General features: G+C 43.9%; 1 protein-coding gene across 13 annotated transcripts; it reads left to right on the top strand.

Annotated features, from left to right (window-relative positions):
* Nucleotides 1-37150: 37150 nt before the first annotated feature.
* On the top strand, nt 37151-42233 carry LOC109771949 (uncharacterized). Of its 13 annotated transcripts, none has more exons than XM_040399063.3 (8): nt 37151-37792; nt 37880-38022; nt 38447-38518; nt 39243-39344; nt 39655-39699; nt 39878-39956; nt 40371-40721; nt 41898-42233. In XM_040399063.3, exons 4-8 carry the CDS (start codon nt 39322-39324, stop codon nt 41991-41993), a joined length of 594 nt encoding a protein of 197 aa, XP_040254997.1. In that variant the 5' UTR covers nt 37151-37792; nt 37880-38022; nt 38447-38518; nt 39243-39321; the 3' UTR covers nt 41994-42233. The 13 variants fall into 13 exon arrangements, 8 of the variants coding, with proteins under 8 accessions (XP_040254997.1, XP_020186233.1, XP_073364706.1 ...); XM_020330644.4 differs by lacking the exon at nt 39243-39344 and adding an exon at nt 38677-38732; XM_073508605.1 differs by lacking the exon at nt 39655-39699 and adding an exon at nt 38677-38732.
* The last annotated feature ends 29856 nt before the right edge of the window (nt 42234-72089 follow it).

Below are 72089 nucleotides of genomic sequence, written 5' to 3'. Positions count from 1 at the left end.
CCCTCGAGGACATCTTTGAAATAGCGCTCCGGCTTGCGGTGGTCCTTGCCTCCAGGCGGACCCTCAACCGCCACAACGGTGGCCTTCATCTTCGCTCAGTGCATCTTGACACAGGCAAAGGCCACCCGCGCACCTTCTATGCACGCCGAGCGCTTCACTGCCTCTACTCGGGGCAAGGCGTCGCCAAGCCGCTTGACCAGGCCGAAGTAGATGCTCGGAATGGGTCCGACCATCCATAGCCGGAATATGATGTCCTTCATGGCCAAACCGGACATCCTATGCAGCTCCGCCAGCTGCATCATCTGGTTGTTTAGCAGCGCTAGCTGATCCGGCGCCAAATACTGCGACCAGAAGAGCTTCTCCATCGCGTTCACCTCTTGGGCCCGGAAATACTGGACAGCGTCGGCAGCACTCCTCGGGAGATCCACAAAGGCATCTGGAGTACTCCATAGTCAATTTAGCAAAGCATATCTTCGACCGCCGAATATACTCTGTAAAAGAAAAGGCTTACCAGCCGCTATCTGTTCGGCTTGCTTGATCTCCTCGCGAGCCGCCCGGGACTCGGGTTGCGCCTCCTTCACCTCTTGAAGAGCATTGGTGAGTTCGGCCACTTGGGCTGTGTTACTCTCCTCCAAGGACTCACACCTGTTGGCGGCATCCTGGAGCGCTTGCTCCACTTCGGTCACCCTCCCCTGGCGACGGGCGACCTTTTCGGCCTCTACATCCGCAAGCGCTTTGTACGCGGCCGCTTTGCTTGCCCTCGCCTCCTCCTTGGCTTCGGCAAGGGCATTCTTGAGGGCCTCGACCTCGGTCGCGTTGCCTACAATCATATACATAGCAGCACATGAGCTTAAACTCTGAGTTTACATTATAATTTAGGGTTGTGAGGGGTCTTTTAAAAGCATACCTTGGGCCTCATCGAACCGCTTGTTAATACGGTTGATCTCATCGTCAGCCAGCTTCAGTTTACGCTGGAGTTCGGAAACTTAAGCGTCCTTGGCTGAAGCCGCCAATAGTGAAGCCTATTTATCAAAATAGATAAACGCGTTATCTCCGGCGAATATTTGATCCTCTGTCCAGCTCCTTTTTCAAAGAGCCGAACAGAGTCTCAGGGGCTACTATCTATGTACAGGCATATTCTTCCAATACGAAAAGCGGCTAAACATATTATATCACATACCTCAAAGCCTGTTAACAGGCTAGTGAAAGCTTCGTTTAGTCCGCTTTTGGCGGACTGAACCTTCTCAACTACCGTACCCATCAAGGTACGGTGCTCTTCCACAACGGAAGCACGTTGAAGTGCTTCCCTCAACATATTCGGTGCCTCCGGATTGATAGAGGTCGTCGGTGGATTCGGCACTCCCCCTCCCTTAAGGGGGGCTTCTCGCTCGACTCTGGAGCCATGTGGGTCTGCGGAGTCGTATTCGGCTGGGGGCCGGACTGATCCGGGCCCCCGTCGTCAGTTTCCATGGGGGTTGTGCCCCCCTGTTTTCGGCAGCCGAGGCATTACCCTCTGGCGCCATCTCAGCGGCCTTCCGCACCTCTCCTTGGCCTGGAGAGGTCCTTTGGGACAACACCTCGGTGTCATCCGCAACATGTGGCAGAGAGGCTCGTGGAGGCGTTTTGCTCTCCATCATCTCCGGCGCCAACGAGTTCCCCGAAGACGACGATTGTTGGGGCAGATCACGGGCTAGACTGAAATACATAAAAGACATGTTATCCTACAATTTGTAAAGGGCCAGATATATGTATAGTATCTTTGAATACTTACGATTCGGACGAGGGCTTCGGCCTGAGGTGCTGCTCGGGGATGACTTCAGCGTCCGAATCCGAATCGTCCGAAAGGGAGATCTTCCGCTTCTTGGACGCCTACGCCTCTAGGTCCATGGACGCCGCCCTTTTCTTCTCCCCTCCTTAAGGGGAGAATTGGTCTCCTCCTCTTCCTCTTCGTCTTCATCTCCCTCGTGGGAGGAGAGAGCTTCGGTATCTTCGGACGCAATGTCCGAAGTACCTTTACGGTGAAGGCCACTTTTGGCCTCCTTGCCCTTCTTCTTGGTCTTCTTCTCCGGCGCCTGGTACGGCGCCAGAACCGGCATCTTCGTTCATAGAGGAATAGCTGGGTCTTCGGGCAGCGGAGTGATACGTCTCCGTCGTATCTATAATTTTTTATTGTTCCATGCCAATATTCTACAAGTTTTACATACTTTTGGCAACTTTTTATACTATTTTTGGGACTAACATATTGATCCAGTGCCTAGTGCCAGTTCCTGTTTGTTGCATGTTTTTTGTTTCGCAGAAAATCCATATCAAACAGAGTCCAAACGCGATAAAAACTTCCAGAGATTTGTTTTGGAATATATATGAATTTTGGGAAGTGGAATCAACGCGAGACGATGCCCGAGGGGCCCACGAGTGTGAGGGGCGCGCCCTGGGCCCTTGTGGCCACTCCATAAGGCGGTTGGTGCCCTTCTTTCCCTGCAAGAAAGCCAATATCCGGATAAAAATCGTGTCCAAATTTCATCACAATGGGAGTTATGGATCTCCGGGAATTTAAGAAACCATGAAAGGGCAAAATCAGGGAGCGCAGAAACAGAAGGAAACAGAGAGAGAGAGAGAACCAATCTCGGAGGGGCTCCCACCCCTTTGCCGCCATGGAAGCCGAGGACTAGAGGGGAAACCCTTCTCCCATCTACGGGGAAGGTCAAGGAAGAAGAAGAAGGGGGGCTCTCTCCCCCTCTCTCCTGGTGGCGCCGAAACGCCGTCGGGGCCATCATCGCGACAACGATCTACACCAACAACTTCACCGCCGTCATCACCAACTCTTCCCCCCTCTATGCAGCGGTGTAACCCCTCTTTTACCCGCTGTAATCTCTACTTAAACATGGTGCTCAACGCTATATATTATTTTCCAATGATGTGTGGCTATCCTGTGATGTTTGAGTAGATCTGTTTTGTCCTATGGGTTCATTGATGATCGTGATTGGTTTGAGTTGCATGTTTTATTATTGGTGCTGTCCTATGGTGCTCTCCGTGTCGCACAAGTGTGAGGGATCCCCGCTGTAGGGTTTGCAATATGTTCATGATTTGCTTATGGTGGGTGGCGTGACTGACAGAAGCACAGACCCGAGTAAGTAGGTTGTTTGCGTATGGGAGTAAAGAGGACTTGATGCCTTATAATGCTATGGTTGGGTTTTACCTTAATGATCTTTAGTAGTTGCGGATGCTTGCTAGAGTTCCAATCATAAGTGCATATGATCCAAGAAGATAAAGTATGTTAGCTTATGCCCCTCCCTCAAATAAAATTGCAATAATGATTGCTAGTCTAGTTATCGATTGCCTAGGGACAAATAACTTTCTCGTGACAACAGGCTCTCTACTGAAACTAACTTAGTTATGTCTTTATCTAAACAACCCCTAGAATTTATTTATGTTCTCTTTATTATCTTACAAACCTAACCAACAACACCTACAAAGTACTTCTAGTTTCATACTTGTTCTAGGTAAAGCGAACGTTAAGCGTGCGTAGAGTTGTATCGGTGGTCGATAGAACTTGAGGTAATATTTGTTCTACCTTTAGCTCCTCGTTGGGTTCGACACTCTTACTTATCGAAAGAGGCTACAATTGATCCCCTGTACTTGTGGGTTATCAAGACCTTTTTCTGGCGCCGTTGCCGGGGAGCAATAGCGTAGGGTGAATATTCTCGTGTGTGCTTGTTTGCGTTATCACTAAGTGGATTTTATATGCTGTTCTAAGTTGTTCTCTATCTTTAGTTATGGATATGGAACACGAAATACCAAAAAAAATAGGTTTACTTGCTACTCATTGAGATGGGGAACCTCCTAAAACCCTCGATGCTCATTATGTGAAAGATATTGTGCACTACTTTAATAATCCCGAGAAAACCCCATTCAATTATATAATAGGAGACACGTGGGATCAACGTGAATACTTCAGGGATTATCGCTTGACTCAAAAAGGGAAACTATTATGGGATCAAATTTATATGTTGCATTGGTATGCTCGGCAACTATGCTTGAGATATGTTTATACTTGTTGCTCTAGGATGAAGGCTCCACACCTTCCATTTTCATGCAAATTTAATGATAATGAAACCTTAGCTTCTAATGCTAATGGTATATATGATTACTATGACGTGGAACGAATAGAAGAATTTGTTGCTTTTAAAGGTGCTTGTGAAATTGAATCTTTGTTTAAAGAGTTTGAAGATTTTGATGATTCAGTTTATAGACCTGAAAATTTAGCTATCCTTAAATATTGCTATGAGAATTATAAATAAAATTATGATATTGATGAATTTATTGAGAAAGTCTCCGCTGTCCGAGAGGAGACTAATATTTTGCAGGAGTCTATGGAAGAAGAAATTGATGAAACTGTGAGCTCATTGGATGAAAAAGATGATGAGGAGAGCGAAGAACAAAAGGAGGAAGATCGGATTAGCTACCCGTGCCCACCTTCTAATGAGAGTAACTCTCCAACTCATACATTATTTAATGTCCCTTCGTTCTTACCGAACGATGAATGCCATGATAATTTCTATGATCCCGTCGATTCGTTTGAAATATCCCTTTTTGATGAACTTGATGCTTGCTATTCTTGTGGCCAAGATGCCAATATGAATTATGCTTATGGAGATGAACTTACTATTTGTTCCTTATGTTAAACATGAAAAATTTGCTATTGCACCCACACATGATAGTCCTATTATCTTTTTGAATTCTCCAAACTACACTATATCGGAGAAGTTTGCACTTATTAAGGATTATATTGATGGGTGGCCTTTTACCGTTGCACATGATAATTTTGATGAATATAATATGCATGTGCTTGCTGCTCCTACTTCCAATTATTATGAGAGAGGAATTACATCTCTACCTCTCTATGTTTCCAACACTATAAAATTGCAAGAAACTTCTTATGCTATGCATTGGCCTTTACTTGATGTACATGAATTGTTCTTGTATGACATGCCGATGCATAGGAAGAGAGTTAGACTTCGTCATTGCTTGATATATGTTGCTTTGTGCTCACTACTAAATGCCAAATCATTGCTAATTCAAATTGGCTTTGATATACCTTGGGATCCGGGTGGATTCATTACTTGTGCACCTTATGCCTAGCTTAATGGCTTTAAAGAAAACGCTGCCAGGGAGACAACCCGGAAGTTTTAGAGAGTCATTTATTTATGTTGAGTGCTTTTATGGAGTTTAAAAACAAAAAAAATAAAGAGGGGAACCCAAAACTTTTCAAAAAGGAAAGTGAAAGTGAGAGAGACAAGCATTGTTGAAGTGAGGGAGCTCCTTGAACTTTGTTCATGCTCACGAAAACTTTGTGAATCTTGATTACAGAAACTTATCAACAAAAATAATTATCCCCTTGTACAATTCCATTGTATTATAAAAATAATGTGCCAAGATTTGCCTTTAGGATGTTTACATTGCTTGTTGGTTTGTGCGGTGCAAAATAGAAACTTTGGCTGTAGTGCGCGATTTTATATTTTTTTAACTGGAAAGTCAAACGGTTCTGAAACTTTTTGCACTGTCTTTCTATACATTTTTTTTATTTTTCCTAATTTTTTCAGAATTTTTGGAGTACCAGAAGTATGGTTAATGTTCAGATTACTACAGACTGTCCTGTTTAAGACAGATTCTGTTTTGATGCATTGCTTGCTTGTTTTGATGAAACTATCAATTTCTATCAGTGGATTAAGCCATGGAAAAGTTATATTACAGTAGCTATAATGCAAAAACAAAATATGAATTGGTTTGCAACAGTACTTAGAGTAGTGATTTGCTTTATTATACAAACGGATCTTACCGAACTTTCTGTTGAGTTTTGTGTGGATGAAGTGATCAAAGATCGAAGAGGTCTCAATATGAGGAGAAGGAGGAGAGGCAAGAGCTCAAGCTTGGGGATGCCCAAGGCACCCCAAGTAAATATTCAAGGAGACTCAAGCGTCTAAGCTTGGGGATGCCCCGAAAGGCATCCCATCTTTCTTCAACAAGTACCGGTATGTTTTTGGCTTCATTTCATTCATGTGATATGTGCAAATCTTGAAGCGTCTTTTGCATTTAGTTTTTCCCTTTTTAATTTATGCACCATGCTGGTATGAGATAGTCCATGGTTGATTTATAGAATGCTCATTGCACTTCACTTATATCTTTTGAGTATGGCTTTATAGAATGCTTCATGTGCTTCACTTATATCTTTTGAAGTTTGGATTGCATGTTTACCTACACATAGAAAACTGCCATTTGTAGAATGCTCTTTTGCTTCACCTATATTTGTTAGAGCGTGGGCGTATCTTTTGTAGAAAGAATTAAACTCTCTTGCTTCACTTATATCTATTTATAGAGTTGACAGGAATTGGTCATTCACATGGTTAGTCATAAAATCCTACATAAAACTTGTAGATCACTGAATATGATATGTTTGATTCCTTGCAATAGTTTTGCGATATAAAGATGGTGATATTAGAGTCATGCTAGTGGGTAATTGTGGATTGTAGAAATACTTGTGTTGAAGTTTGTGATTCCTGTAGCATGCACGTATGGTGAACCGTTATGTAACGAAGTCGGAGCATGATTTATTTATTGATTGTCTTCCTTATGAGTGGCGGTCGGGGACGAGCGATGGTCTTTTCCTACCAATCTATCCCCCTAGGAGCATGCGCATAGTACTTTGTTTTGATAACTAATAGACTTTTGCAATAAGTATGTGAGTTCGTTATGACTAATGTTGAGTCCATGGATTATACGCACTCTCACCCTTCCATCATTGCTAGCCTCTTCGGTACCGTGCATTGCCCTTTCTCACCTCGAGAGTTGGTGCAAACTTCGCTGGTGCATCCAAACCCCGTGATACGATACGCTCTATCACACATAAGCCTCCTTATATCTTCCTCAAAACATCCACCATACCTACCTATTATGGCATTTCCATAGCCATTTCGAGATATATTGCCATGCAACTTTCCACCGTTCCGTTTACTATGACATGTTCCATCATTGTCATATTGCTTTGCATGATCATGTAGGCATTCCGAGATATATTGCCATGCAACTTCCATCATCTTCATATACATGACTTGAGCATTTATTGTCATATTGCTTTGCATGATCGTAAGATAGCTAGCATGATGTTTTCAAGGCTTGTCCTTTTTTGATTTCATTGCTACGCTAGATCATTGCACATCCCGGTACACCGCCGGAGGCATTCATATAGAGTCATATCTTTGTTCTAGTATCGAGTTGTAATATTGAGTTGTAAGTAAATAAAAGTGTGATGATAATTACTAGAACATTGTCCCATGTGAGGTTATCAAAATAAAAGTGGCCAAAGAAGCCCCAAAAGAGAGAGAGAGAGAGAGAGAGAGAGGCCAAAGATGCCTACAAAAAAAAGAAAAAAAAAGGAGAAAAAATAAAAAAAAGGAGAGAAAAGAGAGAAGGGACAATGTTACTATCCTTTTACCACACTCGTGCTTCAGATTAGCACCATGTTCTTCATATAGAGAGTCTCTTGAGTTATCACTTTCATATACTAGTGGGAATTTTCATTATAGAACTTGGCTTGTATACTCCAACGATGGGCTTCCTCAAATGCCCTAGGTCTTCATGAGTAAGCAAGTTGCATGCACACCCACTTAGTTTTCAGTTTGAGCTTTCATACACTTATAGCTCTTAGTGCATCCATTGCATGGCAATCCCTACTCCTCGCATTGACATCAATTGATGGGCATCTCCATAGCCCGTTGATTAGTCGCGTCGATGTGAGACTTTCTTCCTTTCTTCTTCTCCACTCAACCTCCACCATCATATTCTATTCCTCCTATAGTGTTATATCCATGGCTCATGCTCATGTATTGCATGAAAGTTGAAAAGGTTTGAGAACATCAAAAGTACGAAACAATTGCTTGGCTTGTCATCGGGGTTGTGCATGATTTGAATATTTTGTGTGGTGAAGATGGAGCATAGCCAGACCACATGATTTTGTAGGTATAACTTTCTTTGGACATGTTATTTTGAAAAGACATGATTGCTTTATTAGTATGCTTGAAGTATTATTGTCTTAATGTCAAATGATATACTATTTCTTTGAAGCACTCGTGTCTTAATATTCATGCCATGATTAGATTACATGATCAAGATTATGCTAGGTAGCATTCCACATCAAAAATTATCTTTTTATCATTTACCTACCTGAGGACGACCAGGAATTAAGCTTGGGGATGCTGATACGTCTCCGTCGTATCTATAATTTTTTATTGTTCCATGCAAATATTCTACAAGTTTTACATACTTTTGGCAACTTTTTATACTATTTTTGGGACTAACATATTGATCCACTGCCCAGTACCAGTTCCTGGTTGTTGCATGTTTTTTGTTTCGCAAAAAATACATATCAAACGGAGTCCAAACACGATAAAAACTTCTGGAGATTTTTTTGGAATATATGTGAATTTTGGGAAGTGTAATCAATGCGAGACGATGCCCGAAGGGCCCACGAGGGTGAGGGGAGCGCCCTGGGCCCTCGTGGCCACTCCGTAAGGCGGTTAGTGCCCTTCTTTCGCTGCAAGAAAGCCAATATCCGGATAAAAATCGTGTCCAAATTTCAGCCCAATGGGAGTTAGGGATCTCCGGGGATTTAAGAAACGGTGAAAGGGCAAAATCAGGGAGCGCAGAAACAGAAGGAAACAAAGAGAGATCCAATCTCGGAGGGTCTCCCGCCCCTCCGCCGCCATGGAAGCCAAGGACTAGAGGGGAAATCCTTCTCCCACCTAGGGGGAAGGTCAAGGAAGAAGAAGAAGAAGAAGAAGAAGAAGAAGAAGAAGAAGAAGAAGGGGGTCTCTCTCCCCCTCTCTCCCGGTGGCGCCGGAACGCCCCCGGGGCCATCATCGCGACAACGATCTACACTAACAACTTCACCGCCGTCATCACCAACTCTTCCCCCCTCTATGCAGCGGTGTAACCCTCTTTTACCCACTGTAGTCTCTACTTAAACATGGTGCTCAACGCTATATATTATTTCCCAATGATGTATGGCTATCCTATGATGTTTGAGTAGATCCGTTTTGTCCTATGGGTTCATTGATGATCGTGATTGGTTTGAGTTGCATGTTTTATTATTGGTGCTGTCCTATGGTGCTCTCCGTGTTGCGCAAGCGTGAGGGATCCCCGCTGTAGGATTTGCAATATGTCAATGATTTGCTTATGGTGGGTGGCGTGAGTGACAGAAGCACAGACCCGAGTAAGTAGGTTGTTTGCGTATGGGAGTAAAGAGGACTTGATGCCTTATAATGCTATGGTTGGGTTTTACCTTAATGATCTTTAGTAGTTGTGGATGCTTGCTAGAGTTCCAATCATAAGTGCATATGATCCAAGAAGAGAAAGTATGTTAGCTTATGCCTCTCCCTCAAATAAAATTGCAATAATGATTACCGGTCTAGTTATTGATTGCCTAGGGACAAATAACTTTCTCGTGACAAAGAGCTCTCTACTGAAACTAACTTAGTTGTGTCTTTATCTAAACAACCCCTAGAAATTATTTACGTGCTCTTTATTATCTTGCAAACCTATCCAACAACACCTACAAAGTACTTCTAGTTTCATACTTGTTCTAGGTAAAGCGGACATTAAGCGTGCGTAGAGTTGTATCGGTGGTCGATAGAACTTGAGGGAATATTTGTTCTACCTTTAGCTCCTCGTTGGGTTCGATACTCTTACTTATCGAAAGAGGGTACAATTGATCCCCTATACTTGTGGGTTATCACGGAGCCAGACTTTGGATCCGCTCCGCCTTCTTCGTCCATCCCTGAAGAATGAGGGAAAGGCTTAGCATACTCCTTGGATCTACAAGTTGAGGTTATGTTTGGAAATCTGAAAACTTATTGGAGTGGGCGGATGAGCGCAGTTGAGGCCGAGGTCTTCGGTCGTTCCCAGCCACGACTTCTGGGCCTTGAAAAGCAGCTTCCAGATCTCTTCGTGCGTCGTGCCGAAGAATCATTGCATGGGTCCGAGGGCCGGCCGGATTAAACTCCCACATATGGAGAGTTCGGCGCTGGCAGGGGAGAATCCGGCGAAAAAGCATCACCTGGATCATGTATGCAAGACTGGTGTTCTTCTCTATCATACTCTTGACCCGCTTCTGCAGCGTCATCACCTCGTCGGACGATCCCAGTCCAGGCCCTTTTTGATCCACGATGTAAGCCGCGATGGAGGCCCGGATTTGAACTCAGGGGTGGCGGCCCATGTGGCGCCGCAAAGGTTCTGTGATGTAGAACCACTCCTGTTGCCACCCCTTCACAGTCTCCCCAAAAGCCCCCTTGGGCCAGGTGACGTTGGGGAGCTTGCTCACCATGGCGCCGCCACACTCCGCATGTTGACCATCAACCACTTTTGGCTTCACATTGAAGACCTTGAGCCACAAGCCGAAGTGGGGGGAATGCGGAGGAACGCCTCACACACGACGATGAACGCCGAAATGTGGAGGAAGGAATTCGGGGCTAGATCGTGAAAATCCAGCCCATAATAGAACATGAGCCCGCGGACGAAAGGGTGGAGAGAAAACCCTAGTCCGCGAAGAAAGTGGGGGATGAACACTACCCTCTCATTAGGCTCCGGAGTGGGGATTATCTGCTTTTTGGCAGGGGGGCGGTGGGCGATTTCCGCGGCCAAGTACCCCGCTTCCCGGAGTTCCTTGACGTTCCCCTCCATGACGGAGGAGGCCATCCACTTGCCCTATGCGCCAGATCTGGACATGGCTGGAGTGTTTGCTGGGGACAGAAAGGATTGAAACTTGGGCGCTGGAGCTCGAGGGCGGATGGGCTGAGGAGGAAGAAGGCGTGGGGTAAAAAGATGGATCCTTATCCTCTTATAAAGGAAGTGAATATCAAGCGCCCCCACGAGCCTTAAAACTCTCCTATTCCCAAGGGGTCGTGCAAACAACACGGTTGGATTACCCAAGCCCGTATTGACGAGGATCCCGCAATAAGGGGACACGATCTCTGTTTTGACAAGACGTGTCAATAGAGGTCGTGCCTTGAGGCGCAGAGCGGGAGGCCCCAAAATGGTTCAGAATAGTAATAAGGCTAGAACATAATGTCTCACCGAAAATGCGGTCAGTGGACATGACTTGTTTTGCTTAAGTATTTCACCCTTGTGGTTCGGGGTTGTAACTGTTATACGGAGCCGGATATAGTTCTTTTTTCAGCTACTTTGGAGTATTCGGAGGAGGAACCTGCCTTGCAATGCCGAAGACAATCTGCGCGCCGGACACATCGTCATTGAAGCCTGGTTCAGGGGCTACTGAGGGAGTCCTGGATTAGGGGGTCCCCGGGCGTCCGGGCTATGTGACATGGGCCGAACTGATGGGCTGTGAAGATACAAGATAGAAGGCCTTCCCCCGTGTCCGGATGGGACTCTCCTTTGCGTGGATGGCAAGCTTGGTGTTCGGATATGAAGATTCCTTTCTCTGTAAACTGACTCTGTACAACCCTAGGCCCCTCCGGTGTCTATATAAACCAGAGGGTTTAGTCCGTAGAGGCAATCATAATCATACAGGCTAGGCATCTATGGTTTAGCCATTACGATCTCGAGGTAGATCAACTCTTGTAACCCCTATACTCATCAAAGTCAATCAAGCAGGAAGTAGGGTATTACCTCCATTAAGAGGGCCCGAACCTGGGTAAACATCATGTCCCTTGTCTCCTGTTACCTTCGATCCCGCACAGTTCGGGACCCCCTACCCGAGATCGGCTGGTTTTGACACTGACAGAGGTCCTTACTTTGATGGTACAAATTTTGCTAGTTGGAAGCATAAGATGAAAATGCATATTCTTGGACATAACCCCGTCGTTTGGGCTATTGTGTGTATTGGCTTGCAATGTGAATTCTTCGATGGGAGAGAACCAAATCGTGAAGCTACCGCTGAAGAATTGAAGATGCTGCAATACAATGCTCAAGCTTGCGATATCCTCTTCAACGGATTGTGCCCCGAAGAATTCAACAAAATCAGCCATCTTGATAATGCAAAGGAAATTTGGGATACTTTGATTGATATGCACGAAGGTACCGACTCCGTCAAGGAATCCAAATTGGATGTGCTTCAAAGTCAACTTGACAGGTTCAAAATGAAGGATGGTGAAGGTGTCGCTGAAATGTACTCTAGGCTTGCTCTCATCACAAATGAGATTGCCGACTTAGGAAGTGAAGAGATGACCGGCAGATTCATCATCAAGAAGATCCTAAGAGCCTTGGATGGAAAATACGACACCGTGTGCACATTGATCCAAATGATGCCCAATTACAAAGATCTCAAGCCAACAGAAGTCATTGGTGGAATTGTTGCTCATGAGATGTCACTCAAGGATAAAGAAGAGCTTCACAACAAGTCTAGTGGTGCTTACAAAGCCTCATGTGATGCTCCTACATCATCAAGTGAGAAACAAGTCTTCAATGAGGAATTGAGCTTAATGGTGAAGAACTTCAACAAGTTCTACAAGAATAGAAGCAAAAAAGAAGTTCCAAGTCAAGGTCCTACAATGACAGAAGATCTTCTAGTCATGAATGTAATTGCTACAATTGTGGAAGACCCAGACACTACTCCAATGAGTGTACGGCTCCCTACAAAAGAAGAGAAGACTCACCTAAAAGGAGAAGCAAAAGGGAAGAATCACCTCCAAGAGAGAGAAGGAGTAGAGATGATCGTTATGAACGAAGATCCTCTCGCAAAAGCAAGGATTCAGAAAGGAAGGACAAGTCATCAAGGAGCTATACAAAACGAAGACATCAAGCTCATGTTGGTGAATGGGTATCCGGTTCCGACTCCGACAACCACTCCGAGAGAAGTTATCACTCCGACTCCGAATATACTCAAGATGAAGGTGTTGCTGGTCTAGCACTTGTGTCAACCAACTCCTATGACATATTTGACTCACCAAATGAAGGGATTGGAAGATGCTTCATGGCCAAAGGCCCAAAGGTATCACACCCCGAGTATGTTGATTTCAATAGTGATGAAGATGATTTGCTAGATGATGATGATTTACTTGTTGACAACTCTAGTGATGAAAACTATGATGAACTTGCTATTAATCATGCTAATCAAGATAAAATGAATGATGATGATAAGAAGGTGATTGAGCGTCTAACTAAAGAACGAAACACTCTTAAGTTAGCTCATGAAACTACCTTAGAAGATCATCAAGAGCTTTTAAAGACTCATGAGAAGCTACGCTTTGAAAAGCTCAACCTAGAGCAAGAGCATGGGTTCTTAAAAGCAATCAATGATGATCTTCATAAGAAAAATTCTTCTTACATTGCCAAGCGTTTACTCTTGTCTACTTACATGCCACAACTAAAATCTAGCAACAAGAGTAAGAAAGATTCTTCTTCTAGTAGTAACAATAATCATGCTAAATCCAATATTGTTACTTCTAGTAGTTCCCTTGATTGCATTAATGATTCTCTTAGCCAACTTACACTTGAGCAAGAAAATAGCTTATTGAAGGGAATTATAGAGAAAGATGTTTACAAGAGCCTTGCCGGAAGTAAGCAATTTGAGGAAATTGTACGCAAGCAAGGAAGGCACCGGAAGAATCAAGGTGTTGGTTTTGAATGAAAGTTCAATGCCAATGGAGTTGAGTGGGAAGACGATGAATACCCCAAGACGAAGTTTGTTCCTCAACAAGAGAAGTATGATATCCTACTTCCTTCAAAGGAACACAAGCTCAAGATGATCTTCCACCATAAGACCAAAGCTGAAAGGCAAGGACAAGGTTCAAGAAGAGATTGATGCATTTGAAGAAGCTCCTAAGGCCTTGGTCAAGTGGGTTCGCAAGACTACATCAAGCTCTACATCATCAAGTACGACTACAACTCGAAGGATTCCCATCAAGATGATGTGGATCCTGAAGAAGAAGAACTAGAGAGTTCTTGAGGGTGACTCCGCCAACATACTTCATTCATATTCATTATTGCAAGGACAAGTGCAAAGAACTTCCACATCTTGCACTAGTTCAAGGAGTCACAAACCCTCTTGTTGGTAAGTCAAGGGACAAGGTAACCTACTGCTATCATGGACATCATCTTGTGTGTATTTCAATCTATGTCTATGGATATCCTTGTTTGTTCCTTGTGGAACAAACCCATGTGGGTATTGAAAGTGCAACTCACTCCAATGGATTGCTCCAAATGATCTACATCAACATTGAGCATCCACATCTTCAACATCTACATGAAGTCATCATCGACAAAACCCAAGGTTAGTTCATCCCTCCTAGGGGGGATATCACATCTAGGGGGAGCTTTACTCTGAGAATTGAGTATGACCTAATGGTGTGAACACAACAATGCTTTATGTTAAAGTGGTAACCCCACTTGTGCTTAAACGATGAGTATGACCTATGATCAAATGTTCTCATTTGACTCCTCAGTCAATATACTCATATATAGATGACATAGTCATCGCCAATTGCTTGATAGTTGCTAGAGTGTTTGTGCTTGCTTTGCCACATATTTCATTCACCATCTTATTGTCTGAGCATGTTGAGTGCATATTTTTCTCATTCGAGGACATCCATTTGTTGCTTTGATTGTTTGGTCTTTTATTTTGCCAAATGGATGGCCAAGAATGCCTAAGAACTCCCTCTAGCTATCTATGCTTTCCTCGTCTCAAACTCTACTCATGCTACATCACAAAGTTTGATCAAGTTAGATTCGAACCCTCTGGGTGAGGAGCACTCGGAGCCACCGATTCTTCATATACTTAAAATTCCAAAACCTCTGTGTGTATTTCGGTCTAACCATTCATTCCTTTCGGTCATACCGAGTTCATTGAGTTGATCTAGGTTTCAATCTCGGTGCAACCGATTTGAAATGTCGGTCACACCGAGCTGCAGTAACCGCTTGTAATTCTGCATCTCGGTGCCACCGAGTCGTTCCACTCGGTCACATCAACAGGGTCTGGATATATATACTCACGGGTCAAATTTTGGAAATTCCTCCAAAACCTTTCGCCCGCGCTTATCCAGCTCTGCTGAGTCGAGGTCTCCGGATCATCTCCTCATCGCCAGCGACCTCCCGCCGCTGGTATCCGCCACCGTCAATGGGAATCTTCATCGCCGTTGTCGCCGTAGCAAGTTCACCGCCGAGTTAGGGAATGAACTCGACCCCTATGTGCAATCTTTACCTCTGATTCCTACACTTAGGTCGATGCCATGATTCTTGCCCCGTATGAGATTGTTCTACCCAGCAAAAACTTCCTTTAGATTAGCTTTGATTCAAAAATTTAGGGTTAGGTTTCTGCCGAACTCATCTCGGACCGACCGGATTGTAGAAATCAGTCTCACCGATTTGGCCTAGGCCATTGCACTTGTAAATTTCGGTCTGACCGAAACTTACAAATCGGTGTGACCAAGTTCAGCTCTCAGTGAAACCCTAGCAATCTCGAAGTCACCGAACTGTGTCTCGGTCTGACTGATTCCACTAGTTTAGACTTTAATATTGCTTTGGTGTCACCGAGTTTAACAAATCGGTAACTCGGAAATGCTTTCTATAGAAAACTAAAACTAAGTTTTTGACTCAATTGTTTTGCAAAATCTCTGCACTTTGTGATGCTCATCCACTCTATCTCAACTATATCTATTCATAGGGTCAGCTTTCAGTTTGCAGTGTCAGCTATGTCAGATCAAAGTGACAGCCAAAACAAGTCTGAGGAACAGGTCAACCTGAGTGAGGGCACTAGTCCCTTTGGCAGCTATGATGAGGGTAGCAGAAGCACCCCAAGCAACTTACCCAAGGCAGCAACCAGAACAAGGAAGAAGAGAAACTCAAATTCAGAGGATGAGGACTATGTTGCTGTTGAGGAAGAAGTTACTTCTAAGAAGAAGGTTGTCAAGAAAGAATTTGGCACTGCAGCTTCAACCAAGCCTGGTTTACACAAGAAAGCTCCTGCCAAGAGAGTGCCAATGTCTAAGGCCAGAGCCTCAACTCTTGAAGCCTCCAAGTCAGCTGAAGAAGAGGTTGCTGGTGAGGGAAAGAAAAGGAAAGAAAGGGTCAAAAATACTATGGCTAGAGTTACTGGTAAGCCATCAATGATGATCAAATCAGATGAGGAAGAGGAAGAAGAGGGTGTTGCACCAGCATACAAAGCACAGAAGCTGATGGGGGATGCCATCAAGTTTGGGGCTGCTCCATCAAAGCCCAAGACTGCCCCCAAAGCCACTGCTCAAGCTTCTAAGTCTGCACCAAAGAGGAGCACCAGAAACATACCAGCTACTAAAAAGAACAAGGCCCCAATGCCTAAAATAGAAGAAGAAGAAGCCCAAGTGCTTAGGAAATTAAAGCCAAAGATTCCTAATCATGATGATAACCATCTAGTGGCTAAAAACATGAAGGAAAGGAAGGACGCAAGTCTCAGATTGTGGAGACAATCAGACCCCTATGTTGTGAGGAGAAGAACTGCTGTGGACTACAGATTTCACAGCAAGGAACAGCAGGACTTCTATGAGACGGTCCTTTTGGATAAGAAGCCCATTGTGTGTGACATGAAGTGGGTGGACTGGAAATACATTGACAAGAATGAAGATCACTTCCCTGGAGTGCATGAGAGCTTCAGACTCAATGGAGTTGACACCTTTGTGGGTCAGAAATTGACCAAGTGGAATGATGAGCTGATCATGCAGTTTTACTCCACTGCTCATTTTTACCCAGATCGGAAGATTGTATGGATGACAGAAGGTACTAGGTACCATTCTACAGTTACTGAGTGGGCCAAGCTAATCAATGCCCCCGAGGAGCATGAGGATGACATTGATGTCTATGCAAAGCCCGGGAAAGGTCACAACTCCATGGCCAACATGTACAAGGAAATACCTGACAAGGCCTTGTAGACACACAAGCTAGGCTCAGTGTACTACCTGTTGTCTAGACTGGCCACCATGAACACCATATTGAGGCACACCTTGCTGCCCAAATCAGGAGATCACAGGATGATCAGAGGCCACTCCATCAACTTACTTCAGATGTTTGATGTGCCACAGAAATTCAAAGTGATGAGCTTGATGGTTGAAACCATCAAGTGAACTGCAGCAGACCAAAAGAGATCATGTGGGTATGCTCCACACATCCAGACGCTCATCAACTCCAATATGGGCAAAGGCATATATCTGTTGGACAAAGAGCACCTTCCCTTGAGGCCTGATCGTGAGGATAACACAGTTGTTATGGATGCTTCAGATCCTACATCAGTAGAGGCTCGAGAGAAGAGAGAAAAGCAAAAGCATAGAAGGCAGCCAAGATGCCAAGTGCTGAAGAGGCATCCCAAGTATTTCTCAAGTCTAAACAAGATCAACTTGGCTTTCTCATTCAGGCTACTTTGAGGATTGAGAAAGTCTTGGCACCCTGACTCAAAATCAAGAGAGTCTGGAGAGGATTTTTGAGACAAACTTCATGACTTGGATGTCAAGGTCACAGAAATTCAGACTTCAGTAGAGAAGATTCAAGAAGAGCTTGAGGACAGAAGTGACAAGACCACCACTGATGCTTATCAAAGGGTGCCCAGAAGACAGAGGACTGCAGCAGTGCTAGTGACAGACACTAGGGCTACAACTTCAACTCCTGCAGCCATAGCTTCAGTTGCCCCTCCAGTGGCAACTCCTCCAGCTCCACAGTCTTCTACAAATGCATTCGTTGCAGGACTCCTCTCCACGCCACCGTCGCACTCCGGAGCTCCCGGAGATCAATCTCAGAGAGCCGCATAGCACTATGCATTTTCAAGCTTTTTGGTAACTTGTTGCCAAAGGGGGAGAAAGTGTATATATCATAGGCTTCGAGAGAGAGTGCTTTGCTTCGCTACTTCATTTGCTTGCTTGCTTGGATGATACTCTATTTATGTGTGTGAGATACTTGTATGGTCATGTGCTTGATCATATCATACTTTAATGCTTGTGCTTGGATGATGATATTCTATATCTTTTATGTATGATCATTCACACTTTGTCTTGGTGATGAGTGTATATTCCATATTTTATCATTTTGAGTGCTCCACCAAGATGTATGTGACATGGAAGAGTAACCCATGATCCTAATCAATTGTGCATTTGCATTCAAAAGCAAATTTTAAATAATGCACAAATTTAGGGGGAGCTCTTACTTATCACATACTTATCAAGCGACGATGTATTTCATTCTTATCATTTTTCGAAGCTTTGACGTATATGTTGTCATCAATTACCAAAAAGGGGGAGATTGAAAGTGCAACTAATCCCTGGGTGGTTTTGGTAATTCATAACAACATATAGCTCATTGAACTAATATCCTTTCACGATAATCATTTCAGAAAGTTCAATGATTGGCATAGCATGGACTAGAGATGTGGACCCCTCAAAATGCTAAGGACACATACTGGGAAAAGGTCAAGACTCTACATTTTTATTTAAGTGATCCAAGATCACATTGAGTCCATAGGAAAAGCCAATACTATTAAAAAGGGATGAGGTGTTGCTTAATGGCTTGCTTGCTCAAAATGCTTAGTAATATGCTCCAAAAGCCCTCAACCACTTTCTCATTTCCACATATGTCCTAAACCTAAAGTCAAAATCGGCACCACCGGTTTGATCCATCCTGCGCCACCGAGTTCACTTGACATAGCCATAGCCAGAAACCCTAATCATTTCGGTCTCACCGATAGGGATCTCGGTCTCACCGAGATGGGATTGCAAACTCTCTGTCTCCTTTCGTAACGTTTCGGTCTAACCGAGATGAGCGATCGGTCCCACCGAGTACGCAATGCAAACTCTCTGTTTCCTCTTCGTAATGTTTCGGTCTCACTGAAATGAGCGATCGGTCCCACCGAGTTTGCCTGACCAACTCTCTGTTTGCTTATTACTGAAATCGGTCTCACAAGTAATCGGTCACATCGAGATCAAGTTATGCCCTAACCCTAACACAATCGGTCCCACCGAGTTGATCATGTCGGTCCCACCGAAAAGCCTAACGTTCACATTTTGAACCATATCGGTCTGACCGAGTTTCTCTATTTAGTCCCACCGAGTTTGGTAAATTGTGTGTAACGGTTATATTTTGTGTGGAGGCTATATATACCCCTCCACCTTCCTCTCCATCAAAGAGAGAGACATCAGAACGTGCCTACACTTCCAGCATTCATTTTCTGAGAAAGAACCACCTACTCATGTGTTGAGACCAAGACATTCCAATCCAACCACAAGAATCTTGATCTCTAGCCTTCCCCAAGTTGCTTTCCACTCAAATCATCTTTCCACCATATCCAAATATGTGTAAGAGAGTTGAGTGTTGGGGAGACTATCGTTTGAAGCACAAGAGCAAGTAGTTCATCATCAACACACCATCTATTACCTTTTGGAGAGTGGTGTCTCCTAGATTGGTTAGGTGTCACTTGGGAGCCTCCGTCAAGATTGTGGAGTTGAACCAAGGAGTTTGTAAGGGCAAGGAGATCGCCTACTTCATGAAGATCTACCCAAGTGAGGCAAGTCCTTCGTGGGCGATGGCCATGGTGGGATAGACAAGGTTGCTTCTTCGTGGGTGGAGCCCTCCGTGGACTCGCACAACTGTTACCCTTCGTGGATTGAAGTCTCCATCAACGTGGATGTACGATAGCACCACCTATCAGAATCACGCCAAAAATCTCCGTGTCGACATTGCGTTTGCTCCCTCCAAACTCCTCCCCTTTACCTTCATATGCAATTATTTACATTCCGCTTCTATACTCTTAGAATTGCATGTGTAGGTTGATTGCTTGACATGTGATAACTTGCTAAAATCTGCCAAGACTTAAAATTGGGAAATGCCTAGATTTTTATTTGGTCAAGTAGTCTAATCACCCCCCTCTAGACATACTTTCAATCCTACATCTGGACAGCAATATAAAAGTGAATATCACAATAGCACTAAAGATAATGATGTGAAATAACTGCCAAGCAGGATATACCAACAAATTTCTCTCCAACTTTCCTCTGGAAAAGTTTGTGCCAATTTTCTGATAATTTTTCTCAAGAATGGCACTGACTGAAGCTTTCAAACGCAAAAAGAATCACTCAATTCCGAGTTGATATGAGGAATCAAAAAATTCTAAAACTGGCCTAAAAAACTGGAACAAGCTGTGTTCACGAACTTTGGAGGGCAAAAAGACCTATTTAGAAGTCAATTTTGAGATATCAAATATTGATCGGACGCGGCTTTTTTGCTCCTAGGTGCATATGCACCCATTGTCGAAAACACACATTTTGAAAAGTTAAAAAATTCGGAACAAAAATCCCGCGTGTATATCCGGACATTTTATGTCCGTTCACAAGGTTTCGGTGAAAAACGACGTTTTTTGTGGCTTGTGTAAAAAAGATAAAGAAATGCCTCGTGAATAGTTAGAATGAAGCATCAGAAATTGTCTTTTTTACACAAGCCACAAAAAACGTCGTTTTTCACCGAAACCTTGTGAACGGACATAAAATGTCCGGATATACACGCGGGATTTTTGTTCCGAATTTTTCAACTTTTCGAAATGTGTATTTGGACAATGGGTGCATATGCACGTAGGAGCAAAAGGGAATATCTAATGTTGGACCTGCTTCTGCAACTATTTAGATGCGGCTCGTCACTAGATTTAATTTGAGTACTCACAAAGCCTAAATGGACTTCATATGAGGAAGATATGCATGTTTTACTGAACAGTGCACAAAACTGATTCCAATCCGAATTCAGCTACAAGATTGACTCTAGATAGATCCGAATTTTGTTTTTTTCTCTCTTTTTCCCTCGCACTTTTTTATTTTTCTTTCTCTCCTTCTTTTTTCTCTGACTTTTTTAACTTTTTTTCTCTCTCTTTTTTCCGTCTTTTTTTCTCTCTCCCTCTTTCCAAAACAAACTAAGATGGAAATTGGATCAAGCACTGATGTGAATGACCTCAACTATGATTATGATAATGAATGTTGGGTAGCACGAGGTGGAAATTGATGGATGGGATGGTGGACAGTGGAAGGAATAACGATGCAGCAGCGGCGTGACAAATGTGAAAAGAACTCTAAACTCTAAACGAACTAGACACTAAGACCAACAACTCGACATGACGATGCAACCGATAATTCAATAATGCAAACAATGAACAGAAAATTGCAAAGGCTCAGACTGGCTTGGACAAAGGATGAATAGATGTAACTTTTTTGTGGCTTTTTCTTGAACCATGGGTAATAAAATAAATCTAATCTAGGGAAAACTGCAGATTCTCACCGAGCAACCTGAAAACTATCGATTTGGTGGAGTCGAGGATGTCCCGATCTCTTGATGAGATGATAACTATCAATTTGGTGGAGTCAACTTTGACGATCCGACTACAAACATGCACGGCATTGCGCCTTAGCAATCGCTAAACCAATCTCCTGAGGTTACTAACGATGCTGGAAGCACAATCAGCCTAACCACGAAGGTCTATTCCTGCACGCAATCGAAGAACAAGTAAGAATATGATAAAGCAATCTGGATATGGCGAATATAAGACAAAAGCTTTATTGATCAAGGTGGGGATCCATAAGCGGTCTTGGTCTGGTCGTTGGACACAAACGAAGTACACGAAGTTGCAATGGCTAACTTTTAACTAAACAAATCCCAAGGAAAAAGCTACTAGATGGATCTACTTATATAGGAGCAATGGGTGGCAACCAAGGAGGTGGGAGGATGTCCCAAGGCAGTCTAAAACTAACCCTAGGCCGTATAAGGCTCATGGGCCCCAGTGGAGGTGATGCAACACCTTTGGACTTGTAGTTTGACACGGATTCTGCTGCAGTGTCAGATTGTTTCTTCGATAACTCAATGCTTCGGACGAATTTTAAGGTGAATCCAATTGGGTTGGAAGTAGCACAAAATCTATTTTCCAACAAAAATAGAATCACCCAATTCGGAGTCCGTATGAAAGAGTCCTTGGCGTTTTGAGTCAGGTATGTCTGTGCAGTCCGAACCTGAATCCAGAACGTGAGAGATTTGGACTCTATCTTATCTTGGCCCAAAAGTGACGTGAGAGGGCTTTTTGAACAGCACCTAAACTTCTTTTTTTCCCTTATCTTCGTATGTGGATTGTACAAATGTCCCATATATCTGCAATTAGACATGGCACAAAAGTTTGTAAAGTATTTTTGTCCTGGATGACATAAATAAATTATAGCATAGTTTGCATTAGAAATCACCTCACAAATATACATGTATGCAATATTTTTGGTCGTATCCAAGGTAGTCATGTCCTCATCAGTGCCCATTGTTCGGCTCCTTGGAGGGGTTGGATCGTTTCTTTGGAGCTTCAAGCGACGACCCTTGGGAGGAGAAGTCAGAGTGCTCGGGGCCATACGGGTAGAGGGTCTTTTTCGAAGAGAAGGTGTAGGAGCGCTTACCACAAAAGACGACAGTACCCCTAGCAGGTCGCGAAGGATAGCCACTTTGGAACCATCATGGCTCTCTTGATAAAAGATCCGTCCTAAAAAAATGATGGATAGCTGGGCATCCTCGTGGAAGCAGAGGTCGTCATCACGAGATTACGTCTCTGGCTCAGGAGCTGGGTAGCTCACTGTTTCAACCCAGCGTTTCCACCTCTATTCGAATATGTTGAACATCTATTCAGAAATATAAATGCACTGCTTGGATAGACGAGGTAGTTTGAAGAATACTTACCGCTTCGACTGGTTGGTAGTACAAAAAGTCATCCATGAACTTCCGTTTGGAAAAATCCTCCCTCTCCCCCTTGTACATACCGTCTAGAATGGTAGCCATGGCTACCTGATCTTCGAAGCCTTTCCGAATAGATCCGGTGGCGTCGTCCGTCCCATTGTACCTCCACAGGGGATGTATGTGTTGTTGAAGAGGTTGGACTCCTTGGGCAATGGCCGTCGCCATTACATCGACGATTGTCCGCCCATTATGCGTCAGGCACTTCTCTTGAGCGGCAAGACGAGCCACCTCGGGGTCGTCCTTTTGCAAGGAGATCTTGGGACGCCAGTTGAAGTGCTTCTTTGGGGGCGCGGGGGAGAAGGTTGGAAGTCCTGAACAGATTGGATCGAAAAGTGGGATGTCGGCCATATAAAACCATTTGATGGCCCACGTCTCAGTATCCTCTCTAGGGGTACCCGTCGGATAGCTGGTTCCCACGATGCAACGTACCTCGGCTCCGCCCACTTCATGAAGTTTCCCATTTTGGGAACAGGGCATCAAGCAAATATTTCCTCCACAACCTGAAGTGTGCCTCACATCTGAGGTACATCTTGTAGTGGGGAACGAATCCCATGATATGCAGGATGGAGTTGGGTGTTAGATTGTGGAGTTGGGTCCCGTAGAACTCAAGAAGGCCCCAGAGGAACGGATGGATGGGGAATCCAAGGCCCCACAATAAGAAAGGGAAAAAGCAGACTCGCTCCTCCCCATGTAGAATGGGATGGTTGTCCACGTGCGCTCGCCCATCCAAGGATATTAAGCCAGGGTGAGTGGAAGCAAGATCTGGAGCCAGTAGATAACCTTGGGTGGCAAGCTAGTCAAGCTATCAATGGGTGACGGAGCAACTTCCCGGTCGCCTTTCAGAGGCCCGTGGGGGCGTGTTGATGAGCCCACGCCACTCGCCATGGCCGGAGCTCTCGAGCTTTGACGAGAAATTTCGTGCTAAGGTGAGATGCCAGGAAGCTAGGGTATGATCATGGCTGTAGCCCTGGATTATCACTACTGCAGGATGCTGCTAACGCGACACTACGATCAGAGACCCTTTCACGAAACTATGTGCGATGCATCAATCACAAACGGGGATGTAAAAAACCGTCAAAAAAGGTGCAAAACATTTGCAATGGAGGATGCATCAAACACGGTTTAGATTTTAGTTGCGTGTGCGATCCAGGGCATACGGTTCAGTCCAATGAACTGTTTGCAATGAGGCGGAACAAAAGAAACGGGCAGCCTGATGAAGGCGTGTGCGACATAGAGCATACGGTTCACTCGGATGGACTGTTTGTGATTAGGCAACACAAAAGAAACGGGCAGCCAGATGAAGGTGTGTGCGATATACATCATACGGTTCACTCGGATGAACTGTTTGTGATTAGGCAACACAAAAGAAACAGTCAGCCAGGTCAAGGTGTGTGTGATTGAGGGCATACACTTCAGAAGGATTAACTGTTTGCGATTAGGCAAGAGAACAGAAATGGGTAAGCCAGATCAAAGTGTCTGCGATTAATGGCATACACTTCACATGGATGAACTGTTTGCGATTAGCCACAACAAACTGAAACAGTTTGATAGATCAACGAGTGTGCGCTAGACGGGCACACCCATTCTAATTAAAAGACGTGTGCTGACATTGCCTATTGCGGTGCACCCTATGGTGCAAACGTCACGTACGCGGCCGAGAAGGCATACGTGCCCACGTTACGCCTTCCGGGAATAGTGTCGCACTTATAACCATCAGTAAATTTTGAGCATGCGTCCCGTCACATTCCAAATTGCAAACCTGTTCACACCGATCAAAACCTAAATGGTTTCCCACTTAGGAGCGTATTACTACGCAATTATAAATACTACTACTCCAAGATGACTGCACATTCCTCCTCAACTCCTCATCCACAAAAAGTCAAAAACAAACAAGTCATTCATCATCATTCCCTTGTGTCTGCCATGGACAGCGTGAGTTCTGGGTCGAGAGATTGCCACCAGGGAGAGGCGAGCCTGGAAGCGGGAGCACGAGAGATGTCCCGCCTCGCCGCGATAGCAGCCAACATGTCCCGCCGCACGGCCGTAGCAGCAGAGAGGTCCCACCGCGCCGCCGAAGCAGCACGGAGGACCTGTCGCCCCATCGATGCAGCAGACTGGTCCGGCCACGCCGCGGAAGAAGAAGAGATGTCCCGCCGCGTTGCGAATGCAGTAGAGATGTCCTCCCTTGCCGCGGCGGCCTGGGAGAATGCCTCACGGACAGGCGCATGCGTGCCCTCGTCCATAGGCAGATGGATCAGATCTCCAGGTGGGCGAGGTTGCAGGATGACCTGCAAGCCTCATTTGAACAGTCTACCGATGTCATCCGGCAACTAAATGAGAGCAATGCGAAGCTCCGGGCCGAGCGCGACCTGCTGAGGGTGAAGATTGTCGGGAGTGCGAAGCAGCAGGAGTAGACCACTGCCTTGTTGAACAAGACCGTCGTCATCGTCAAGAAACTTATGGACAAGAGTGCCATACTGCGCAACGAGCGCAGAAGGCTGGTGGAGGAAACCGTGGATGCTCTCAACCAGCATCTTGAGGACAAGAAAGAGCTCGTCGCTGCTCGCCGCGGAGACTAGTTCCCGCGGCCTGCAGCAACGCATCAAGAAAGTAGAGATCAGCGAGCCAGATCGTTGTCTTCCTTAGATGGGCGAGCCGGATAGTTGCCCTTGTGTATTTCGGGCGTTGCCGCATGTGGCTTTTTTTAATTATGTTTCTAAATATGTAAGACAATTATTATCCACTGTCATTGTCCTTATATTCATCATGCTTGCTACAAGTCGCAGTCGATGCTATATAGGTCCATCGGATCTTACATCAAGATCCGTGCAAAACTTTCTTTTCAGATTTTCATTTTTCTCTCTTAAATCTTAGTCCAGTGAGACATATAGCCACGCCGTAGAACAGGTGCTCGGGCACCATTAATGGAGACATTGGGAGGGAGGTGCGCGGCGGGTAGTGGTCAAAGGGCTCTCCTCCCATTGAGCACGCGCAGGGGTCTGATTGCACGCCTCCCGTACTCAAATAGCTACCCCGCACGACACCTCCTAGCCAATAAAAAAAGGGGACGCGTGGCCGCACGTAATTGGTAAGTCGAACGCCCACGGTTTCAATAATACTTGTGTTTCTGATTTGTAATGTGACAACACTTGTTCCAAAATGACTTTGATGATTGTTAATGTGTGGGCCTTCGCAAATCGGACAGAAAAATTACCACAACATGTTGGTGCCATGTCATGAGACCATGCCAAGTTTCATGATTTTCAGGCGTGTTTTGGAATTACAGGAATTAAAAAACCAAGTTTCTCAATCTTTCCGGCCGAGCCACGACGCCCAGAAGTTTGAATTTCACTCTCATCTCTTGCACGGGACCTAGAAATTCACCCAAGGACACACATGTGATTTTTCAAATAACTTTGGTGCATTGGAGCATGTGCTTGTAGTTCAAATTTGAATTATGCACATTAAATGCCCAGAAACTCAATTAATGTATAAAAAAGGCGAAACGAGCCTGGAATAATTCCAAAATTTAGCATAGTACTTCTATTTGGTCTAATCTGGCTATGTAAAAAATTAGGGCGGGAGAAGGCAGTGTACGTATGTCGTTTCGCACACGGAGGTGACACGTTCCCTCTCAGAACCACGAGCCTTTTTTAGGGAAGCTCCGGTTTGCAAGAAGCCTACACCAAAGCTTGTCCCAATTCGGCCAAAAAATTACCGCAGCATGTTCGTGCCATGTCATGAGACCATGCCAAGTTTCATGATTTTCAGGCGTGTTTTGGAATTACAGGATTTAAAAAACCAAGTTGTCAATCTTTCCGGCCGAGCCACGACGCCCAGATGTTTGAATTCACTCCCATCTCTTGCATGGGACCTAGAAATTCACCCAATGACACACATGTGATTTTTCAAACAACTTTGGTGCACTGGAGCACGTGCTTGTAGTTCAAATTTGAATTATGCACATTAGATGCCCAAAAACTCAATTAATGTATAAAAAGGCGAAACGAGCCCAGAATAATTCCAAAATTTAGCACGGTACTTCTATTTGGTCTAATCTGGCTATGTAAAAAAATTAGGGTGGGAGAAGGCAGTGTATGTATGTCGTTTCGCACACGGAGGTGACACGTTCCCCCTCGGAACCACGAGCCTTCTTGAGGAAAGCTCCGGTTTGCAAGAAGCCTACACCAAAATCTTGTCCCAATTTGGCCAAAAAAATTACCGCATGTTCGTGCCATGTCATGAGACCATGCCAAGTTTCATGATTTTCAGGCGTGTTTTGGAATTACATGAATTAAAAAAACCAAGTTTCTCAATCTTTCCGGCCAAGCCACGACGCCCAGATGTTTGAATTTCACTCCCATCTCTTGCATGGGACCTAGAAATTCACCCAAGGACACACATGTGATTTTTCAAACAACTTTGGTGCACTGGAGCACGTGCTTGTAGTTCAAATTTGAATTATGCACATTAAATGCCCAGAAACTCAATTAATGTATAAAAAAGGCGAAACGAGCCCAGAATAATTCCAAAATTTAGCACGGTACTTCTATTTGGTCTAATCTGGCTGTGTTAAAAAATTAGGGCGGGAGAAGGCAGTGTACGTATGTCGTTTCGCACATGGAGGTGACACGTTCCCTCTCGGAACCACGAGTCTTCTAGAGGGAAGCTCCGGTTTGCAAGAAGCCTACACCAAAATCTTGTCCTAATTTGGCCAAAAAATTACCGAATCATGTTCGTGCCATGTCATGAGACCATGCCAAGTTTCATGATTTTCAGGCGTGTTTTGGAATTACATGAATTAAAAAACCAAGTTTCTCAATCTTTTCGGCCGAGCCACGACGCCCAGATGTTTGAATTTCACTCCCATCTCTTGCATGGGACCTAGAAATTCACCCATGGACACACATGTGATTTTTCAAACAACTTTGCTGCACTGGAGCATGTGCTTGTAGTTCAAATTTGAATTATGCACATTAAATGCCCAGAAACTTAATTATGTATAAAAAGGGCGAAACGAGGCCGGAATAATTCCAAAATTTAGCACAGTACTTCTATTTGGTTTAATCTGGCTGTGTAAAAAATTAGGGCGGGAGAAGGCAGTGTACGTATGTCGTTTCGCACACGGAGGTGAGACGTTCCCTCTCGGAACCACGAGCCTTCTTGAGGGAAGCTTCAGTTTACAAGAAGCCTACACCAAAGCTTGTCCCAATTTGGCCAAAAAAATTACCGCAGCATGTTCGTGCCATGTCATGAGACCATGCCAAGTTTCATGATTTTCACGCGTGTTTTGGAATTACAGGAATTAAAAAACCAAGTTTCTCAATCTTTGCGGCCGAGCCACGACGCCCAGATGTTTGAATTTCACTCCCATCTCTTGCATGGGACCTAGAAATTCGCCCAAGGACACACATGTGATTTTTCAAACAACTTTGGTGCACTGGAGCACGTGCTTGTAGTTTAAATTTGAATTATGCACACTAAATGCCTAGAAACTCAATTAATGTATAAAAAGGCCAAACGAACACGGAATAATTCCAAAATTTAGCATGATACTTCTATTTGGTCTAATCTGCTTGTGTAAAAAAATTAAGGCGGGAGAAGGCAGTGTACGTATGTCGTTTCGCACACGGAGGTGACACGCGTTCCCTCTCGGAACCAGGAGCCTTCTTGAGGGAAGCTCCGGTTTGCAATAAGCCTACCCCAAAGCTTGTCCCAATTCGGCCAAAAAAATTACCGCAGCATGTTCGTGCCATGTCATGACACCATGCCGAGTTTCATGATTTTCAGCCGTGTTTTGGAATTATAGAAATAAAATACCAAGTTTCTCAATCTTTTCGGCCGAGCCACGACGCCCAGATGTTTGAATTTCACTCCCATATCTTGCATGGGACCTAGAAATTCACCCAAGGACACACATGTGATTTTTCAAACAACTTTGGTGCACAGGAGCACGCGCTTGTAGTTTAAATTTGAATTATGCACACTAAATGCCCAGAAACTCAATTAATGTATAAAACGGCCGAACGAACATGGAATAATTCCATAATTTAGCACGATGCTTCTATTTGGTCTAATCTGCCTATGTAAAAAAATTAAGGCAGGAGAAGGCAGTGTACGTATGTCGTTTCGCACACGGAGGTGACACGCGTTCCATCTCGGAACCAGGTGCTTTCTTGAGGGAAGCTCCGGTTTGCAAGAAGCCTACACCAAAGCTTGTCCCAATTCGGCCAAAAAAATTAACGCAGCATGTTTGTGCCATGTCATGACACCATCCCGAGTTTCATGATTTTCAGCGGTGTTTTGGAATTACAGGAACTAAAAAACCAAGTTTCTCAATCTTTCCGGCCGAGCCACGAAGCCCAGATGTTTGAATTTCACTCACATCTGTTGCATGGGACCTAGAAATTCACCCAAGGACATACGTGCTTGTAGTTCAAATTTGAATTATGCACACTAAATTCCCAGAAACTCATTAATGTATAAAAAAGGCTAAACGAACACGGAATAATTCCAAAATTTAGCACGATACTTCTATTTGGTCTAATCTTCCTGTGTAAAAAATTAAGGCGGGAGAAGGCAGTGTACGTATGTCGTTTCGCACACGGAGGTGACACGTTCTCTCTCGGAACCAGGAGCCTTCTTGAGGGAAGCTCCGGTTTGCAAGAAGCTTACACCAAAGCTTGTCCCAGTTCGGCCAAAAAATTTACTGCAGCATGTTGGTGCCATGTCATGACATCATGCCAAGTTTTATGATTTCTGGCCGTGTTTTGGATTACCAGAATTAAAAAATCAAGTTTCTCAATCATTCCGGGCGAGCCACGACACCCAGATGTTTGAATTTTATTCCCATTTCTTGCATGGGACCTATAAATTCACCCGAAGACACACATGTGATTTTGCAGCAAACTTTGGTGCATTGGAGCATGTGCTTATAGTTCAAATTTGAATTATGCACATTAAATGCCCAGAAACTCAATTAATGCATAAAAATGCCAAACGAACCGGGAATAATTCCAAATTTAAACACGACACTCATGTACTAGTTGCATGTTCACTGTACGTAAATGTTCTAGCAATACAAACACCATCCTTTCCCTCCGTAACACCATTTTGTCTTTCAAAACATAATGAAAAAATCAGGTATACCACAAACAGTTTACTAGAAAGAATCGTGTGGGATGCGATATAAAATATCTTGGCGCACCGTCTTGTCTGGCTTACGTAGGAAGCTTCGTCGTCTATACTCCAACGCCCCCGCTTGAACCACACTTGCGCGCCAGTTTCTCGCGGCACCGAGCGAATTTTTTTGGCCACCGCGGAAATATCTATCTCCCCGCCCCCTCCCTCCTACAAAAAGCCACATTTCCACTGTTCCTCCTTGCTTTCCAAGTTCAAACCTTCACTGCTGCTTACTGGCAGCTCAGCCTCCTCGCCGGCGACCCTTCTTCTTGCAGCGCCGCCTCCTCGTCGGCTACCCTTCTTCTTACAGTGTCGCCTCCTCGCCGGCGGCCCTTCTTCTTGCAGCGCCGCCTCCCCGCCGGTGACCCTTCTTCTTGCTGCGCGGCCTCCTCGCCGCCGACCCTTCTTCTTGCTGCATGGCCTCGTCGATATGGTCAGGTAATCCACACCCCACCCACACCATCCTCCTCCTTTCCCGTCCCACATGCCCCGACTGACGGAGTGACACCTTCCACCGAAATCACTGCCCCCTTCTCCAATTAAGCGCCGCCCACAACCATTTTACACGCAGTATAACGTGGAGCTGAGTAGCATGCGGCCGCACGCGCGAACGAGGTCGCTATGGCTGACATGCGTGTCGACCGGCAGATCTTGGAGGAGCACCTCGTCTTCGAGGCCACCGTCGACACCGCCGCGCGGTTGTCTACTTTAAAATACAGTTCGTGATGTTTTGTTGAGGCCATCGCCAGTGCCTTATAGTGATTTGTCCTCTGTAATGTTAATATGCAATCTGATGTTCAGTTAACAGTTTGGTCCTCTGAAATGTAATGTTCAGTTAACACTTTGGTCCAACAATTGCTACATTTCGTAGTACTGTTCTCAAGCATTCTTTGTTTTGTTAATTGTCTTATCTTCTAGTACATGTTTCTATTCTGCAATGTCGTGCTCAGTTAACTATTTTGGTTCATTTGGTCTGCTGTCCATTTAACTGTTTGGTTCAGTTCTGCAATTTGATTTTCATTTGTTGTGGGTACAATTTTGTATTATTGTGCATGTGACACCAATCGAATTTGGCTATACTCAATACATATTCTACTGATAGTATGGCAACTCTCAGTTAACCTGATCAAGATCTTCCTTATGTGTGTTGTAGGGAAACAATGGGAAACACTGCGGTTTACCATCGAGGTTTGTTCAAGCAGGATCCTTTGGCTAATAGCACATTATTGTGTAGTTGCAGGAATCATTCTAATATTTAGGTTTCTTACAATTTGGTCTTGCACATGTAGGTCCTGCTGTCAGAGGCTTAGACCCACTGTTCGACCCATTTTGCATATGGGGAAATGAGATGTCCATGAATATCAGTCAAGTCAAGAAACTCAGAAAGATTGTTAGGATGAATAAACTTGCGACGAATAACAACAAGATCTTTGTTTCCACAATGAAGAAGACATCAGTCAACTATAGGATGGTACCAACTATTTTACCTTGTTTTTACCCCTTGCATCATTTCAAAATTTACAACAGCGATTTATGCATAGCTTTGTTTTCAATACTTTTCAAAGCAGTTCACCGATGATTACCTCTCAAACCACCTGCATGGTCAAGAGGCGAGGAAGGTATTCATTCAACACCCATGGTACAATATTAAAGTATTGCTGAAGAGGACGAAGGTTGGGCGGGCAATTATCCATAGCCACTGGCCTAAAGTTGCAAGGACATTCAACATCACTGAAGGCTCAATATTTGCCTCCCGCTTCTGCAGTTTCCCAAATGAGATTCATCTGTCTATTTACCGTGTATGATGCTACTTTCCAAAGGTTTTTGATGCTGCATGTGAAACTTGGTGCTATTGTGTAATGGCGTAACTGAGTGCCGAAGCTATCTGATGTAATTCGACTATGAAATCCTGGTTGCTTTTATACGGATATGAAATATCTGGCGTGTTTTATAAGAAATATCAGTTTGATGAGTACATGCATTATCAATAATAGGCTAATTACCCAGCTTATTGGGGTTTTCTATTGCAAACGGTTACTCAGACAGCACCGTGGGCGATGAACTCAAACAACCCGCACGGTTTCTAGAAAGTAGGCGTGTTCGATCAACTAACAATCACATACGGCTTCCGGCAGCGAACTATTTGCGTTAGGCCAGCTTGCACAAACGTTTCCACACAAAGAACTGTGTGGGATGTACATACCTACGGAAATGATTTTCTAGGATTCACCGTGTGAGATGTACATACCTACGGAAATGATTTCTGGGATTCACTGTGTGGAATGTACATACCTACGGAAATGATTTATGGGATTCACCATGTGGGATGTACATACCTACGGAAATGATTTCTGGGATTCACCATGTGGGATGTACATACCTACGGAAATGATTTCTGGGATTCACCGTGTGGGATGTACATATCTATGGAAATGATTTCTGGGATTCATCGTGTGGTATGTACATACCTACGGAAATGATTTCTGGGATTCACCGTGTGGGATATACATACCTACGAAAATTATTTCTGGGATTCACCGTGTGGGATGTACATACCTACGGAAATGATTGGGTTTCGATGCCTCGCCCGATCGCACATGGCCCCAGCCTGGGTCCCAGGAGGGCCTATCCCCGACGATTTCTGGGTCGTGTGGGAAGGACACCCTATCACACACACTCACTTGGCGACGGTTCCAAATGCCGTCGCGGAAAGGGGTTTTAAACCATTTGTTTATGTCCAATGCGCACCAGTGTATACACCCATTAAATTCAGCAAGGGGGCGCTTCGACGTCTAGCCATAAATATACTTGTTCCCTAGATGACACGAAGATAAAAAAGAATTGTTTTAATAACAGAAGGGCCACAAATGGTGGGACCCATGGCTAAATCCCTAGACAAGGTCGTCGGATTATGTAAAGTAGAGACCGCCTGATCCGACGTGTGGAGGCCGAAGATATGTTGTGGGTCCCGGAGCCGAACTCGAACTGATAGCGAAGGAATTCGCCTGCCAAGCCGAAGACTTCAAGCCGGAGACATTGGTCCGAGGATGGAACTTTCGTCCTCGGCTTCGAAGACAAGTCCAGGGGCTACTAACGGTGTCCTGGACTAGGGGGTACCAACCTATACGACCCACAGTCCATGGGCCAAGATTATGGCCCGTCGATCTCCACAAGGAAGGAACCCAGAAGCTATGAATCCTAGCGTGGTCAAGACGGACACCACCGAAGACTTGGCGTATACTTTAAGGATAACTCTAACCGTCGGCGCGTTTATTCCTAGTTGGCAACTGACAATACGTAACCCTAGAAACCCCCGGCGCATATACAAGCCGAGGGGTTTAGTCCGTAGAGACACAATCACAAGCCTTAGGGTTAGAACACAACATGTGATCTTGAGGTAGATCATCTTGTACTCGATACTCCATCACATCAATATAATCAAAGTAGGACGTAGGGTTTTACCTCCTCGAGAGGGCCCAAACCTGGGTAAACATCATCTCCCTTGTCTCTTGTTACCCATCGTTCCCAGATCCACAGGTCAGGACCCCCCTACCCGAGATCAGCCGGTTGAAGTACCGACACTGACCTTTCAGGAAGAGAGAAATAAAAACTATTGACGATGTTATCAAGACACCATAAATCTTTGGGATATTCAATGGGAGCTGTGAGAGGAATAGACCCCTCCATTTATTCGCATGCTATTCCCATTGAAGACAGAGCCAAGCCAGTAATTGAAAGTCAAAGAAGACTGTACCCTCACTCCAAAAATGTGGTAAGAAAAGAGGTATCCGCCTCCTTGTCGCTAGAGTAATTTTATCCAATCTCTCGTAGTAAATGGGCTAATCCTGTCCATTGTATTCCTAAAAAGAGGAGTTTCTTTAGTAGCTAATGAAAATAATGATCTAGTCCCTAGCAGGGCCATTATTGCATATGCTATGTGTGTTGATTTCAGAAAACTGAATAAATGGAGTAAGACACCCCCCCGCGTCGCCCTCCTCTGGCGACACGGGGGGAACCCCAGCCGCCGCCCGCTCGTAGACCTCTCCGCCGCCGTCCCCGCTTCGCCGCCGCCGGAGGGCCGGCCGGTGAAGCCGCGCCGGGCCCCAGGATGGCGGCGGCGGGGCAGATCCACCTCCTCGCGCCCCGGGCACCCTCCACCCCTTCACCCCGCGCCCCATCCCCAACCACACGGCGGCAGCCTCCTGTTGGTCCGGCGACGCCGGATCCGGCCCTCCTCGACGGCTTGCCCGCGTGGCTCCGGCCAGCCCCGCCCCCTCCATCCTCGGCCGCTGCCGGTGCCTCCAGGCCCCCACCCCTGCGGCGGCAGCCTTCTGCTGGTCCGGTGACGCCGGATCTGGTCCTCCCCGACGGCCTGCCCGGCTGCTCCGGCCAGCCCCGCCCTCGTCCATCCTCAGCCGCTGCGGGCTCCATCACCCACCGTGCGCCTCCCCCTCCGCCCCGGGACCCACCCGGCGCGCCCTCCACCAGCTGCTGCACGAGCTTGCCGGCCGGCGGCGGTTCCGACGCTCCTGGCGTTGTTCTCCGACGGCCCTCCCCCTCCCCGAGCCACGGTGACTGTTCTTGCGGGTGCGTGGCGACGCATCTGTGGTTGTGGCAGACATGGAGCCCCTCGCGGCGGGCACTCGCTGGTGCTGTTCTGGCCCCGACGGCTTAGGCTCGCGTCTCTCCGGTGTCCTTCGCTGCTGGTGTTTTACCGGGCAGCTCCGGCCTCGGTCATCAGGTAGCTGCGTCCCTTCCAGCTTACCTGGCGCGCCGATGTCTCGACGGCTATGGCCACGGCAGCTCGGATCTGCGTCTCTCCAGTCCTAGCTTGTCAGCGTTGTTGGATGCCGTCGTCCTTGCCCTCCGTGTGGCTCACTCCGTCGCCCGCCCCACCCCAAAGGCCTCAAAGCCTCCCCTTTTGCTGGATCCAATGCTCGTGGGTGCGGTGGCGGTGCCACCCTCTGATGGCAAGTGCAGCCCCACCAACCCCTTCCCGACTTGGCGATTCCGACCAACGTGGACTTCCTCATCTTCGATTCCAGACTCGGCGGCTATGGGATTGCTCAACTTAAGGCCAGGGAGAGATCCCTGCTCGGTTTACCGGTGCTAGCAGCGACGGCGCCCGCGGGTGTCGTTTCCTTCTGGGAGGCGCTTCCAAGGCCTTCAGCTTTGCCCCTCTTCGAGCTCAGGGGAAACCCTAGGTCTGGTTACCCCGGACCGGATGGCGACGGCGTCTCGACGTCGTCCACCTTCTTGAAGGCGCTATCTAGCTTGCTCGCGGTGTTGGTTCGGGTGATGTTGGAATTCTTGTCGGTTCGGCATTGTCGCTCGTGGTTCGGGTTTGGTAGGTTTAGTTGTGATGTATCTTCTGTTCGGGCCGAGCATCCCTTGTCTCTTTGCTCTGGGCACCATGTTCACGCCTGCCTGCGTTCGTGTCATGTGTTGTACCCCTATGTACTCATTCTATTCCTTCTATCAATGGAAAGATACGCAAGCTTTGCGTATTCGCGAAAAGAAAACTGAATAAATGGACTCGGAAGGATCACTACACATTGCCGTTCATAAATGAAATATTGGAGAAATTGGCCAACAATTCCTATTTTATCTCTCTCGATGGATATTCTGAGTCGCTTTACATAAAATTCTATCAACTTATATACCTTGGTGAAATGCAAGAATCAAAAGCCAATGCACCAACAAAACGAGAAGGATGAGGTAAGGGTCATGTTTACCCTACAGAAACAAAGAAATAATCTTAACAATTCTGTGTGAAAGCCCCGCATACATATACGACCATCAAAGAGGATTTATGTACCCAAAAAAGAAGACTGGGTGTCCACAAAAGGTTGCAGCTCAAAAAATCCTAAAAGAAATGAATAGGCCAAATTGATCCTTAAAGAAAATGCATTATTAATTCAACTTTTTAAGAGAAAAAGCGAGCACAGTAATTGATTGGTTTGTACTGATATGCATTTTTCTAGACCTCGGTGTGCGGCTTGCCGGCGGATGGGAAAAAATCTGCCGAAGACTTGCGTAAGGTCTCCACCGAATTATTTATTTCTCATCGGGTGGCACCGTTTAGATGTTGTCATATTGAGCTGATTGACGTTTTAATGAACATGTTAGTTTTTCTCCTGTTACAACACACTGCTATACGTGTTTTTTTAACACAGTACAAACGCAAACCAGCCACGCCATTTCATAAATTATCCTCGCATGAACTAAAAAATGAAAAAAATATCCTCGCGTTCAGTTTGACTTTGATTAATTCATGGGACACCTACCGAAAATCCGTGTGCCCATCGCATACTAGTAGGCTAGAGCACCGGCAAACACTACGCACGCAGAATGGTGGAGGACAAAAGAATCCAAGTGGAGTTTCTCAAAGAAGTAAAAGACAATCGAAGTGGAGCGAATTATTGGTCACACTGACCGTGAGTCCGTGACATTGCATCCCGCGATCTGGCTATCTGCTTTTGGTTTATTCATGCGTTGTGCAACGGTACAAGAGCTTTGATCGGTCCAATCTATTCGTCATGGCCTGTCGCCCTGTGCCTGTTGGCTGTTGCTCTCGTTCACTGTCCAGATTGATGCCTTCCCCACGACGAAATGTCCTAGATAAGCTTAATTATGCAGTGCAGCAGATTATTCCGTCAGATGTCCACATTTCCTTTTGAAACCTCCATTAGTACTGCAGTATTATAGTTCCTGTCCTGCCCTTGGGACTCACTGAACCTGACCAACCATGGTAGCTGAATATATACTAATTTGTTTGAGAGGAGTATTAATTAACTAAGTATGTAGGAGTACGTATGAGTGTAGGCGCGCAAACTAGTTACGCAAAGCTGGTAAGTTGCAGCAAAGTACTGGAGTATGATCTATCAACTGTACCGTAATCCCATTGTTAGAGTCTGGATCAAAATGGAGCCTCCCCGTGCGTTTGGATTTTCAGCCGTTGGATCGCGAGATGGGGAGATCTTGGCCGTTGGATCGCGAGATGGGGAGGTCCTGGCCGTTGGATCGCGAGATGGGGAGATCCTGGCCGTTGGATCGCGAGATGGGGAGGTCCTGGCCGTTGGATCAATAGCAAACACCGCTTGCGCTCCAGTTCGTGCCACCGCCTGTAATTCCCATGCCCCGCCGAGGGCATTATCGTCGTTTCTCACGCAGACTTATAAAAGGCAGAATGTTGAACCCTAGCCGCCTCCCTCTCCTTTCCCCACTTCTCTGTCGCCTCTCCTCCCGTGGCATTCGGCCAGCCGCCGCCGCCGCCGCGCGACCTCTGCTCCTCCCCGGCTTCGAACTCAGGCCGCCGCTCCGTCCCCCGTCCCCGTCGCACCTCCCCTCGAGCCGCCGGCTGGCCCTCTCCCACTCGTCCTTCTCCCTGCTCCCATTCCTCCCTCGCGGGAACCCTAGCCGCCGCCCTCTCCCACTCGTCCTCCTCCCCGCTCCCCTTCCTGGCGGCGCACCCGACCGCCGCGCGACCTCTGCTCCTCCCCGGCGTCGAACTCAGGCCGCCGCTCCGTCCCCCGTCCCCGTCGCACCTCCCCTCGAGATGCCGGCTGGCGCTCTCCCTTCACCGGAGGAGTTGGGTGAGACCGTGAGGAGCGGAGGCGGTGGCTTGTTGCAGACGCTGTTGCGGCTCCCTTTTCTTCCTCGCCGTCTTCTTCGCCTCCCTCCTCTGACCCAGGTAATGCGGCCAGCCCTCGTCAACCCCGGCTAGCGGATTCATTAGCCTTCTACTCCAATCGCTACCCCGAGATCCATCGTCGTTGTGTTGTTGCCGGTGAGAGCTGGGAGGAAGAGAGGGAGGCAAAGGGATGGAGATAGACATGGGAAGGAGAAAGTGCGCCTTCATGCTCTGCCCTCTAAATGTGTTGATTCCCCCTGATGTGACGGCACTGGATCTCACTGTTGGTTGCTCAACCTGCAGGGGTCTTTCTCTGTTGATCTCCTTTTTGTGACGTAGTATGGTTGGAAATTTATCCATCCACCCGTGGTGAGAACTTGTTGTCGCTGGTGCTAAAATGGTGTTGCTGCAGCAGACAAATGCCATGGATCAAGTGCCATTCAGATGTAAGTTTCAGTAGCTTATGATCACTGAATTTTCTTTAGAAGCTAAAATATCAGTCGTTCGTTTTGTATACGAGTCTATTAGCTTAGATCACGGCAATATAGGAAATAAGTGAAAGCATTTGATACTTAGAAAATAGTGGCAACAATGGACAAAACATTCCACTGTGTATTATCTCCAAACTACTATGGTATATTTTTATTTGGAGCTTCACTAAGAAGTTGTTCTTTAAAGATAGTAATATTTGATGGCATGGTGATTCCTCACTGTTGTAGATATATTATAAGCATACTTGATAATTGTCAAGATTGTCTAGGTGGATATACAAATTGTTGTTTGTCCGGAGCTTTCTTTTGAGTTATTGGTTCACGCACACCTCCGGAAACGACCTTATTCACCTCTTTATTTGTAAACTAATCTCTCCAGGTTGCAGGAGTCAAGTGTGTGTAAACCGTAAAGATTAGACCAATGGATATCAAAGAAAAGGAGCTCGACCAGGTATTTCACCATCTTGTGCTACACCGTCATGTATGTTCACCACTATGATGTATATTTACTTTACATTCGTCCATGATGAATCTCAGCGGATATTTGGTATGCACTTATATCTAACTCCAAACCAATTTGTTTTGATATAAAGCTTTGATGTTTATTAGGTGAAGTTCTTGTTTGTTGGGTTGCTAACAAATTGCAGCTGTGTGCTGCACCGCTGGTATCTTTAATTCCTTGCTCTAGCATTGATATAAAGCTTTGATATTTATTAGGTGAAGTTTACTCTGTATGCACAAGAAGTGAACTGCGGTATAATTCTTAAACACTTCGTTTTATCATGTATGCAGCATTGATATGGCTATGCAATGTTAGCCCAAAATAGGCAGCAGTGCAGTATACTAATGTGAAATCTTATCATTCTGGGGCTGCACTTCCTGTGGTGTTTAGACTCTCATTATTTCCCCATATGTTACATATATATAAATATGCTAAACCAGACCTACCTATATACCAATAGAAGTACACTCATTGTGTGAGGAGCTCTGTATATTGCTCACTTGGAAAGTATAGGATACTTCTTTTTCCTACACTTAATATTTATCCTTCTAGATCCAGAGCATTATTAGGCAGTAATCTTAAAACATAGTTTCTAGAGTTAATTTTGTATTTCTTGGTAATAACTTTATATTAGGCCTGCAAACTAACTACTATTGCAACTATGCAACATCAGGAGCACACCCTATCAGCTTAAATCACAAGGCATGGAAAGTTAGTGTGTTTCCCGGAATATTGTTGGTTTTGTTAAATAGATGGCCCTCTTAGCATGGCTATGGTTAGTACTCAAGACAGTCTTTCCCCTCAAGAGATCATGCAAGAGTTTATTTTGAAAAAATATGATGTCTTTCCCCTGAAGGATTATTATGTCTTTCAAATCGATCATGTTCTGGCTGTTATGGCATATTACAGATCATACATGGTCTCATTTGCTGCAAGGAGCCTTAATAATGCCCTTGGTCATATGTTAATAAATTTAACATGTATTACAAAAAGATAGCATGTAGGTTGATGATAGTGTGTTTCAAAATAGATACTTAGAATAATAGTGTACCATCAAAATAATAGCTTGGTCTTACACTTACCAGGTCACTTGGTCAAAATCCAGTGTGTACATCACTTTTTTGTTCTCAGTAAGTTTCTAGCATTTCTACATGCATTTCTTTGTAGCCTAGGCATAGTAAACCATTGATGCTATTCCAAACACAAGCTCAAGCAAGTTCAGTAGATTATTAATTTTTATTAGTATAATCAGCATGAGATAGAGCTTGATTTCATCACTTGGTTTACTGTGTGCATATTTCCATGCAGGTACCATTCATATCCTAGAAGTTGTAGCTTCCAGCCTTTTAGTAACTACACAAAACTACCAAAGCTTCAGAGCCATCATGTGAGTATGAGTAAACACAAGTAGCCTGGACTTCTGACCGCTTAACCTCTTTCCTACTAATAGTTGATATTCATATGTCGCAATCGGGCAAGGAGCAATCAATTTTATTCTTGACAGACGGTTTTTTTATGTATGCTAATTTTTTTTGCCAGTTCACCTCTTTTACACATTTTGATTTGAATACATATATCTCTGACGAACAAATATAGGAAATAGTGTCGTTTGTTATTAAGCTTGATACGAATGTCATTTGTCCCCATGTCTGTTCTTCCCAATCAAATAACTAAGATTCATAAATACGCGTCTATATTTTTGGCATTTTATTTAATTTCAAACTTTAATCTGCAGTTTTTAAATCACTACTAATTTATATGCAAGGAACATCATGTTCTGTTTAAACCTATGCCTCCCCAGGGAATCACCACCGGTCCTCCCTTGCTCAAGTCATGGAGGGGCAGCCGGTACCGGTGGGTGAGGAGATCCACGACTGGACAGCATCATGTTCTGTTTAAACCTATGCCTCCCCTGGGAATCACTATCGGTCCTCCTTTGCTCAAGTCATGGAGGGGCAGCCGGTACCGGTGGGTGTGGAGATCCACGACTGGACAGCGCAGACGCCCAGATGGCGAGGAAGACGAGTCATTGTCGCTGCCAACCTCCGCCTCTGCCCCCACACCCCTGACGCGAGCTTTGCCTCCTCTGCCGCTGCTGCATCTTCTCCAGTGCCTCACCCCCATCGGACTCGTCTGCCTCCCTGTCATGCAGGTGCTCCTCGCGTGGCCATGCTTTCAACCTCTCTCTCTATCTCTGTTGTGTGCATCTCCCTCAATAGCCACTGGATGTTTTATCTGGTCCATTGTGAGATTTGCCATACATGATTAGTAATAACAGTAGGTTAATTTGATGGGCATAAGCATTAGTGAGGTGAAATATGTAGAGTTTGGATTGATTTACAGGTTCTTCTAATGAACACACTGAGATGGGCGTAGATTTTCTGTTCGGTATGCGATCATATGGCAAGCGTGTTTATTTTGTTGGGCACCCGTGTCCTTTGCTCCATGCAAGAAATTTCTTATTTCTTTGTCTGATGTATTTGAAAAATCAATGTGAGAGATGAGTTTTGGGTGATTGTCTACATATAGTGTTCTTGCATCTTAGTGTGAGTTGCGTCGGATGGTATTGTTTTCTCAAGGGAATAAATTCATATGCTTGGTAAGAAAATGTTCAATCTACATGCACCATGAGTTAAAAGATAACTTTGATGAGTCAGATAGATGTAGTATGATCCACAACCATAGTTCTGATCCACACAATGCATGATATCACTTTAGCCTGAGTCTTGTGGTTAGTACTTGCTACTTCTCCCTGAAATAGAATTCATACCGACACTTTGTATGGTTGGTTACAAAGAGCCACAATTGTACCAGGAAATCTAGAAACCCAACTGGATATGCCAAAAAATACCAATTCCTAGAACGTCACATAGTGATTGAATTTGCGGCATTAAATACATTCACTGTGCTGGAAGTACATTACCCTGTGTATAGTAAAAGGAGTACTCTAAATACCAGTAGTGTTATGCAAATGAATTTGACATCTTCCGTCTCCACATCAGGTCTATCTTCTTAAGTATGTCTGTCAAATAAACAACACATGTGCTACTCCAGGGCAAAGAGTGGTGCGAGCTAATTTACATATTTTCCTATGTCATGATGCACTTTCCTTACACACACCAACTAACTTCAACTTTCCTATGAACCTATCGAATATGAAGTGTGTCCTACTGAGTTGGATAAAACTATCACTGCATTGTAAATAAGTTAGCTCTTTCTCTCTGGTTTGTTAGTTCTATGAAAATATATTGTTATATCTTAAGCCTGTTATTTTAGTCTCTCTTTCTCTTTGGTGTCATAATGATATGAACTTCTATTTTGCTGCAAGATTGGAGAGATCCTTTTTAAACTCAACCTGTGTCATAAGCTACTTGGTTCCTTCTCATTACTTGGAGGATGCATGGATTGGAGAGATTATGGATGAGGACTGAATTATGTGTATGCATGATATCTTTTAATTTTGGTCATCTGTGTAGCTATGATATCTTAGAAGAGTCCCAGTGTGTATATTTTGGTGATCTGTATCATAATAAGGAAGCAAATTGAATTATACAGCGTCAAAGCCCATCGTCTGCAATGTTATGCAGTTCCTTTTGATGGAAAATTTTAGTTTGTTGTGTATTTCTAATGGACGCGATTATGAATGAGAACTGAATAATGTGTATCTATGATGTTCTTATTCCTGTGACTCATCATCTGGAGATAATTGTAAATGAATGATTAATCATGGGTTTCTTTTGGTAACATACTGAAACTTCACCCTTTTGGTAGTATCACATGTTTCATTTCCTATTAAGAATGCACCACTTGCATGCCGACCTTTGGAATATAAGTCATGCTTTACTGGGTTGGATACTTTTGTGTTGTTCTGCCCTGATGCGCCATTTAGTCCTTGCTTTTTTTCTGTGTAAATTACTTGTGAATGATCCTTTGACCCGCGGAATGTATTCATGGTCCTATTTTATCCTTCCAACAAAGAGGATTATGGAAGTTGTCATGCATTGCTTTGTGTTGTCATTCTGGTTTAAACGTTTATTAGATTGTTGCTTATTTATGCTTTGCTTTCAATCGTGTTCAATTATGTTGTTAGCGGATAGGATATGACATCACCCATAGAGGTGCGGCAAAGCCGCAATTCATACCTGCAATTGCTTCATTGGATAGCCTGCAATGTTTCAATGACTGTATTACCATATTGGATATGACTATACCCGGCAGTGCGGCAAGCCGCAATTCCAACCTAGTTATAAAATAGACAGGCGGCGAATAGTCGTATTTTCTTAGGAAAAGGTGGCGATTCCATCGGCGAGATATCGATGAGCTATGACGAGCGAAAGGTAGACAAAGAGAGGAGCAGATAGTCGTTCCAACATGTCGACAGGGAGAACACGATGACTCGCTTGGGGTGCATCTCTCGATGAGATTCTGGCAAATGGGCCCAGGACTAATAATGCAGGCCGGTGCGGAAGAGATAGGGTTTGGTCACCGTGGGGTTGAGATGCCGACCCTTTGTCTCGATGCCTTGGGATGAAAGGGAACAACACCTAAAATGAAACTGACAGACGCCGGTAAGTATGGGAGCAGCGAATGGCTACTGAATTTATATATTGTGGTCTCTACAGGGTCGAACGAATCACTGGAGGTTTGCTGCCGATGTGCCGCACCAAGCACGGCGTGTCCTTTTAAATTTGGACAAAATACAGTTCAGAGCTGCGCGTATACCATCATCAATTTTCCTTTTTTAACTCACTGTAATTGCGAATTGTATCTGATTGATGCTACTCTCCCCATCCCATAATATAAGACATTTTTACAATCTCTAAGATGTCTTATATTATGAGATGGAATACTCCCTCCGTCCCAAAATAAGTGATTCAACTTTGTACTAACTTTAGTACAAAGTTAGTATAAACTCGAATCACTTATTTTAAGACGGAGGGAGTACATTTTAAGTCAATAAAAGCATCATTTATTTAAAAACTCGGTGCAATTGTAGATGCTCACATACACGACATACCCATATTTTTTATGACCGCACACCATGTGTTTATACTACTAGTAGGCACCTTTATAGTCCTAGTAAGGCGCAACGCCAGAAATTCTGAGATAAATCCAACAAATGACCGCACTAAATGCAAAGTCTATGACTTAAACCTTGAAGGACTAGTCCGCCAGAAAGAATTTAACCATCTGAGATACGCTCTACTTTACATGTGTATACCGTCATCCAACGACATGGTGCATTGTGCAAGTGTGGTCTGTAGTTGTTTTCCGATAAGTTTGAACTCTGTACGGTGAGCTATAGGACTACTATTTCGTAGTGTGTAGTAATAGTATTATATGCTAGTATTTTCTATAGTCTTGTTTATTGTTTTGCAGAATACATAGTAACGCATCATATAATATGTACAATATCATGATATGATATTAAATTCTCTCTTTCTATATTAAATGGTTGTGAAGTTGGCGTCCATGCCTAATATTTACTATGAGGTCACGATGGTGACGGAGAAAAAACAGTCTGATTCAAAAATTTCGGATCGGCAATTCACCTCCACCGCACGCCTCTCGCCCTCCTAGCATTCTCCCTCGCCCGCACTGGTAATGGTTGTTGCGCCCACAGTGGAGTTACAACAACTCCATGCAAGATTTGGTAGGCTTCAGCGAAGGAAGGCGATGCGGATCCCCTTCGTCCCTCCACTGTCGGTGCACTATGCAGGTGAATTCTTGAGCGGCCCAGCAGCGCGTGACGTTGCAATCAAGAGGGTTGCGCCATGGAGGAGCTGAGGACGACATCTACTTCGGTTGGGGGAGGACCATGGCGGTGCGCAACGGCAAGGCCGCCGCGGTCGGTACTAAAACCGGCTGATCCCGGGTAGGGGGTCCTGAATTGTGGATGTGGGAACGATGGGTAACAGGAGACAAGGGAGACAATGTTTATCCAGGTTCGGGCCCTCTCGAAGAGGTAAAACCTTACGTCTTGCTTTGATTATATTGATGATGGAGTATAGAGTACAAGATGATCTACCTCGAAATTGTATGTTGTGTCCTAAACCCTAAGGGTGATAATTGTGATTGTGCCTCTACGGACTAAACCCCTTGGCTTATAGGCACCTAGGGTATCTAGGGTTACATATGATCGGTTGCCAACTAGGAATAAACACCCCAACAGTTGGAGTTGTCCTTGAAGTATATGCCAAGTCTTCGGTAGTGTTCATTTTGATCATGCCAGGATTCGTACCTTCTGGAGTCCTTCCTTGTGGAGATCGATGGGCCGTGAGTTCGGCCCATGGATTGTGGGTCGCATAGGTTGGTACCCCCTAGTCCAGGACACCGTCAGCTGCCGACACGAGCTTCTGCGTCATACCTAATGGCCTTCATTTGGATTAGCGGCGGTGCGATGGTGCAACAGCTGGCTAGGGTGGCAACGATGGGTAAGGGTCTGTTGTGCACTTCCCCAACTCCTAGCTCCACAAACTCCACAGTCAGAGTTGTCCCGAACGCCTGAGCTCCACGAAGCCGAATTCGCGAAGCTAAGCTAGGACGTAGTGCAAAAAAGCAAAGCCAGGGAAACCGAGCTCCAGGAAAAGGAAAAGCAAGAGTTGCATCTATTTACAGCCATTTTGCCACCGTCTAGGAAAAGGCTTCGGCCAACCACCCAGTCCTCCTGAATCGGTACCGCACATCTCTCCCAAATCAGCAGCCCTCCCCGAAACATCTCTCCCTCTTGAACCCTAGGAAAGGCTCAGCACCGCCGATCCCGCCGCCACGTCTTGCTACCCCCATCGCCGGTCAGATCCACTCCTCCACCGACAGATCTGGCCATCCCAGCCTCTTTCTCTCTGGATCCCATCCTGTTGATGCCCGAGATGTCGCGGCCAGCCAGGAGCAGTGAGCCCATCGCAAGGAGAAGCTCCCTCCGACGCCATTGACGCCCGAGAAAGCTCGCCCAAGCAAGGAGCAGCATCTCCACATCATGCAACCCAGCCCGTTTAACCCTCTGCTTCGGCCTTTGCATAGACATCTCCCCAATTGTGCTGCCTCTAGCCGGCCCAAACTGGCGCCCAAGAGGTCAGTGGCCTCCCAGCTGGGCTGCAGCGTTGGGAGAAGTTGAGGTCGCTACCGAACATTTTTTGATCGCTAGGTGAAGCGGGAAGCTGGTTGGAGAAGTTGAATTTGCAGAGTTGGTGGAGTTGGGAGAGGTTCTGCCCTAAGTAGCTGCTACAAATGTTGCGCGCGAGCCCAAAGTTCGTCCCCATGCACGTGGAAAATACCGATAGTGACACCATAGGCTACCATGTGGCAAGTTCACCACCGCTGACGTCTGTCATCGACAACCTACGACTTCAGGCGGTGAAGGAGATGATGGTTGTCGTGTGTGTGAAACACAACACCAAGGATAAGTGATGCACCCTTTCTTGGTTCGATGAGGGGCGACACGAATCCTACCTCTAGGACATGAAGATTTTTACACAGGTTCGGCTGCTAGGAAGTGTAATACCCAATGTCCTGCTTGGCTTTCTCATTGGATATGATGAACAAGGTTTGCAAGTGTTGGTTTCCGTAGCCGGGGCTAGGAAACAATATTGGTGCAGTGTGTGGGAACTAGCTGGGAGCCTGGAAGTACCAAGTGCCCAACCCTAACCTAAGTAGTTTGGGACTCCTTTTATAGTCATAAGGGTTTGCCACACAAGCTACAAAGCAGTAAATAAGGTGGTTGCATAATGGAGTACCTAACACAGTAACTGTGAGAGGCGCGTGGCGACGAGATGCATTGTCGGGAGTATACGCATGTCCCATCAGGGCAGCTTTGTTGACTTCGTGCCCATCACTATTGTACGCCCAGCCAAGTAGCACCCATGCCGAAGCGAGCCACCGTGCATGCGACTTGCCTTCCAAGGGAAGCCGCGCATGGGAGACAACGCGCCTTGGGCTATGATTGAAGGAAATATGCCATAGAGGCAATAATAAAGATGTTATTTATATTTCCTTATATCATGATAAATGTTCATTATTCATGCTAGAATTGTATTAACCGGAAACTTGATACATGTGTGAATACATAGACAAACAAAGTGTCCCTAGTATGCCTCTACTTGACTAGCTCGTTAATCAAAGATGGTTAAGTTTCCTAACCATAGACATGTGTTGTCATTTGATGAACGGGATCACATCATTAGAGAATGATGCGATGGACAAGACCCATCCGTTAGCTTAGCATTAATGGTTGTTTTGTTTTATTGCTATTGCTTTCATCATGACTTATACATGTTCCTCTGACTATGAGATTATGCAACTCCCGAATACCGAAGGACACCTTGTGCGCTATCAAACGTCACAACGTAACTGGGTGATTATAAAGATGCTCTACAGGTGTCTCCGAAGGTGTTTTGTTGGGTTGGCATAGATCAAGAATAGGATTTGTCACTCCGTGTATCGGAGAGGTATCTCTGGGCCCTCTCGGTAATGCACATCACTATGAGCCTTGCAAGCAATGTGAATAATGAGTTAGTCACGGGATGATGCATTATGTAACGAGTAAATAGACTTGCCGGTAACGAGATTGAACTAGGTATGATGATACCGACGATCGAATCTCGGGCAAGTAACATACCGATGACAAAGGGAACAACGTATGTTGTTATGCGGTTTGACCGATAAAGATCTTCGTAGAATATGTAGGAGCCAATATGAGCATCCAGGTTCCGCTATTGGTTATTGACCGGAGATGTGTCTCGGTCATGTCTACATAGTTCTTGAACCTGTAGGCTCCGCACGCTTAACGTTCGATGACGATTCATATTATGAGTTATATGATTTGATGACCAAAGTTTGTTCGGAGTCCCGGATGAGATCACGGACATGACGAGGAGTCTCGAAATGGTCGAGAGGTAAAGATTCATATATTGGAAGGTTGCATTTGGACATCGGAATGGTTCCGAGTGGTTCGGGCATTTTTCTGGAGAACCGGGCCCCCGGGACAGTAATGGGCCTTAATGGGCTTTAGGGGAAAGGAGAGAAGGGCCCCAAGGGGTGGCCGCCCCCCCATGGGCTGGTCCCAATTGGACTAGGAGGGGGCGACGCCCTCCTCATTCCTTCTCCCCTCTTCCCCCTTCCCTCCTTCTCCTAGTTGGAATAGGAAAGGGGGGGGTGAATCTTACTTGGACCGGGAGTCCAAGTAGGACTCCCCCCCTTGGCGCGCCCCCTCTAGGGCCGGCTTCCTCTTCCCCCCTCCTTTATATACGTGGGAGGGGGCACCCCAAAGACACACAAAGTCTTCTCGTAGCCGTGTGCGGTGCCCCCCTCCACAGTTACACACCTCGGTCATATCGTCATAGTGCTTAGGCGAAGCCCTGCGCCGGTAACTTCATCATCATCATCGCCACGCTATCATGCTGACGGAACTCTCCCTCGTCCTCAACTGGATCAAGAGATCGAGGGACGTCATCGAGTTGAACGTGTGCTGAACGCGGAGGTGCCGTATATTCGGTGGTTGGATCGGTTGGATCGTGAAGATGTTCGACTACATCAACCGCGTTACTAAACGCTTTCGCTTTCGGTCTATGAGGGTACATGGACACACTCTCCCCGCTCATTGCAATGCTTCTCCTAGATAAATATTGCGTGATCATAGGAATTATTTTGAAATACTATGTTCCCCAGTAGTGGCATCCGAGCCAGGTCTATGCGTAGATGTTATATGCATGAGTAGAACACAAAGAGTTGTGGGTGATAATAGTCATACTGCTTACCAGCAACGTCTTACTTCGATTCAGCGGTATTGTTGGATGAAGTTGCCCGGACCGACATTACATGACCTTGTTCATGAGACTGGTTCTACCGACGTGCTTCGCACACAGGTGGCTAGCGGGTGTCTGTTTCTCCAACTTTAGTTGAATCGAGTTTGACTACGCCCGGTCCTTGTTGAAGGTTAAAACAACACACTTGACGAAAAATCGTTGTGGTTTTGATGCGTAGGTAAGAACGGTTCTTGCTAGAAGCCCTTAGCAGCCACGTAAAACTTGCAACAACAAAGTAGAGGACGTCTAACTTGTTTTTGCAGGGCATGTTGTGATGTGATATAGTCAAGACGTGATGAGATATAAACTGTTGTATGAGATGATCATGTTTTGTAACCGTTATCGGCAACTGGCAGGAGCCTTATGGTTGTCGCTTTATTGTATGAAATGCAATCGCCATGTAATTGCTAGCGATAGTCGTAGAAGCAATAGTTGGCGAGACGACAATGATGCTACGATGGAGATCAAGGTGTCAAGCCGGTGACGATGGTGATCATGACGGTGCTTTGGAGATGGAGATCAAAGGCACAAGATGATGATGGCCGTATCATATCACTTATTTTGATTGCATGTGATGTTTATCTTTTATGCATCTTATTTTGCTTAGTACGGCGGTAGCATTATAAGATGATCCCTCACTAGATTTCAAGGTATAAGTGTTCTCCCTGAGTATGCACCGTTGCTACAGTTCGTCGTGCCGAGACACCACGTGATGATCGGGTGTGATAAGCTCTACGTTCACGTACAACGGGTGCAAGCCAGTTTTGCACGTGCAGAATACTCGGGTTAAACTTGATGAGCCTAGCATATGCAGATATGGCCTCGGAACACTGAGACCGAAAGGTTGAACATGAATCATATAGTAGATATGATCAACATAGTGATGTTCACCATTGAAAACTACTCCATCTCACGTGATGATCGGACATGGTTTAGTTGATATGGATCACGTGATCATTTAGATGACTAGAGGGATGTCTATCTAAGTGGGAGTTCTTAAGTAATATGATTAATTGAACTTAAATTTATCATGAACTTAGTCCTGATAGTATTTGCATATCTATGTTGTAGATCAATAGCTCGTGTATAGCTCCCCTATTTTATTTTTGATATGTTCCTAGAGAAAACTAAGTTGAAAGATGATAGTAGCAATGATGCGAACTGGGTCCGTGATCTGAGGATTATCCTCATTACTGCACAGAACAATTATGTCCTTAATGCACCGCTAGGTGACAGAACTATTGCAGGAGCAGATGCAGATGTTATGATTGTTTGGCAAGCTCAGTATGATGACTACTTGATAGTTTAGTGCACCATGCTTTACGGCTTAGAACCGGGACTTCAAAAATGTTTTGAACGCCACAAAGCATATGAGATGTTCCAAGAGTTGAAATTGGTATTTCAGACTCATGCCCGTGTCGAGAGGTATGAGACCTCTGACAAGTACTTTTCCTACAAGATGGAGGAGAATAGCTCAACCAGTGAGCATGTGCTCAGAATGTCTGAGTACTACAATCGCTTCAATCAAGTGGGAGTTAATCTTCCAGATAATATAGTGATTGACAAAGTTCTCTAGTCACTATCACCAAGTTACTGGAACTTCGTGATGAACTATAATATGCAAGGGATGACGAAAACGATTCCCGAGCAATTCGCGATGCTAAAATCGGCGAAGGTAGAAATCAAGAAAGAGCATCAAGTGTTGATGGTTAACAAGACCACTAGCTTCAAGAAAAGGGGCAAAGGAAAAGAAAGGGAACTTAAAGAAAGAATGGCAAGCAAGTTGCCACCCCCGTGAAGAAACCCAAAGTTGAACCCAAGCCTGAAACTGAGTGCTTCTACTGCAAAGGAAATGGTCACTGGAAGCGGAACTACCCCAAAAAACCTTGGCGGATTAGAAGGATGGCAAAGTGAATAAAGGTATATGTGATATACATTTTATTGATGTGTATTTTACTAGTGTTCATAGTAACCCCTTGGTATTTTATACCGGTTCAGTTGCTATGATTAGTAATTAAAAAAAAGGAGTTGCAGAATGAACAGAGACTAGTTATGGGCAAAGTGATGATGTGTGTTGGAAATGATTCCAAGGTTGATAAGATCACCATCGCACACTCCCTCTACCTTCGAGATTAGTGTTGGACCAAAATAAATGTTATTTGGTGTTTGCGTTGAGCATGAATATGATTGGATCATGTTTATTGCAATACGGTTATTCATTTAAGTCAAAGAATAATTGTTGTTCTGTTTACATGAATAAAACCTTCTATGGTCATACACTTAATATAAATGGTTTATTGAATCTCGATCGTAATGATACACATATTCATAATATTGATGCCAAAAGATGCAAAGTTAATAATGATAGTGCAACATGTTTGTGGCACTGCCGTTTAGGTCATATTGGTGTAAAGCGCATGAAGAAACTCCATACCGATGGGCTTTTGGAATCACTTGATTATGAATCACTTGATGCTTGCGAACCATGCCTCATGGGCAAGATGACTAAGACTCCGTTTTCCGGAACAATGGAGCGAGCAACTGACTTGTTGGAAATAATACATACTAATGTATGCGGTCCGCTGAGTGTTGACGCTCGCGGCGGGTATCGTAATTTTCTGACCTTCACAGATGATTTGAGCAGATATGGGTATATCTACTTAATGAAACATAAGTCTGAAACATTTGAAAAGTTCAAAGAATTTCAGAGTGAAGTGGAAAATCATCGTGTAAGTGCATCTAGTGCCCCTTAGTGATTTTGGTGTATTGAAGACTTATAGGTTAAGGGACTAATGTGTTTATGAGTGTACACAGATCTATAAGTCTATGAGGAGTTTGATATTTACAGAGAAAGTCAACCCCTAAAAATGAAGTTCTTCGACTGAAGACTTTTGGAATTCTGAAGACTTTGAAAGTGAAGAAATTGGTGTGACCTTAAAGACTTGGTATTCATTTGAGGAACATGAAGCGTGAAGACTTTTGTTTTCGTAGTTTCATTTTCTCTTTCTTGAGTCATAGGAAACACCGTACTGTTAAAGGGGGTCGAGGAAATACTAAGGAAAAATTTCCATGTGATGCTCAACTCAAAATCCTACACCTACCAATCCCTTCAAGTGAAGCCATTGGAAATCTCATACAGTTCAGTAATATTCTTCAGTGACAGAGACGAAGTTCTTCTGGTCTTTGAGGAATTAGTTCTGGCTGAGGAGTTAGGAATTCGCCAGTGCGGATTGCCTACACAGTGAGGAACATGATAGCCCTGAGGAATTTGATATTCAAATTTCCGACCGTTGCTGTGCTATGCGCCAGCTGTCCCAAAATATCTACCCACCTAACGGTCATATCATTGAAGGGCATTTATGTCTTATCATGATGGGTTGCTCCCTAGGCTATAAATAGCCGCCCCCTACAACCACTAGCTGGTTGGCTGCTCCGAGAGAAACTGACACTTGTCAATTGAGAGCATCCCATCCTCCGAGGACTTTGAGCGTAAATCATCAAGTGAGGAAAACCCAAACCCAAACACCTACAAACCCCAAGTGATTGAGCATCACTGAAGAGATTGATCCTGCGTGGATCCGACGCTTGTTACCTTTGAAGACTGTGCTTCTTCCAGACGGTTAGGCGTCATGGTCTAGAGCATCCAAGAGGAAATTGTGGATCGCCGAGTGACCGAGTTTGTGAAGGTTTGGAAGTCACTTGAAGACTTACCACGAGTGATTGGGCGAGGTCTGTGTGACCTTAGCTCAAGGAGAATACGGTGAGGACTGTGTGTCCGGGACTGTGTGTCCTCAGGTTTAAATACCTAGCCGCTCCAACCAGACGTACAACTGAGACAGCAGTTGGAACTGGTCTACCAAATCATTGTATTCACCAAGATTACTGGTTCTATTTCCTCAACTCTTTCATTTCCTCATTACTGTGTTGTGTGCTTGTTCATATCTGTGTTTGAAGACTTTGACTGAAGACTTTCTCAATTTCCTCAGTTCAATTTCCTCAGTCTGTTTGTCTTCATCCTGTGTTTACGCTTTCTGTACTCTGTGCTTGTCTTCATTTCATCATGATGACTATGCTTGTGTTTTGCTATGCTTACTTTTGAGTACTTATTCTACTGCAAGTAGTTCTTCGCTAAGGAATTTCCTCACTAGCAAATTCCTCAGTGAAGAATTCATAAAAATCGTCTATTCACCCCCCTCTAGTCGATATAACGCACTTTCAATTGGTATCAGAGCAAGGTACTCCCTTGTTCTGTGTGATTTTGGTTTAACCGCCTGGAGTTTTAGTTATGTCGACCGCAGGTATGATCAAGGTCTCTGTTGGGTGTCCTACCTTCGATGGGACGGACTACCCCTACTGGAAGAATAAGATGTGAATGCATCTTGAGGCAATTGATAACCATCTCTGGTATGTTGTGGAGAATGGTGTTCCCTCTGTCTCACCCTTACTGAACGCTACCGATGTGAAGAGATTCAAGCAACTCGATTCTGAAGCGAAGAATATCATATGTGGCCATCTGAGCAAAGGACAGTATGGAAGAGTGAGTGCTTTGGAAACTGCTAAGCTTATCTGGGATAGGCTGTCCAAAGTAAATGAAGGAGTCTCAACACAGCGTGACTCTCGAGTTGATGTTCTTCGCAATCTCTTCAACCGCTTCAAAAGACTCGACAATGAAAATGTTCAACAAACCATCGATCGCCTCACTGACATCTCAAACGAGCTTCAAGCGCTCGGTGCCACTGACATCACCGACCACGAGGTGGTGAAGAAACTGCTGAGATCGCTTGATTCCTCATTTGATACTCTGGCATTGATGATACAAGAGCGTGCTGATTACAAGTCGCTTGATCCCGCTGATATCCTCGAGAGGCTAAATACACATGAGTTCCAGCTTGCTGAAAAGAGAGATCTCTATGGCTCGAGCTATGGCAGATCACATGCACTGAAGGCCAAGGCAGTTTCTGAGTCTGAAGATGAAGACTCTGACAGCAGCCTTGGTGATCCTGAAGAACTGAGCCATGATCTAGCACTGCTCGTGAAGAAATTCCAGAAGTTCTCAAGACGTGGTCGCTTTGGAAGACCCTCAAGGAGCAATGATTCCTCATCCAGTGACTACAAGAAGAGGCTTTGTCACAAATGCAAGAAACCCGGACACTACATTCAAGATTGTCCTCAGTGGGAAAAGGAATCAAAGAAGAAGAAATACAAGGATTACAGTTGTGATGATGCGAAGAAAAAGAAGAAATCCTCAAAATCTTCATCATCAAAATCCTCAAAGTCTTCATCTCACAAGAAGAGCAGCTCCAAGAAGGCTCGGGCATTCATTGGCAAGGAAATGGACTCTGAGGCTGAATCTGAAGAAAATGAGGAAGAGGAGGCATCTGAGGATTCCGAATCCGGTGTGGCGAGCCTAGCCCTCGCTACTGCATTCGTCAGCAAGTCTATCTTCAACACTGAAGAAAATGACCTCACCAACAAGGCTGATGAAGGCAATGATGACTACGCTCCCACCTATTGCTTCATGGCAAAGGGTGCCAAGGTACTCAAATATACCTCCTCTGAATCAAGTGAGAATGAGTCTGATGAAAACCTTAAGCCCAGCTATTCTAAACTCGCTAAGATTGCTGTGAAACAACAAAGGGCTTTTGAAAAGGTTCAAAACATGCTAGACAAAAGTGATGATATGTTGGGTGAAGAAATGGATCGCACTAAAACATTGACTGAAAATCTTCAGAGACTTCAGACTAGGTTTGACAATCTTCAAGGTCATCATAACACTCTCTTGTCTGATCATGAGAAGCTTTCTTATGAATTTCTTCAAAGAAAGCAAGATCTTCAGAAGCTAAGAGTGAGTTATGAAGATCTTTAGAAGGAGCGTGATTCATTACTTGCTCAACAAATCAGCGCTGCTCAGGAAGAATTTGTTCCTCCATGTTTGAAATGCATTGAACGTGAATCTGCTAATTCTTCACCTGAATGTTCAAATGCTTCTAATGCTACAAATTCTTCAACTGTCTCTGCTATCACTAATTCCTCATCTGAGGACATTGCTAGTATCACTGACGATGCAGGGCTGAAGGAATTGTACATGACAGGCATGTACAAAAGCCTCAAAGGGCATCAGACTCTTTGTGATGTGCTTAAAAAGCAGATCCTCAACAGGAACCCCAGGAAAGAGGGTATTGCCTTTAAGAGGAAACTCAATGCTGATGGTACATATTGGAAGCCTGAGCAGTACCCCAAAACCTCATGGGTTGCTGCAAAGGGACCTCCAGTTGATCCATCTAATTTATCTGGCTTTACATGTGAATCTTCTCATTCTTCTGATGAGTTATTTGACCCCAACTATAAACTGTTCAAAAATCAGAATGGCGAAGTATTTGCTAGATATGTTGGCACTAACTGCAGGAACAGTTCTTCTATGAAGAAAATATGGGTTCCCAAAAGGTGCCTTGAAAGTCTTCAGGTGAATGTCCTCATGACACCACCTGTGAAGAATAGGAACCCCAGATCAAATTCTTCATATGGATCCAAGTCCTCATACGAACCAAATTCCTCAAAAGCATCAAAGCCTCATATGAACATCATCGTGCTAACAACTCTGTTTCGCAGGGAAGAGCCAAGGGCTATGAATATGAGCATTATTCTTCTAATCATTATGTTCATAAGTCCTCGAAGAATTTCTCTTCTTATTCATATGCTTACCCTAACTTCTCTTATGTGAAACGAAATGGATTGGCTTCTATGCCACCTTTCTCGTATGGAGCTCGCAGAGTGATGAACTCTTTGCCATCCCTTCAGATGTGGGTGGTGAAGAAAAAGAACTAATCATTTATGCAGGGTCAGGTCTCCAAACGTACTTAAACGTCTGAAGAATTTGCTGGAGACCTGAAAAGTGCCTGAAAGGACGCAAGCTAATCATGAAGAAATGAACTTTCATTTCACACGTCGTCATACTGTTTTAACTGTTGCACTGCTTGATGAAATTGGTCTAATGAATTGTGATGTCATATTCTTCACTGATGAAGTATATGAAGTTCGTAAGCTGCACTAATTCATCTGCAGGATGATCAACCCAAAGCCACTGAGTGGGTCCTCGATAGTGGATGTACTAATCACATGACTGGTGACAAGAATATATTGATGGATGCACCCTTATCACCATCGCATCTGAGGCATATCATCTTCGCTGACAAAGGCAAAAGTCAGGTATTGGGTCTAGGTAAGGTTGCGATCACAAAGGATCGACACATGGACAAAGTCATGCTTGTCGAGTCCTTAGGATACAACCTCATGTCTGTCTCAATGCTTTGTGATCTTGATATGGTAGTTGTCTTTGGCAAGTATCGTTGTGTTGTGGTTATGGAAGCTGACAATTCCAAAGTCTTCGAAGGCTTTAGGAGAGGAGACTTGTATATTGTTGATTTCTCTACAGGACCGCAACCAGCCATGTGCCTACTTGCAAAAGCTTCAGAAGGGTGGCTATGGCATCGACGACTTGGTCATGCAGGCATGAGGAATTTGCACAAGCTTGCGAAGAAGAAGCATGTCATTGGCATTGAGAATGTCAAATTCCTCAAGGATCACTTGTGTGGAGCTTGTGAAGCTGGAAAGATGACCAAGGCTAAGCATCCAGCGAAGACTATCATGACCACTACTCGACCATTCGAATTGCTTCACATGGACCTCTTTGGTCCTAATCATTACTCAGCTGTCACAAATGATGCATCTCTCTATGGCTTTGTTATTGTTGATGATTACTCTCGTTACACATGGGTACACATTGTTACTTACAAATATGAAGTGCAGGAAGTCTTCAAACGATTTTCTTCGAGGGCTTCAACCAACTTTGGTGTGAAGATCAAGCACATCAAAAGTGACAATGGAACTGAGTTCAAGAATTCTGGTCTTGATGACTATCTTGATGAACTTGGTATTACTCATGAGTTATCTGCTCCTTACACTCCTCAGCAGAATGGTGTCGTGGAGCGCAAGAACAGAACTCTTGTTGAGATGGCTCGCACTATGCTTGATGAGTACAAGACGCCTCACTTCTGGATTGAGGCAATTTATACTGCGTGCCATATCATCAACAGGGTATATCTTCACAAAATCTTCAAGAAGACTGCCTATGAACTCCTCACTGATAAGAAACCCAATGTGAGTTATTTCAAAGTCTTCGGTGCTAAATGTTGGATTAGAGACCCTCATCACAATGCTAAAATTGCATCGAAAGCACATGAAGGTTTTATGCTTGGTTACGGAAAGGACTCGCACACCTACAAAGTCTTCAACAACGTTCTTCACAAGGTTGTTGAAACTGTAGATGTGCGGTTCGATGAAACTAATGGCTCGCAAAGAGAGCACCTACCCTCTGTGATAGATGAACCAGCACCTGAGGAAACTATCAAGTTCAAGGCTACTGAGGATGTCATTCCTACTGAAGAATCTGCTGAAGAATTCATTCCAAAACGTGAAGAACGTCGAGTTAATGCACCTGAAGAAAATGCTGAAGAAAATGGTGCTGAAGAAAATGCTGATCAAATTCCTCGACGACAACCTACTCATCCTCGCGTTGCAAAAGAAGTGCAAGTTGAAAAGATCATCGATGACATTAAAGCACAAGGTCCTCTCACACGCTCAAAAGCTTCACATTTATCTAACTTTTGTGGGCACTATGCTTTTGTCTCTATCACAGAGCCCACTAAGGTAGATGAAGCATTTCTGGAGCCTGAGTGGATTCAGGCCATGCAAGAAGAATTACATCAATTCGAGCTCAACAACGTCTAGGAACTGGTTACACGTCCAGATCCTCGCAAGCACAATATCATTGGCACAAAGTGGATCTACCGCAACAAGCAAGATGAAAATGGCCTTGTGGTGAGGAATAAGGCACGGCTTGTAGCTCAAGGCTACACACAGGTTTTGAAGATCCTAAGCATCCTGACAAAGTCTTCAGACTCAATAAGGCCCTCTGTGGCCTCAAGCAGGCCCCTCGGGCGTGGTATGATACTTTGAAGGAATTCCTCATGAAGAAAGGCTTCAAACCCGGTTCACTCGACCCTACTCTTTTCACTAAATCTTATGATGGTGAATTGTTTGTGTGCCAAATATATGTTGATGATATTATCTTTGGCTATACTGACCAACGTTATAGTGATGAATTTGCCTATATGATGAGTGAAGAATATCAAATGTCTATGATGGGAGAGTTGAAATTCTTCTTAGTTCTTCAAATTCGTCAAAAGCGCAATGGCATATTCATATCTCAGAAAAAATACCTCAAGGATGTACTGAGGAAATTCGGCATGCAAGATTGCAAAGGCGTCAAAATTCCGATGCCCACAAATGGCCATCTGTGCACTGATGAAAATGGTATTGAATTTGATCAAAAGGTATACAGCTCCATGATTGGTTCTTTATTGTATTTATGTGCATCTAGGCCAGATATTATGCTTAGTGTTTGCATGTGTGCCCGATTTCAAGCTACACCGAAGGAATCACACCATAAGGCTGTGAAACATATTCTTCGATATCTAGCTCACACACCAACACTTGGATTATGGTACCCCAAGGGCTCGGCTTTTGATCTCATTGGATATTCTGACTCTGACTATGCTGGTGATCGTGTGGATCGCAAGTCTACATCTGGTACATGTCATTTCCTCGGACGACCTTTGGTCTGTTGGTCCTCGAAGAAACAGAACTGCGTATCACTGTCTACTGCTGAAGTTGAGTACATTGCTGCTGGTTCTTGCTGTGCTCAATTGCTGTGGATGAAGCAAACTCTCAAGGACTACGGCGTCAACGTGAAGAATGTGCCTCTCTTCTGTGACAATGAGAGTGCCATCAAGATTGCTCACAACCCAGTTCAGCACTCGAAGACAAAGCACATTCAGATTCGTCATCATTTTCTTCGTGATCATGTGTTGAAGGGCGACATTACTATTGAGCATGTGAAGACTGAAGAACATCTATCCGATATCTTCACAAAGCCCTTGGATGAGAAGAGATTTAGCAAGTTGCGGTGTGAGCTAAATATCCTAGAATCTTCAAATGTTCTTTGAAAAGGACACTCATCCTAACACTTATGCAAAATTGATGACTTAGATGTGCAACACATGAAGAAACGTTTTTCTTTAATCAATGAAGAATAACACTCTAAGTGTGAAGAAATTAATGAAGGATTTGATTCTCAGAACCCTACGACAATTGTACGCGGTGTTTGAAATCATCATTCTTATACGGTGGGTCACGCCACCACACAAGTTGAAAATCTTCAATTTGAGTTTTTCCTCAGTTTGAAATTCCTCAGTTGTTCACATTCTTCAACTTTGCATTGTCTTCACCTTCTCTGTCGTTTTTCTCCATTGGATATATACATATATATATGAGTTTATGTCCTCTACAGCATTCACTTATGGCTAATTCTTCAAGTTGGTTTTTCTGCTAAGTGAATATGATCGGACCCTTCCCCCTCTATGCTATACTCAACCCAATCAATTCGCAAATTCTTCATGTGCGTTCTATTTGAAACTCGTTCAAAATCTTCACTGTGTCCTTGTCAGCTGAAGAATTTGCGAACGGAACTTTTAACTTATCTTATCCAAATTTTCGGTTTTGCCGCTCAAACCGTTCCGCATCCCACGATATACTTATCTATTCACCCACGATCTAACACGATCTCCATTTCTCAGTACGTGGGTGACACATGTCAAGCGAATGAGAAGGGTCAGGGGCACGTTCGTCCAATTTCTTCAGGCAAACAGTTTTTCACCGTGGCTATAAATACCCCCTCTTCCCATCCTCACTTCCTTTACTCCGCTCGACCTCTCTCCCGCTCGAGCTTCTCAAACCCTAGCACCGCCGCTACTTCATCGTCGCCGGTGAGGAAGAGCTTCACTGCCTCGACCTCGTCGCCGCCGTACTCACGCCGGCCGCGGAAATCTTCTCTCCGCCACAGCCGTAGCTGTCTTCCTCCGCCGAGTTAGGGCGTGGAAGATCTGCACAGACGAACTTCACTTCTCCACCTCACAGTTCGTCGTGTTCTTTGTTCAGGGTAATTAAAAGTTACTTTTACTGCCCTCTTTGATTCAAATGATTTCTACAAAATCTTCAAAGGTGTTTATTCTTCAAATTTTTCACACACTAAACACCTCAAATGTTATCTGTTCTTGATTCATTTCTCTAAGCAATCATTTTCTTCAAGATTCCTCAATTGTGTGGATCTTTGATCTATACAACTCTGGAACCTAAGACAAAGAACGCTTAGTGAAATTCTTCAAGACTCATCTGGTCAATTTCCTCAAACTTGTTCTTTTTGAAAAACCTTCTGAGAACGCATATGACCTCTCCAAATTCCTCGCAACTATACTCTGTTCATAGGTACTCATGTCCGCTGCTGAATCACTAGGTTCTCATCAACTTCACTCATTTGCAGCGTTCCTCGAAGAAAAGTTGCATACTTCTTCAGAGAGTTCAATTGTTCAAATTCCTCAGGCTGAAGCATCTGCTCAGCCAACTAAAGAACATGCCAGCACCGCTGATGACAATCAGGCTGCTGAAGAAAATGTGAGTTCCAGGGATGATGAAGACATTCCAGCCGCTGAAGAAATTGCCAGGGCACCCACTAGTGGTGCGCTTGAAGAAAATGAAGAGGTCAGGGCAACTGCATCAGTTGTGCCTGAAGAAAATCAACCACATTCCTCTGCTCCTCCTGCGCCTACTCCAACTCCAATCCTTCCATCTGCATCAGATGTGAAGAAGACCAAGGCTGCAGAGCGTGCAACAGTGAAGAAAAGGAAAACATCAGCTCCTTCAGATTCTTCAGCACCGAAGAAGATGAAGAAATTGACAAGCTCATTTGCTAATCCAATTGATGCTGTTCCAGTTTCCTCCATGCCATCAAAGGAAATCATCCCTTTTGATGAAGAATATGTGATCCCTAGCGGATCTGATGAAGAAAATCCTTCTGCTGCTTCGTCAGAGCAGATGGATGAAGAAATTGAAGTGGATAAAATCCCTTCAACCCCCACAGTTTCCTCACCTATGCCTCAGTTTACTGCTGAAGAGGCTGGCGTTGAAGAAATTGAAGATGAAGATGTGGACATTGGCTGTACCACACCAGTGATGAATGATGACTTTTGGAAAAGTCAACACCCCAATTCTCCACTCTTCACTCCACTGCAGTAAATTCCTCAGTCCCCAGCCACTACTGTTCAAATGGGATCTGATGAAGCTCATGAAGACATTCCAGCCGCTAGTGCTGAAGAAAATGAAAATGAAAATCTGAAGAACCAGGCTGCCACTGAAGAGGAACCAGAAATTCCTCAACCTGAAGAACCTGAGATTGCGATTCCTGAGATCATCATGCAACTGACTGACACTCCTCTGCCCAAGCCAAAGGATCCATTCTCAAGGAAGCAAAAATTCAAGGCTGATGATTTCTTTGGCGAGCACGTATTCTTCACTGATTACAACCCCTATGACTCTACTCGCATAAGGAAGAGGCATTTCTGGACTGCCAGCCAGGCAAATTTCTATTCCTCAGTGCTGTTCAACAAAGACAAAGTCTTCGATCATGAGCACATTCCTCACGTGGATATGGAATCTCTGCCGTGCTTCGGGCTAGTCCTCAGTGTTCTTTACGACGCTGCACTGTTAAATTTCTGCACTGATATATGTGATTGGAATGAAGAGCTCATTCTTCAATTTTATGCAACTCTGCACATCACCGGAGACTCTGAAGATGTGAATTCATGGGTGCTGGACTGGATGTCTGAAAATACTCACTACAAGGCACCAGCTACTGAATTGCTTCGTGCTTTATCTCTCAGTCCTCCCCTTGAAGGTGCTTGTTGCGTCTACAATGAACCTGAGCTTACAGATCACTATATGCAAGTGCTAATGAAGCCATTGAAGCCAGGTCAGGCCCCAAGAACAAAATTCCTTGTGAAGGAATTGTTGTATGTGCCTCGGACTGTCTATCGCATTCTGACGAAGACAATGAGTCCTATCAAGGGCCACGACTCGAATGAAGAAGAAGTGGTTGGCATCATGAAGAATCTGCTTTTCAATATCATTCATGGTGTTCCCGTCAACTTCCATGATTTCTTCATGAGGACTCTGGCCAATGTCGCAATGTCACCATTTGAGTTGAAGCCTTATGCTCCGTGGATTATGAGATTCATCAGAACAAGGTCTTCACTCAACTACAAAGCTGATACACCAAACCATTGCAGCTACTTGCCCCCGATTGAAGTCCTCAAACGGACATTTTCCTCAGCTGATGAAAAGGGCAAGGCTACTGCTATAATTGATGAAGGCATTCGTCCATTGGATGGTCAATTTCGCAAGGCTGCATCCTACTCCACCAATGATGACTCTGCCACCCATGACTCTACCGCCAACGCACCCAAGCAAAATCCTCAAGGCACAGCTCCCAGGGTGATGACTGACCGTGAGCTTCTCCTCAGTCTTCACCAGAAGGTTGATCGCAATCACAAGTGGGTCAAGCGTCAGTTTGGTTCAATTCTTCACAACATGACTTCTACCCACAATGCAGTGAAGAAAAACCATTACTACCTTCATGAAACCCTCAACCGCACCTGGGCTGTTCTGTCGCACATATATGGTGAAGAAGATCTGAAGAAAATGGGCCTCAAGGAAGATTTTGACTGGGCTGCACCTCCTCCGAAGAAGTACAAGAAGGTCAAGGTTCCTTCCTTGGTGGCCAGCTCCTATTCTTCATCACGTGACACTGATGAACATGAAGACTTGGACGACACTGCGGCAGGCCCTACTACAACAAACGACCCCAACAACGCTGACGCTCCTTCATCACCTTGATATTCTTCAGGGGCGTTAGTCCTCATTTTCAAACCTTTTGGTCATTCGATGACAAAGGGGGAGAAATTTGAGTTAGTCTTCAAGCGGGTCTATCTTATATGGGCATTTTTTTCTAAAGTTACAACTCTCGTTCTTCTGATGACTTTGTTGGATCGAGTTGTAAACTTAAACTCTATGGTGGCCTGATACTTTTGCTGTTTCTTCTGCATGCTTATTCTTCGTTAATGTTATTGCACGCATGCTAAATTACATCAGTCACCATATTTCATCATGCATTTCAAATTCTTCATATATTATGTCAAATGCGTGTATGACTTACAAGATATAGGGGTAGATCTCCATGATTTTACTCTTCAAGTATGCATTGCTTCAAAAGCAAATTCCTCACTATGCACATCTTCAGGGGGAGTTCTTCTATATCTTGCAATCAAATTCCTCAATATCAGCATTTACACTTCATATGTTTATCCCCGTTGAAAACTTAACCTATATTGTCATCAATCACCAAAAAGGGGGAGATTGTAAGTGCATCTAGTGCCCCTTAGTGATTTTGGTGTATTGAAGACTTATAGGTTAAGGGACTAATGTGTTTATGAGTGTACACATGTCTATAAGTCTATGAGGAGTTTGATATTTACAGAGAAAGTCGACCCCTAAAAATGAAGTTCTTCGACTGAAGACTTTGGAATTCTGAAGACTTTCTGAAGACTTTGAAAGTGAAGAAATTGGTGTGACCTTAAAGACTTGGTATTCATTTGAGGAACATGAAGCGTGAAGACTTTTGTTTTCGTAGTTTCATTTTCTCTTTCTTGAGTCATAGGAAACACCGTACTGTTAAAGGGGGTCGAGGAAATACTAAGGAAAAATTTCCATGTGATGCTCAACTCAAAATCCTACACCTACCAATCCCTTCGAGTGAAGCCATTGGAAATCTCATACAGTTCAGTCATATTCTTCAGTGACAGAGACGAAGTTCTTCTGGTCTCTGAGGAATTAGTTCTGACTGAGGAGTTAGGAATTCGCCAGTGCGGATTGCCTACACAGTGAGGAACATGATAGCCCTGAGGAATTTGATACTCAAATTTCTGACCGTTGCTGTGCTATGCGCCAGCTGTCCCAAAATATCTACCCACCTAACGGTCATAGCATTGAAGGGTATTTATGTCTTATCATGACGGGCTGCTCCCTAGGCTATAAATAGCCGCCCCCTACAACCACTAGCTGGTTGGCTGCTCCGAGAGAAACTGACACTTGTCAATTGAGAGCATCCCATCCTCCGAGGACTTTGAGCGAAAATCATCAAGTGAGGAAAACCCAAACCCAAACACCTACAAACCCCAAGTGATTGAGCATCACTGAAGAGATTGATCCTGCGTGGATCCGACGCTTGTTACCTTTGAAGACTGTGCTTCTTCCAGACGGTTAGGCGTCATGGTCTAGAGCATCCAAGAGGAAATTGTGGATCGCCGAGTGACCGAGTTTGTGAAGGTTTGGAAGTCACCTGAAGACTTACCACGAGTGATTGGGCGAGATCTGTGTAACCTTAGCTCAAGGACAATACGGTGAGGACTGTGTGTCCTCAGGTTTAAATACCTAGCCGCTCCAACCAGACGTACAACTGAGACAGCATTTGGAACTGGTCTACCAAATCATTGTCTTCACCAAGCTTACTAGTTCTATTTCCTCAACTCTTTCATTTCCTCATTACTGTGTTGTGTGCTTGTTCATATCTGTGTTTGAAGACTTTGACTGAAGACTTTCTCAACTTCCTCAGTTCAATTTACTCAGTCTATTTGTCTTCATCCTGTGTTATCCTGTGTTTACGCTTTCTGTACTCTGTGCTTGTCTTCATTTCATCATGATGACTATGCTTGTGTTTTGCTATGCTTCCTTTTGAGTACTTATTCCGCTGCAAGTAGTTCTTTGCTAAGGAATTTCCTGACTAGCAAATTCCTCAGGGAAGAATTCATAAAAATCGCCTATTCACCCCCCTCTAGTCGATATAACGCACTTCCGCATCGTAACAAGAAAATAAAGTTTCTACGATCTGATCGTGCGGGTCAATATTTGAGTTATGAGTTTGGTCTTTATTTGAAACAATGTGGAATAGTTTCACAACTCAGGCCACCTGGAACCACAGCGTAATGGTGTGTCCGAACATCGTGACCGTACTTTATTAGATATGGTGTGATCTATCACTAGTACAGCGAGGTGCTAAACAAACGGGTTTTAACCCCTTTCCGCAACGGCATTTGGAACCGTCGCCAAGTGAGTGTGGGCGATAGGGGGGACCTTCCACACGACCCAGAAACCATTGGGGATATGCCATCCTGGCACACACGCTCGGCAAAAAGAGGTCGTGTGCGACTGGCGAGCACTCAAATACGGAAATACGTATAGTAGTGCTAAAAAATACAATTATACAGTCAAAATCATTTCCGGTCCTAAGTACATCCCACACAGTCAGCCAACGCTAAACGTTTCCGTTTGTATATACATCCCACACAGTCGCTCCAAGGAAAACGTTTCTGTTCGCAAGTACATCACACACAATTTCCCCGGTTAAATTATTTGTGATAGCGTTTCCATTGCACACGGTATTAACAATTTTATCATTTGTGTTATTTAATTCATCACACACAGTGCCTAGAAGAAACTGTGTGTCAAGGGCTGTCCATCACACACAATTTTTATGTGGTAAACGTTTGCGCCAGGTGGCCTAACACAAACAGTTTTCAAGAGGATGTGGTGTGTGATTGTTCATTAATCTAACACGGTTTGTTCCTACAAACTGTGTGCGTTATTGAATGCATCGCACACGGTGTTTTATCAATAACCGTTTGCAATAGAAAAACCCAATTAGCAGGCTAATTATCTGATTATTCATAATCCATTTATTAATCTAATTGACATTTCATATTAAGCACAATATATTTCATTTTCATAATTGAAATACATCAGAGTACAACATCATATAGCTTCAGCACTCAGCTACCCCATTACACAACTACACCAGGACCAAATTTCACATGCAACATTGATACGTATCCAACATATCTATACTTTTTGATTGTTCTATGCTATTATATTATCTGTTTTGGATGTTTATGGGCTTTATTAAACACTTTTATATTACTTTTGGGACTAACCTATTAACCCAGAGCCCAGTGCCAGTTCCTGTTTTTTTCCCTTGTTTCAGTGTTTCGTGGAAAAGGAATATCAAACGGAGTCCAAACGGAATGAAAATTTCGGGAAAGTTATTTTTGGAACGGGAGCAATCCAGAGGACATGGAGTCCACGTCAAGAAAGCAACGAGGAAGGCACGAGGCAGGGGGGCGCGCCCTCCACCCTCGTGGGCCCCTCATGGCTCCCCTGACATATTTCTTCCTCCTATATATATACCAATATACCCTAAAACCATCGGGGAATAGAATAGATCGGGAGTTCCACCGCCGCAAGCCTCTGTAGCCACCAAAAACCAATCGGGACCCTGTTCCGGCACCCTGCCGGAGGGGGGATCCCTCACCGGTGGCCATCTTCATCATCCCGGTTCTCTCCATGACGAGGAGGGAGTAGTTCACCCTCGAGGCTGAGGGTATGTACCAGTAGCTATGTGTTTGATCTCTCTCTCGTGTTCTTGAGGTGGTACGATCTTGATGTATCGCGAGCTTTGCTATTATAGTTGGATCTTATGATGTTTATCCCCCTCTACTCTCTTGTAATGGATTGAGTTTTCCCTTTGAAGTTATCTTATCGGATTGAGTCTTTAAGGATTTGAGAACACTTGATGATTGTCTTGCCGTGCGTATCTGTGGTGACAATGGGATATCACGTGATTCACTTGATGTATGTTTTGGTGATCAACTTGCGGGTTCCGCCCATGAACCTATGCATAGGGGTTGGCACACGTTTTTGTCTTGACTATCCGATAGAAACTTTGGGGCACTCTTTGAAGTTCATTGTGTTGGTTGAATAGATGAATTTGAGATTGTGTGATGCATATCGTATAATCATACCCACGGATACTTGAGGTGACATTGGAGTATCTAGGTGACATTAGGGTTTTGGTTGATTTGTGTCTTAAGGTGTTATTCTAGTACGAACTCTATGATAGATCAAACGGAAAGAATAGCTTCGTGTTATTTTACTACGGACTCTTGAATAGATCGATCAGAAAGAATAACTTTGAGGTGGTTTCGTACCCTACCATAATCTCTTCGTTTGTTCTCCGCTATTAGTGACTTTGGAGTGACTCTTTGTTGCATGTTGAGGGATAGTTATATGATCCAGTTATGTTATTATTGTTGAGAGAACTTGCACTAGTGAAAGTATGAACCCTAGGCCTTGTTTCCTAGCATTGCAATACCGTTTACGCTCACTTTTACCACTTGTTACCTTGCTGTTTTTATATTTTCAGTTTACAAAAACCTATATCTACCATCCATATTGCACTTGTATCACCATCTCTTCGCCGAACTAGTGCACCTATACAATTTACCATTGTATTGGGTGTGTTGGGGACACAAGAGACTCTTTGTTATTTGGTTGCAGGGTTGTTTGAGAGAGACCATCTTCATCCTACGCCTCCCGTGGATTGATAAACCTTAGGTCATCCACTTGAGGGAAATTTGCTACTGTCCTACAAACCTCTGCACTTGGAGGCCCAACAACGTCTACAAGAAGAAGGTTGTGTAGTAGACATCAAGCTCTTTTCTGGCGCCGTTGCCGGGGAGGCTAGGTAAGCGGCACTCACACCCCGTCAACTAAGCTCTTTTCTGGCGCCGTTGCCGGGGAGGTGAGTGCTTGAAGGTATATCTTTAGATCTTGCAATCGAATATTTTTGTTTCTTGTTTTAGCACTAGTTTAGTTTATAAAAGAAAACTACTACAAAAAAATGGAATTGAGTTTGTCTCATACGCTTCATCTTTTTAATATCTTTCGTGAGAATGATGGAAAAGAAAATTGTGCCAAAGTGTTAGAAGAAGAATGCATTAAAATGTTTGGCACTAAATCTTTGAATGATGAGCATGATTGCAATATTGTTAGTATGAACTCTTTGAATATCCATAGTACTAATGATGATTGCACTAGTTATGATGAAAATGTCTCCTATAAACATGTCAATTTTTGTGGAGTGCATTGGGTTTGCAAGTACACACCAAATAGGGAAGATAGATATTGCAAGAGGCATAAGCATTTAGAAACTAAATTGTTGCAAGAAAGGCTAGATGTTTGTGCTGAAAATTTAAATTTTCTTGGCCATACTTGTGAACTTTGCAATGAACGTGGTCATTTAACTATCCGATGCAAATTGTTTCATGATCTAATCGTTTCAAAAAATTGTGATGACTTGATTTCCCTTGCACATCATAATGAACTTAGTTTGCTTATGGGTTATGAAGAAATGAAACGTGTAACTAACTATCTTCCAGTATTTAACCGTGACAAACTTCTTGGTTTTGATCTAGAGGAAATTTATATGTATTGTGTGGTGAATTGCATTGAAAATCCTTATATTGCCAATTACATAAAGAAAAGAAAAGAAATAGAAGATGAAGAGAATACTAATGAAAGGGAAGAGACTTCCCAATATTCTCCTATTATTTCTTATGATGAATCAGGTAACGAGGAGGAGCCTTCTATTCAACCAATTTCATTAATAAGGAGCTCCAAAAGGAGGATTGAACCCACACATGATGTGATGAAGAAGAAGAAAAGAAAAAGGAAGAGAGGTAAAAAGATATCTCTCCCAAATAATGTTGCTCCTATTATTGTTGTGCCCCATGAAAATTAATCAAAAATAATTGTGGAAGATGATGCACTTGATGATGATCTCGTTATGCCTATTGCTTGTTGTGATGATTATAATTGGGAAGATAATGATACTTCTTATGATCTTGAAAATCTTTTTGGCACCTGCTTGGAATATGACAATTGCTATACTATTGGTGTTATCCATACTATTAATGATGATAGTGATTATGCTTATGATATGAAAAGACCCAAGCTTGGGGATGCTATGTTTGATGCAGATGATGTTTTTGAGAATATATTTGCAGCAATTAATGTTTGTCCCAAGCTTGGGGATGCTACGTTTAATGAAGATGATATTTTTAGTCTCCCAAGTTTTGATATGCAAATTTATAATGATGATAGCATGCCTCCTACTTATGATGCTTATATTAATGAAAGTGGGTTTGGAAGAGTGTAAACTTTAGGAAGTAGTGATCCCACTATTTTGGAGGATGTTGAATCTTATTGTGATAATTATGAAAGTGGATTTGGAGAGGTCATGACTTTATTTAGTGATGAATCCACTATTTCGGAAGAGGTTTCAATTGATTATGATGAGAACAAAGTTGCTACTTATGATGATTATTGTGATGAAACTTATGCTATAAAGAGTAGTGATGATTATATTTATAAAACTTGTCATGATTATGATTCCCCTTTTTCTGAACATTACTCTTTTAGTGTGGAAACAATTTATAGTATTCAAGTCTCTTATGATACTCCCATTATCCCGAATGAGAAGAATTTTGCTTATATGAAGAGTAGTAAATTTTCTATGCTTGTAGGTCATGAAAAGAATGCTTTAGGTGCTGGTTATATTGTTGAATTCATTCATGATGCTACTGAAAATTATTATGAGGGAGGAATGCATGCTTGTAGGAATTGCAATAATATCAAGTTTCCTCTCTATGTGCTTAAAATCTTGAAGTTATGCTTGTTTTACCTTCCTATGCAAGTTGATTGTTGTTCCCATAAATTGTTTGATCACAAAATCCCTATGCATAGGAAGTGGGTTAGACTTAAATATGCTAGTCATATTCTTCATGATGCTCTCTTTATGTTTCAATTCTTATCTTTTATGTGAGCATCATTGAAATCATCATGCCTGGTTAGGGGCATTAAACGATAGCGCTTGTTCGGAGGCAACCCAATTTTATTTTTTGTTTTTTGCTTTTCGCTTCTGTTTAGGAATAAAGTTTTTCTCTAGCCTCTGGTTAGATGTGTTTTTATGTTTTAATTAGTGTTTGTGCCAAGTTTAACCTATAGGATCTTCTTGGATGATAGTTATTTGATCTTGCAGAAAATTCCAGAAACTTTCTGTTCACGAAACTAATTGTTAAAAATCACCAGAACGTGATAAAATATTGATTACAATTTCTTCTGATCAATAAACAAATTGTCTAGGTCGTCCTATTTTGTCTGATTTTTTGGAGTTCCTGAAGTATACGTTTGATACAGATTACTACAGACTGTTCTGTTTTTGACAGATTCTGTTTTTCGTGTGTTGTTTGCTTATTTTGATGAATCTATGGCTAGTAAAACAGTTTATAAACCATAGAGAAGTTGGAATAAAGTAGTTTTAACACCAATATAAATAAATAATGAGTTCATTATAGTGCCTTGAAGTGGTCTTTTGTTTTCTTTCGCTAACGGAGCTCACGAGATTTTCTGCTGAGTATTGTGTTGTGAAGTTTTCAATTTTTGCTTGAAAGATTTAATGGATTATGGAACAAGGAGTGGCAAGAGCCTAAGCTTGGGGATGCCCATGGCATCCCCAAGATAATATAAGGACACCTAAAAGCCAAAGCTTGGGGATGCCCCGGAAGACATCCCCTCTTTCGTCTACTTCCATCGGTAACTTTACTTGGAGCTATATTTTTATTCACCACATGATCTGTGTTTTGCTTGGAGCGTCTTGTATGATTTGAGTCTTTGCTTTTTAGTTTACCACAATCATCTTTGCTGTACACACCTTTTGAAAGAGACACACATGATTCGGAAATTATTAGAATACTCTAGTACTTCACTTATATCTTTTAGAGCACGGTGGTGGATTTGTTTTATAGAAACTATTGATCTCTCATGCTTCACTTAGATTATTTTGAGAGGCTTAAATAGCATGGTAATTTGATTAAATAATCCTAATATGCTAGGTATTCAAGAATAGTAAAAACTTTCTTATGAGTGTTTTGAATACTAAGAGAAGTTTGATGCTTGATGATTGTTTTGAGACATGGAGGTAGTGATATTAAAGTTGTGCTAGTTGAGTAGTTGTGAATTTGAGAAATAGTTGTGTTGAAGTTTGCAAGTCTCATAGCATGCACATATGGTAAATGTTATGTAACAAATTTGAAACATGAGGCGCTCTTTGATTGTCCTCCTTATGAGTGGCGGTCGGGGACGAGCGATGGTCTTTTCCTACCAATCTATCCCCCTAGGAGCATGCACGTAGTGCTTGGTTTTTGATGACTTGTAGATTTTTTCAATAAGTATGTGAGTTCTTTATGACTAATGTTGTGTCCATGGATTATACGCACTCTCACCTTTCCATCATTGCTAGCCTCTTCGGTACCGTGCATTGCCCTTTCTCACATTGAGAGTTGGTGCAAACTTCGCCGGTGCATCCAAACCCCTTGATATGATACGCTCTTTCACACATAAACCTCCTTATATGTTCCTCAAAACAGCTACCATACCTACCTATTATGGCATTTCCATAGCCATTCGGAGATAATTTGCCATGCAACTTTCCACCGTTCCGTTTATCATGACACGTTCATCATTGTCATATTGCTTTGCATGATCATGTAGTTGACATAGTATTTGTGGCAAAGCCACCATTCATAATTCTTTCGTACATGTCACTCTTGGTTCATTGCCTATCCCGGTACACCGCCGGAGGCATTCATATAGATTCATTCTTTGTTCTAGTATCGAGTTGTAATCATTGAGTTGTAAATAAATAGAAGTGTGATGATCATCATTTTCTAGAGCATTGTCCCAAGTGAGGAATAAAAAGAGAGAGAGAGAGAGAGAGAGAGAGAGAGAGAGAGAGAGAGAGAGAGAGAGGCCATAAAAAAAGAGAAGGCCCAAAAAATGAGAGAAAAAGAGAGAAGGGACAATGTTACTATCCTTTTACCACACTTGTGCTTCAAAGTAGCACCATAATCTTCATGATAAAGAGTCTCTTGTTTTGTCACTTTCATATACTAGTGGGAATTTTTCATTATAGAACTTGGCTTGTATATTCCAACAATGGGCCTCCTCAAGTGCCCTAGGTCTTCGTGAGCAAGCAAGTTGGATGCACACCCACTTAGTTTCTTTTGTTGAGCTTTCATATATTTATAGCTCTAGTGCATCCGTTGCATGGCAATCCCTACTCCTTGCATCAACATCAATCGATGGGCATCTCCATAGCTCATTGATTAGCCTCGTTGATGTGAGACTTTCTCCTTTTTTGTCTTCTCCACATATCATCATATTCTATTCCACCCATAGTGCTATATCCATGGCTCACGCTCATGTATTGCGTGAAGGTTGAAAAAGCTTGAGATTACTAAAGTATGAAACAATTGCTTGGCTTGTCATCGGGGTTGTGCATGATGAGAGCATTCTTGTGTGACGAAAATGGAGCATGACTAAACTATATGATTTTGTAGGGATGAACTTTCTTTGGCCATGTTATTTTGAGAGGACATAATTGCTTAGTTAGTATGCTTGAAGTATTATTATTTTGATGTCAATATTGAACTTTTATCTTGAATCTTTCGGATCTGAATATTCATACCACAATTAAGAAAAATTACATTGAAATTATGCCAAGTAGCATTCCACATCAAAAATTCTGTTTTTATCATTTACCTACTCGAGGACGAGCAGGAATTAAGCTTGGGGATGCTGATACGTCTCCAACGTATCTATAATTTTTGATTGTTCCATGCTATTATATTATCTGTTTTGGATGTTTATGGGCTTTATTAAACACTTTTATATTACTTTTGGGACTAACCTATTAACCCAGAGCCCAGTGCCAGTTCCTGTTTTTCCCTTGTTTCAGTGTTTCGCGGAAAAGGAATATCAAA

Source organism: Aegilops tauschii, chromosome 2, assembly GCF_002575655.3.
Source record: "Aegilops tauschii subsp. strangulata cultivar AL8/78 chromosome 2, Aet v6.0, whole genome shotgun sequence".
Lineage (NCBI taxonomy): Eukaryota > Viridiplantae > Streptophyta > Magnoliopsida > Poales > Poaceae > Aegilops > Aegilops tauschii.
Note: the sequence above shows the minus strand (reverse complement) of the source record. Positions and strands in the feature narration are given on the sequence as shown.

Bases quoted from the DNA above. Each gene is read 5' to 3' on its own strand.
- LOC109771949 (XM_020330644.4), top strand. From the start codon at position 38,489: ATGGATATCAAAGAAAAGGAGCTCGACCAG. The intron at 38,519-38,676 runs GTATTTCACCAT...GATGTTTATTAG, and splicing joins AAGAAAAGGAGCTCGACCAG to GTGAAGTTCTTGTTTGTTGG. The intron at 38,733-39,654 runs GTATCTTTAATT...TACACTTACCAG, and splicing joins AGCTGTGTGCTGCACCGCTG to GTCACTTGGTCAAAATCCAG.